Source organism: Plecotus auritus, assembly GCF_963455305.1.
Source record: "Plecotus auritus genome assembly, chromosome: 4".
Taxonomy (NCBI): domain Eukaryota; kingdom Metazoa; phylum Chordata; class Mammalia; order Chiroptera; family Vespertilionidae; genus Plecotus; species Plecotus auritus.
Window position 1 is genome coordinate 176,009,619 of NC_137775.1, and position 72,089 is coordinate 176,081,707.

Sequence of the window (72,089 nt, forward strand, 5' to 3'; positions counted from 1 at the left end):
TTCAGGTTTAAAAAATACACAAAACTTGTGAGTGAAGTTGATAAGTTATTTAACCTGTGTCTCAGTTTGCTTATCTTTTAAAAATGTTTTTAAATTGTGATTAAATGTACATCACATAAAATTTATCATTTTAAACATTTTCTGGTGTACATTTTAGTAATGTTAAAGTCCTTCACATTGTTGTGCAACCAATCTCCAAACTCTTCATCTTGTAAAACTAAAATTCTATTTTTAAAGTACATATAGCAGTCTTCTGTTGTTGTTTTTTAAAATTAATTTATTGATTGATTGATTGATTTGAGAGAGGGAGAGAGACAAAAAAGAAAGAGAGTGAGAGGGAGAGAGCCATTCCTTGTTCCGCTTATTTATGCATTCATTGGTTAATTCTTGTGTGTGTCCTGATTGGGGATCGAACCAGCAACCTTGGCTTATGGGATAATGCTCTATCCAACTGAGCTACCCCTCTATCCACTCCCCCCACTTCTGGTCTGATCTTTTCCAAGCTAACCATACAGCAATTTCATTATTCATACTGCTTTTGATGTAAACCAAAGTTTGATTTTTAAACTAAGAAAAGGATCACATTGCAAAGTATTTTGAATGCTTAGGAAAGGTTATCTTACACGAAATTTTAGGCTTTTTGCATTTTATGATTCAAGTACATTAGTGGTTACATGACCTGAAATAGACACATTTCAATGTAAAAGCAGCTTATATTGTAGTTGCTTTCTGGCAGATGGAGGAATTTAGTTCATATCTAAATATGAACTTTGTTTATTTTTATCAGATTACCAACTCTGCAAATTGGATTAATGTATAATTTTAAGCATGGCAGGCATAAAACTTCATAGAAGGGTTTTATATTTCTAGCATTTCCATCATATTGAGTTATTTTCATTTTTTACAACTGATGTTGGACAATGGCACGTTTTTACTTTCTTTCCAAAATTGATGTATAAAGTAATGTTATTTCTCTGATCGACTCCTTGAAAGAAATTATCTAGTGGTCACGTCTGCCTAGTGTTTTTCAGCTAACAGAAAAAAAGAGAGGCTCAGAGGGTGCTGCTGGGAGTTTGTGAAAAAACACGGCCTTGGGGAGCAGCTCTCTTGTTTTCCCATTCCCAAGCCCACATGATTTCAGATCTGTGTTCAAGGTCACTGTCAGACCTCTTCACTAAGCTCAGCTCTGGGCTCGAGGCCAGTGATTCCTGGGCCTCTGCCATCAGTGCCTTTTGAAATGGGGAGTAGAAATCTGAATTCAACATCTATGAAATCCCTTCCTCTAGCTTCATGTGTCCCTATATAACTTTTAAGTTTTTCTTGTCACTCAGATAGCAAAGTAATAGCTTTTGGCACGTGTAGGTAGAGAACCCTCAACTAGTGAAGTATAAAAACATAAGGACTGCCTTAGCTGGTCTGACTCAATGGATAGAGCATTGGCCTGTGAACTGAAGGATCCTGGGTTTGATTCCAGTCAAGGGTACATGCTTTGGTTCCAGACTTGATCCCTGGCCCTGGTCAGGCTCGTGTGGGAGGCAACCAATTGATGTGTCTCTCTCACATCCATGTTTTTCTTCCCTCTCCCTTCCACTCTCTCTAAAAAAACCCACTAACCGCCCCACTCCCCAAATAAACTACATAAGGACCATGACATACCTTTGCCTTTACTTTCCACTTCAGTTCACAGAAAAAAAAATTGTCTTTGCGGGGAGAGGCAGAGTATAGCATTAAAAAAAATGGTTGTAGTAGGGTTTGGCAAACACAACTAAATATGGTAAAAGTATCTTTCTATGAAGTAGACATCATAATTTTATTTTGGTTTCTAATTTGAAGAAAAACTAGCAACATAGCACAGGAATAACAATGAAAACATGACATATATTATGGAATGCACATATATTATTTCAATTCCAGGCTCTATCACATGTCTTTGGGATGTTATGTTAGAACACTACAGTGGGGACAAATTGTGGGAGGGATGGGAGAGTGGAGTGGGGAATTACCCCAGAAGTCAGCTGAAATAATTGGACTGGCTTCTAGAATGGGAAGCTATTCTGGATCTCTGGCTCTAGATTATTTCAGTTGTTTAACACATTAAGCACCCAGTCAGTCACCGGTGACTGACACTATACTTTCCATCCGGAAGACAAAACAGGCTGGGCGCTTAACGTGTTAATATTATTTTCATAATCTTGCACCAATTTCATGAACTTTTTTGAACAAATTTTTTAAAAAACGTGTGTAGTATTGCCATTTTGATACTCCTGTAGTCATTGGGCTTCCTTCTTGATACAATGCAGATCCTGTCTGATGTTGTCCATATAATTATAACATTAAATTGCCCCTAGAGCCTGTGATTGGCTCCGGAAGGCCTGTGCTGAGCAGGTTTGATAAGGCTCCCATGTAAAGGAATGGGTTACAGTTTGTCAGGCATAACCCACATCCAGGAGGAAATAACTGTACATCAGGTCTTGAAGTTAGTGAGGATCATACAAATGTGTGAAGTTTTGAGATTATCTAAGGACTGTGATTGTCTCAGAGAAGCTCTTCAGTTGCTTTGACTAAAGTAACCCTAATCAAATGCCTTCCTAGGATACATGGAGTTTGTGGTTGAAAGAAGGCAGGCAGGCTCTGAAAATTCAGCACCACCCCCCTCCCCGATGGTTGTAGCACCTGAGAGTGGTTAACAAAGCATTTTACAGATACAAGTGCAATTTTTTTTCGCTAGGATTATGATTATACCTAGAAAATAAATGTGATAATCATTTTTTGGCTTATTTTCATTCACATTTTTTTAAAAATATGTTTTTGATTTTTAGAGAGAGAGAGGGAGGAAAAGAGAGAAAGACAGAGAGAGACATCCATGATCAACAACCATCAAACAACTGCCATCTGCACACCAACCTACTGGGAAGTGAGCCCACAACCCAGGCATGTGTCCTGACCAGGAATCGAACCAGCGACCTCTTAGTGCATGGGACAATGCTCAACCAACTGAGCCACACCAACCAGGGCTTCATTCACATTTTTTAAAGCAAAACCTAATATTCTCTTTAAAATCATTGGAATATTAAAAGCCAGTAAATAGAAAGTAAATATACATGATCTGGAATATTTTTACATGTTTGGCCACTTCATTGAGTGTAATTCAATTTTGAATCTGTCAATAAAAAAAATCAATTTACATTTATATTTCTTATAGCAAATTTTAATAGGTATATGCAATAATACTTTATAATTTTGAAAACAATAAAGATTATGAAAATAATATTAAACAATTGAAATAATTTAGAGTCAGAGATCCTGACTAGTTTCCCATTCCAGAGTTAAGTATTCTTATTTTAGCTGACTTCTGGCCTCAATTCTGTGTGCTAATATCCAGTTATACAGCGTTTAGTTCAAGCTTTAAAGGAGATTAATAAAAAAAAAACAAGCACAAAACTAGCTACAGTGCCATACACAAGTATAATATTTTTTAATGAACTGCTATTTCATTTAGCAATATATTGTGGGCATTTTACCATCTTATTAAATATTTTACCTAAAAGTTTATTTTTACATTGTGACTATTTGCTTACTAAAATTTTCAAAAAGGTAAGTACTCAGTTAAAGAGTATGAATATTTGCACAGCTACTTGTCAATATATACTAATTATTTTCCAGGAGAATCTGTGAAGCAGTGAATTTTCTGACAGTTTTACAAGTACTGGGTATTACCAGTAAAAAATATTTTAAATTGACATTTCAAGTTAATAACAAAAATATTTGAAAATATAACCATGCAAATAGTCTATCATACACAAATTTCTTAGCTTTTTAGAGCACTTATAACTTAAATTATTAAGATATAAATTTGTAAGTTTTCATAAGAAAAATGGAAACTCCATTTTCTGTAATACTACCAATAATAAAAAAATGTATTAAAAAAGAGAAAAATGGAAACTCCAAATGTAAGATTTAAAGAAAACAAATAAGTTTAAAAATGTAATCTTGCAAAGAATAAGAATTAAAGCTAAGCATTTTTTTAAATTAAATAATGAGCTATAATGCTGAAATTCTCATCTTTTTTCTTTGAGTGGAAATAAATTACACTTATTATTACCAGACTTTAGTTGATCATTCCATAGTTCCTTAAGTAATTATAAAGAATGCAAACAGAATAGGTATATCCCCTAAATAATATTCAGTGCTGAGTAACTAGCTTTGCAAAACTGTCAGTATCCACCAAAATAAAGTGTTTATATTGACTGAACAACCTACTTGGGAAATCTATTTTATAAAATTAAAACACCAGGATGTAAGGATAAACATAAAAGGATATTTGTTACAGCATATTTTTGATACCAAGTATCCACAGGAAATGGACAAAATATGAATTTCTGTTATTGATTGATTCACTAATATATGTACTATGAAATATTTTATAGTCCAACCTGTACATAAAAATCTGCCTGTGAGCAGTATAGGTGTCTTCATGCCTGTATGTGCATAGAGAAGGGGTTGCAGGGTGTGTCTGAAAGTGTTAACCTCTGCTATTTGGGGGGCAGTGGGATGGGAGAGAGGGGAAGGGGTTGTGCACATTGCCTCTACACTCTGCGTTAGTGACTGACTTGCTAGATTTGCATGACTTTTGTAATTAGAAAAAAACTTTGGAAAAAATAAAGAGAAGGAAATAAAGGAGTTACTATAAACCACTTAATTTAGGGAAAAGTAAATGCCTCTAATCTGATAGTTGCTGTTAACTGTCCCAACAAGAATTAGACTTTTTATTTTTTTTTTTATTTTATTTTATTTTTTTTTAAATAAATCTTTATTCAGATTATTACAATTATTTCTCCTTTTTCCCCCCATAGCTCCCCTCCACCCCTTTCCCACCCCACCTTCTGCCCTTACCTCCCCCCCACTGTCCTCATCCATAGGTGTATGATTTTTGTCCATTCTCTTCATGAACCCCCCCATACCCCTTTCCCCCTGATAATTATCAGCCCACTCCCTTTCTATGCCCCTGATTCTATTATATTCACCAGATTATTCTGCTCCTCAGGTTTTTAATTCACTTGATTTTTAGGTTGGCTTGTTGATAGATATGTATTTGTTGTTCATAATTTTTTCTCTTTACTTTTTTCTTCTTCCTCTTCTTTAAGAATACCTTTCAGCATTTCATATAGTACTGGTTTGGTGGTGATGAACTCCTTCAGCTTTTTCTTATCTGTGAAGCTCTTTATCTGCCCTTCAATTCTGAATGATAGCTTTGCTGGGTAGAGTAATCTTGGTTGTAGGTTCTTGCTATTCATCACATTGAAAATTTCTTGCCACTCCCGTCTGGCCTGCATAGTTTCTGTTGAGAAGTCAGCTGACAGTCGTATGGGTGCTCCCTTGTAGGTAATTAACTGTTTTTCTCTTGCTGCTTTTAATATTCTCTCTTTGTCTTTTGCTCTTGGCATTTTAATTATGATGTGTCTTGGTGTGGTCCTCTTTGAATTCCTTTTGTTTGGGGTTCTGTGGGCTTCCTGGACTTGTAAGTCTATTTCTTTCACCAGGTGGGGGAAGTTTTCGGTCATTATTTCTTTAAATAGGTTTTCAGTATCTTGCTCTCTCTCTTCTTCTGGCACCCCCATAATTCTGATGTTGGTACGCTTGAAGTTGTCCCAGAGTCTTCTTACATTATCTTCAACTTTTTGGATTTTTTTTTTTGCTTTTTGCTTTTTCGGTTGAGTGTTTTTTGCTTCTTTGTATTTCAATTCTTTGACTTGATTCTTGTGTTCCTCTATTCTGTTTCTGGGTCTCTGTATAATATTTTTTATTTCAGTCAGTGTATGTTTAATTTCTAGTTGGTCCTTTTTCATATCTTCGAGGGTCTCGTTATATTTATCGGCCTTTTCTAGGATATTCTTAAAAAGTCTTATAACGGTGGTTTTGAATTCTATATCCAGTCGTTTGTTTTCCTCCATTTCTTTCGTTTGTGATCTGATTCTTTGACCCCGCATTTTCACTGGATCCCTGAGTTGGTAAGGTAGATATTTGTGCTAGGTTTCCAATATGGCCCAGTGGGTCTGCTTCCCCAGTTAACCTGAGGTGGACACTATTGGTGCACCCCTTTGTGGACTGTGTGTACAGCCTTGTTGTAATTAAGTCTTTATTGTTGTTGGTATCACTGGGAAGAATTGACCTCCGGGCCAGTTGGCTGTAAGGATCAGCTGTGTCTATGCTGGGAGAAGCCCGGTGCTGGAGACAGCCTTATAGGATTAGACTTGCCAAATTGCAATAGCCTCTGTGCTCAGCTTGGATGGGGTGGAGTCTCAGTCTTGGCTTCCTGTCAGCCCCGCCCCTGCGCGCATGTGTGCTTTCAGTCCTCCGCCTTCCCCAGCTCGAGTCTCCGCCTGAGAGTCCAGACTCCCCCCACAAGAGCGTGGGTCCCCAGGGGCTCGCCTGGAACTGGGGTTCACTGCAGTCAGAACTGGGGCTCGGTGCAGTCAGAATCCTCTGACTCCCCTCCACTAGGGAAAGCCTGTGGCAACCCCCGCAGCCTTTGTGTGCACCGGCGCGGCGCGTGTGCGCACTTTCAGTCCTCCGCCTTCCCCGGCTCCTGAGTCTCCGCCCGAGAGTCCAGACTCCCCCTACAAGAGCGTGGGTCCCCAGGGGCTCGCCTGGAACCGGGGTTCACTGCAGTCAGAACTGGGGCTCAGTCAGGATCCTCTGACTCCCTTTCACTAGGGAAAGCCTATGGCTACCTCCGCAGCCTTTGTGCGCACTGGCCCGTGTGCGCCTTCAGACTTCTGACTTTCCCAGCTCGCGGTCCGAGGCTTCCTTCCCCCTTCCGCCAGAGGAAGTCAGCCAAGCTCTCAGCCGCCCTTCCTCTCTGCGCGCACAAAGCCCCTTTGCCGTACCTCCAATTCTCTGTGAGCTTTTCTCCTTCCTTCTAGTTGTAGAATTTTCACTCAGCCTGCTTTCCTGTGGTTCTGGATGGTGTCCGTTCTGTCTTTTAGTTGTAGTTTTGAAATTGTTGTGCGAGGCAGCAGTTTAGGTGTTTACCTATGCCGCCATCTTGGTTTCTCTCAAGAATTAGACTTTTTAAATTGTTTATTTTGAGATAAATACAGACTCACATGAAGTTGTAAGAAATAATTCAGACATCCTGTGAATGCTTTACCCAGTTTTCTTGAATAATAACATTTTATAAAAACTGTAGTACAGTATCACACTAGGATGTTAAGATCACAGATCTTATTAAGATTTCCCCTTAGTTAGCTATGTATGTACTCACAGTGTGTGTATTTACCTTTATGTGATTTTATCACTTATCCACCACTGCAGTCAAAGGAAAGAACAGTTCCTACACCACAAGGATCTTTCTTATGGCTCTTTAACATCTCCATCTATCCTTCTCCTCTACCTTGTTCCTAATTCATGGCAATTAGTATTTGGTTCTTTATTTCTATAGTGTTGTCATTTCAGGAATGTTTTATATGTGGAATAATACATTATGCAACCTTCTGGACTGGGCTTTTTTCTCATAACTTTAAGTTACTGATGGTAGCAATAGCTCCTTTTTGTTGCTGAGTGGTGTCCTATGGTATGGATGGTATGGATGTACCAGTGTGTGTAACCACTGAAAGAGTTTTGGGTTGTTTCCAGGTTTTGCCTGTTAAGAGCAAAGCAGCTATCAATGTTACTGTATGAACAGGAGTTTTTATCTCTCTGTGATAAATGCTCAGGAGTGCAATTGCTGGATTATACATTAGTTGCATGTTTAATGTTTAGACATGCTAATGTGTTGCTTTTCAGGAGCAAAAGTAAATAATCAAAGTAGGGCTTAGGACGATGTTAGTTTAAGCATGAAGGATAAAGGTAGGAAATGTTTAAGGTTAGTCATGTTTGTAAGGGTGTCAGAAATTAAGATAAAGTTGCTGAAGTTCTGTTACCTATCAACATGAACACAAATAGTGTATTTGCCAGGAAAATCAGCATATGAACTTGATAAATTGTACATTCATGAAGTCTGAAATGATCAATAACTTCCAGGAAAGTCCTCATAATTAGTGAAATACCATTCCATAGGTGATGACTCTTAGTGATAACTGAGATGTGTTCCATGTCAAGGGAGAAGGAATCAAGGATTTTTACTGGTAGACCTAATATAATACATTTGACTTGTAGTATTTTCTATCATCATTTAGAACCCACATATGTATCCCTTTTCTCTGATCTTCGACAAGCAAGCTACTAAAAATGCCATCAGCATAGATGGGTGGAGTTCCTGCTTCTGCAAATTTACCAGAGAAAGGCCAATGTCATTAGCCCCTTGTGAGACACCAAGTCTTAGAGTGTCTCAGTCACAAGTGTGTATAAGAATCACCCCTGGAACTTGTGAAAATGGATAATACCAGTTGCCATTCTAAAATATCTGATTTAGTAGATTGAGGCTGCCCATGGAATTGGCCCCATTAACAGGCTTTACAAACGTTACTGATGAAAGCAATTCTTGGATTGCACTTAGAGGAACTGCCTTAAACCTACCTACCTAAACCAGAAGACACTGAGAAACTAAGATACCATTGACTGAAGGTTTAAACAAATTTCCCCCACTAAATTTTTATTAGGAATGAGTGGGAATATGCAGTGATAATCTTCCTGTAAATCTTAATATTTATTATGAGCTTCTATAATTTTATTCAGCATACCCTAATATAATGCAGTCTGCTAATCATGAAGGAGGAAATTCACATGGATTAGCCTTCAGAGCTCTCAGTTATTTGTGAAAAGTGCCAATGTTCAATACCCGTGGAATGCTGGCATTTAAAGAATGCTACCACCACCACACCATGAAAACAGTTGCCAGGAGTAAAGTAGCTCAATAAAAATACATGTTTTATCCTCAGAGAGTTTCCATCAGCTTCCCACTATTTTTAATTTCAGCAGTTTTTAAAATAACATATGACATTGCAAGTAAAATTAAATAAATTATAGGAGTCCTAAGACATAAGATAGAGCACTTTGAACTGAAAGATGAGGCCCAAATGTTTTGACTCTATGCTGGTGGCTTTAGAGCCAAGGGCGAGATTGTGTGGTGATAGTATCTCCTTTTCAAATATTCATTTTCTCCCATTCGGTTAAAAACCAGTGGTGTCCAAGTGGCCAATTTATCAATCTCACCAATGTCCTTTTCACTTCACTTTGGCTGCAGAGATGATTTTTGAAACTAAAATCTCTTACTGGTTTTTGATCAATTGCAAAAAAATGGGGTCCACAAATCTAGCTAAATACAATGAATTTACCAGAACCTACGGTGTAACTTGAAAGATCATTGTTATGGTAATGACAGTTATTATTTCCATATCTAGATATGTTCCCAACCAGACCACGGCACAGACTGTAAGCCATTTCTCCTTTTCTGATGATGGCAGAAGTTGCTTTCAAATGACCCTGTAGTGGTCTTGATGTCCAGGCCATAACAGGCTGTGGCCCATTCATGTAGGGCATGTGGGAGAAAACAAGGTGTTTGGAGAATTTTGTTTTTTCTTTTCTTTTCAAAGGTTCATGTATTCTAAACCCCTGAATTATGTGTGATAGAATTTATGGAAACCTTATAAGGGAGCACGAGATTTTTCTTAATATGTTTTAAGCACAGATTATAACTTCGTGGTAAAAACACTCAATGACAGGACATAGTGATTTGTATTTAGGTATCCACAGTGTTTAATAGCCATGTCATGAAATATCATGTTTTAATTCTCTGTCCACTGAAACAGTTTTCTGAGTTGGGTTTGAGTACCATCAGACTGTGTCATACTTTATGATAATGGACCTTACATTCTGCTTGCTGAACAAAGAACTTTTTTATTTATTTCATAATTATATTGATCGAGTTGCAAAGTGTTTCTCTGTTTCCATCATGTCCCTGTTAAAATAGGTCAATCCATTACATAAATGAAAAAATATGCTTAGATGATGTTTGCTCTTATTCTTTTCCTTGTCTCAGAAGCATGATTTCTCTCCTATTTTTCATAAGGCAACCATAAGTCCTGAAATGATTTTTATCTTTTCTTTGAGTTGTTGTGAATTTCACCCAAAATTGCACAAAATGATATAGGTGTTTGGAGAATTTTGGTTTTTATTTTCTTTTCAAAGGTTCATGTATTCTAAACCCCTGAATTATGTATGATAGAACTTATGGAAACCTTATAAGGGAGCAGTCTATCGGTTGATACAATACTATGTAAAAATGATAAGTTTTTGGTTTTCATAAATCTTGCTGATTGGCTTCTAGTAGGCCTTTTCTTCAGCAATAGTATTTTGTTAGCTTCCATAAAGAAGATACTAGGATGTCTTGTAGATCTTATTTCAAATAACAACCAGTATTTTATTTATTTATTTTAATATTTTTTTAAAATTTTATTGGGGTGACATTAATCAACATGAACATAAAGGTTTCGTGTGTGGATTACTAATTTACAAAATCTGTATATAGGACCATGTGCCCACCACCCAAAGTCAAATCTTCTCCTGTCACCTCATATTAGGACCCCTTTCTTCCCCCACCCCCTCCCTCTGGCAATCACCACACTGCTGTTTGTGTACATAAGTTTCAGTTTTATATTCCACATATAAGTGAAATCATAAAGTTCTTAGCTTTTTCTGTTTGATTTATTTCACTTCCCATAATGTTCTCAAGGTCCATCCATGTTGTTGTAAATGATGCTATTTCATCCTTTCTTATGGCTGTGCAGTACTCCATTGTGTATATATGCCACATCTTCTTTATCCAATCCTCTATCATAGGGCACTTTGGCTGTTTCCAACTCTTGGCCACCACAAATAATGCTGCAGTGAACATAGGGGTGCATATATCTTTGCATATAAATGATTTTGAGTTTTGGGGTATACACCCAGGAGTAGGGTTGTTGGGTCATATGGTAGCTCTATTTTTAATTTTTTGAGGAATCGCCAGAACTTTTCATAGTGGTTGTACCAATCTACATTCCCACTGGCAGTGAATGAGGGTTCCCACAACCTCTCCAACACTTGTTGCTTGTCTTATTGATAATGGCCACTCTAACTGGTGCAAGGTAGTATCTCATTGTAGTTTTACTAATAATTTACATTTCCCTGATTGCCAGTGAGGTTGAACATCTTTTCATATATCTATTGGCTATTTGTATATCTTCTTGGGAGAGGTGTATTTTCAGGTCCTCTGCCCACTTTTTGATTGGATTGTTTATTTGGTGTTGAGTTTTATGAGTTCTTTATATATTTTGGAAATTAAACCTTTGTCAGAGCTACTGTTTGCAAATATCATCTCCCATCTGGTTGGCTGCCTGTTTGTTTTGTTGCCCATTTCCTTTGCTGTGCAGAAGCTCTTCAGTTTAATATAGTCCCATTCATTTATTTTTGCCTTTACCTCCCTTGCCTTTGGGGTCAAGTCCATAAAATATTCTCTACCACCCAGGTCCATAAGTTTGGTACCTATATTTTTTTCTATGTGACTTATAGTTTTGGGTCTTATGTTTAAGTCTTTGATCCATTTTGAATTAATTTTTGTACATGGGGACAAACTGCAATCCACTTTCATTCATTTGCATGTGGCTTTCCAGTTTTTCCAGCATCATTTATTGAAGAAACTATCTTTGCTCCAATGTGCATTTCTGGTTCATTTGTTTAAAATTATCTGTCCATATACGTGTGGTTTTATAGCTGGGCTCTCTATTCTGTTCCATTGATCTGTGTATCTGTTTCTCTGCCAATAACATGCTGTTTTGATTATCATATATATCCTATCCCCTCATATATTTTATATATATATATATATATATATATATATATATATATATATATATATATATATAGTGTGTATGTGTGTGTGTGAGAGAGAGAGAAATAAGCCAGTCAGTGAAAGAAAAATACCACACGATCTCACTCATTTATGGATAATAAAGAACATTATAAACTGATGAACAAAAATAGATACAGAGGCAGAGAAGCATCGAACAGACTGTCAAACTACAGCAGGAAGGCTGGGGAGGGTTGGGGGGATATAAGAGATCAACCAAAGGACTTGTATGCATGCATATAAGCATAACCAATGGACGTAAGACACTGGGGTGGAGGGTGAGGGCATGTGCGGGGGGTAGGGGAAGCTGGGGGAAGGTCAATGGGGGAAAAAAGGAGACATATGTACTACCATTTGTAATACTTTAAACAACAAAATAAAATTAAAAAAAAAGTTATAAACCAAGCTAAAAAAAAATCTGTAGTATGTTTTAAAGTCAGGCAGCATGATACCTCCAGCATTGTTCTTTTTTTTTCTTTTTCTTTCAGGATTGCTTTGGCTATTCTTGGTCTTTTGTGGTTCCATTCAAATCTGATAATTTCTCATTCTATTTCTTTAAAAAATGACATTGGGATTTTGATGGGGATTGCATTAAATCTGTATATTGCTTTAGGTAAAATGGCCATTGTAACTATGTTGATTCTTTCAATTCATAAACGGGATATTTTTCCATTTCGTTGTGTCTTTTTTTAATCTCTTTTAATATTGTTTTGTCATTTTCAGTATATAGGTCTAGGTCTTTCACATTCTTTGTTAAATTTATTCCTAGGTATCTTATTCTTTTGATTGTGATTGCAAAAGCAATTGTTTTCTCCACTTCTTTTTCTGAAATTTTGTTGTTGGTATAAAGGAAGGCAATGGATTTTTGCACATTGATTTTTGTATCCTGCAATTTGACTGTATTTGTTTATTGTTTCCAGTCGTTTTTTGGTAGAGTCTTTAGGGTTTTCTATATACAGCATCATGTTGTCCACAAAAAGTGACAGTTTGACTTCTTCCTTCCCTATTTGGATGCCTTTTATTTCTTTCTCTTGCCTTATTGCTCTGGCTAGTACTTCCAGTACTATGTTGAATAAGAGTGGTGAGAGTGGACCTCCTTGCCTTATTCCTGATCTTGGGGGTAAAAGCTTTCAGTTTTCACCACTGAGTATGATATTGGTTGAGGGTTTATCATGTATGGCTTTTATTACATTAAAGTACTTTCCTTCTATTCCTATATTATTGAGCCTTTTAATCATAAATGGATGTTGTATCTTATCAAATGCTTTTTCTGCATCTATTGACAAGATCATGTAATTTTTATCCTTGCTTTTGTTAATGTGGTGTATTATGTTGATTGATTTGTGAGTGTTGAACCATTTTAGAATAAAACACTTCATAGCAATAGTTTGGGTTACTTATTTTAAATGCATTAATTCACATCAAAATACATTTGTCACTAACCTCTCTACTCACACAGGATCACCAGATTCTTTCTTTAGTTTATTCCTAATCCTCCTGCTGATCTGTTTTATTTCTTACTATATCTCTAAACTTGGAAATGTTACTATTTACTCTTGCTCTTTATCAGTATAATTATAAATATATATAAGTACTTTTAACTCCTCTTACCTCAGTTATATCCTTGATAAAAGAGTTGGGTGGACTAGTTAATGCCTAAGATCCCATTCAGTTCTAAAAATACATGGTTTTCTAAAAATTGAAATTGGCAGTTGTTTAAAAAATTATTTGTATGTATCTATCTAGAGAAATATCTATTCATTCTGATCTTTGATTTTTGCTTTTTAGAACAATTCTATAAATGTGACAAAGAAGTTTTTTGTGTATATTTTTTGATTGGCATTTTTTTCTAAGAATTTTCATAAGATCATTAATACTTTAAACAACAAAATAAAGTTTAAAAAAAGTTATAAACCAAGCTAAAAATTAATCCAGTATAATTTACACAGACCAGAATTATGTTGCTTTCATATTATAGAGTATATTTAACATGCTGGAGTTATAATTCATCACAGTAGATATTGTGTAAAGAGTGGAAAATGCTTTCTAACCTATAACACAGCTATATACTTTTCTTTAATGTTCAAAGATTACAGTTGTCATCCAAATGGGATTGTAATGTTACACTAAATCCACTTGTTGAATTTTTAAAAGTCAATGTCCATGGCCTTTCCTTTACTATTATTATCCTAGGATGTTGCCAGCATACAGTATGTACCCAGTGATTTGGTTGAATTAAATTACTTAGGCTGTTTTCTACTACTATTTTCTCTCATCCTATTCCTTTCTCTCTCTGTGGGTATAACATAGATACTTTAATATAGAAAGAAGAACAAAACCTTTGCATTAAGAATAAAAGTATTGAGTTGTGTCTTAGTAACTGTGCAATCTTGAACAAGTTATTTCTCTTGGGACTAGGTTTTTCATCTATCAAAACAATGGAATTAGACTAAACCTAAGGTTCCTTTCCTATCTACATTTATGTGGTTCTAAAGATCTGTTTGTTTGTTTAGTTCAACATTTCCAAAATTTATTTGACTATGAAACTTTTCTTTTTCTTGTAATTTCTGTTAACCTAGTATTAACCCTGAAAAACAAGTGAGTTTGAGAAACACACTCCGGGGAATGTTGTTCTAGTCAGTGGAATGACATTTTAGTATGTTAACGGGTACAAGTTTCATTACTGGTAGTTCTTTTGGTTCCAGAGCTTTTCCTCCATTTAGGATAGTTACTCATTGCCACAGGAGAGAGATGATAATGTCAAAAATTAAGACAATTCTTTTTTTTTTTTTCACTTTCAGAAGTAGCTTTTATGCTGGCAGCACCTAGTCCTCAAGCACCTGTGTGTTTAGTTTATACTATGAGTAGGAGCTGGAAAGGCTGGGAATTGTTTCTAAGAGTAAGTTTGTCCTCCTCTGAGGAGGTAAACATTCCTGATCTGGGAAGCAAGAGGATCTGATGCCCTGTATGTCTCTGAGTAGGGACCCCTCTCCCCTGATTGAGTGCCATCAGAAAGATAAGCTCCATAAGCATTTGGGGATTTGAAAGTAGGAGTAACTGCTAGGGAAGAACCAAGACCTGAAGTGAGCCCCACATCCATCCATCATGCTATTCCCTCCTGTTCTGTCCGAATTCTGCCCACTCCGGAAGGTGATCTCAGGGAGACCTTTCCTGAAACCCCCTGATCAGATGTGATGTTTTCCCCATTCCCGGCATTAGAGCATCTCATGTACTCAGTTTTCTGTGTGCACACACATGTTTTCTTCTTGCAATAGTATAAATTATTAAGAGGTAAGAACTGCCTTTCACACACAGTAGGTGCTTTCAGTAAGTCTTATTAAATTGAGGTGAATTCTAAACTGGCAGTGCATTGTTTTTTAAAAACCAAACAAATATAGCAATCGTATATTTCAAATGCAATATTACAAGAATGGCAATAAAAAGCAGAATTAATTTGCATCATAACTTAGAGATTAATGAAATGTAGACTGCATTAATTTTTTTTTTAATTTCATGGCTTTGTAGTTTTCTAAATTACTTTCCCCCATTACTCAAATTGTTCCTCTCTCATCCACGGGGTAGGAATGGCTAGAAAACCTTCCATTTATAGTATGTTGATTGGAAGCAATTTCCAAATGGTAATGGGCTCATTATATCTGATGGTAATTTTATTTATTTATTTATTTATTTATTTATTTATTTATTTATTTTTGTAAGACCCTTCAAATCCAATGAAAGAATTCCAAGCCTGTCCATCTATCCTAACGTAACTAAATAAGGCATCTATAAGGGTTTAATCAAACAAGGTTGTTTTGTACTTCCTGTTGGTTTTATTTCTGGATTCTCCAGTTTCCAGTTTTGGAGGTCAGACTTAAAACATCTACATGGATACAATTCCCACAGGGAGCCATGAGATATTGGTGTGAGAGGGATTGTAGCCTGGGTATCAAGGAATTGTGTTATGCCTTTCTTTTCTTTATTCTCCAGCTGCTGTTCCTTAAATAAAACTTAAAAATAACTTTTATAGGGTGGTTAATACATTCCTACCCTGTGGGGACAGCCTACATTCTCAGCTGCCCAAGATTTTAAGCAGGCTCTAGTAATTTGGGTAAAGAAACAGGCTCTTGTCTTGAGTCTTGAAGAATTGTCACAGGGTCAAGGCCAGAGCAAGGGAAGTGTGGGCACTGGTGAACTTGCACTCTGCACACACTTCCCTGGGGACTGTAGGGGAGGAGTGGGACAGGGTCATAGGGTAATCTGAATTTTCTGGGAGAAGAGAAAGGTCACATTTCTTAAATTTAGAAGACCCTATGTCTTTCTCAAGTAATTTCTTTTATCATTTTGACCCACTCTTTATTGAGTTACACTTGGATATTGACAACCTGTGGGAGTGCAGCAGGAGCCTATAACCTCAGTCTGACTGCCTATGAAATCCATGTGTATGTAAGGTTCCCAGTTTCCTTAGGGGAGCAAGCTGGGCAGAGATGTGTTAGAAGTTTTAAAATCCCAGTGGTCCTTTATGTGAGAATAACTATCATCGGAGCCCACAATTGGAGCAGCACCATGTGCCGTCACAACACGTGTCCAGCACACCCTGGGGTAGACGTTGTTGAATCTGTGAAGCTACTGGTTTGGCTGTTGGTGCTGTGTAATTCACTAGCCTGCCGTGTGGCAGAGATTTGGCTCTCATTTGAAAATCCAAACTGAAAGGTGAGAGAGATTCTCGGATACCCGCTTCCTACCTCTCCCCACCCCTGCATGTGTATACCTTGTGTATTTTGACAGATGGGGGGATAGGAAGGGTATAAAAAGAAAAGCGGGAAGATATTTTACATTTATAATGGCCATCTATGTGCCAGGTGCTAGTAGGTGTTTCATGTCATCTCACATCATTGAGTTTTATCTCACATAAGATCCATCAGGTAGGTATTATTATCTCCATTTATAGACTTAAAAAGTAATATCCAAAGGAAGGCAGGGTAACAGAGATTATGATGTGACCAATGTTTGAACTGTTACTATGCTAATGGCGGAGGGTGCACAGGATTGCATTGACATCTTTTATTTTAAGATGTTAATGCTATCAGCTTCTACAACACTTTGCAATTTAAAACATGCTTTTTCCTATGCTGTTTGATTTTCCTAATAATTATGTGAGGTGTGCAGGACAGACGTTATTCCCGTTTTGCTGATGTAGATACTAAAGTTCAAAGAATGAAGTGATGTTCAGGCTTATGTAGTGAAGGGGTCAACTGGCACCCAGGTGTTTCACGACTTGAGGCTGCCTGAGCAAAGCAGATACTGAGCACCTTAATGATGACCAAATTTCTGCATTTTGTGACTCTTTAACAGAGTTTTTATCTATTAAAACTAATATGTGAGCTTATGGAAAATTCCCAAAATTCCACTACTCTACATTATCATTGTGGTCTATTTCCTTTCAGATTTTTTCTAGGCAAATACAAATACATACATAACTGGGATTATATTCACTATGTAGATTTTTATCCTACCTTTTCACATATTATTGTGTTTTTCCTCATGGCCACATCCTATATAATAAAAGCTTAATATGCTAAGTGTCCAGTCGTCTGGTTGTCCGTTCAACCAATCAAAGCGTAATATGCTAATGATAGGCTAAGGCCACTCAACTGCTCGATATGATGTGCACTGACCACCAGGGGGCAGATGCTCCAACTGGTAGGTTAGCTTGCTGCTGGGGTCTGGCTGATTGGGACTGAGCGAGATGGGCCAGACATGCTCTAGAGCCCTCCTGAAGTCCCTCTCTGGCTGGTCAACCTCCCACATCCCTCCCCGGATCCAATCATGCACCAATGGGGTCCCTCAGCCTGGCCTACACCCTCTTGCAATCCGGGACTCCTCAGGGGATGCCAGAGAGCCGGCTTCAGCCTGATCCTGTAGACCAGGCCAAATTCATGCATCAGACCTCTAGTTTTATATAATACTTAAGGCCCAGCGCACAATTAAATCATGTGTAAGGTCCCCTAGGCCTAGCCTGCCATCAGGGCCATGTCTGCCACCCTGTGACGCCTTGCACACTCCACAGACACTGCTGTACCCCACCCCATGATGCCTCACATGCTACACAGATGCTGCTGGTGCCCCGCCCCGCCCACCGCGAGAGCCACTGCTCATTTGATCATGATGCCATAACGGCGTCATGACCACAGGCCTTTTATGATATAGACTAGCGGCCCGGTGCATGAAATTCATGCACGGAGGGGGGTCCCTCAGCCCAGCCTGCACCCTCTCCAATCGGACATCCCTCTCGCAATCTGGGACCACTAGCTCCTAACTGCTCACCTGCCTGCCTGCCTGATAACCCCTAACTGCCTCTGCCTGCCTGATTGCCCCTAACCCCTCTGCCTACCTGCCTGATCGCCCCTAACTGCCCTCTCCTGCTGGCCTGATCTCGCCCCCAACTGCCCTCCCCTGCCAGTCTGATCTCACCCCTAACTGCTCTCCCCTGCTGGCCTGATTGCCCCTAACTACCTCTGCCTGCTTGATCGCCCCCAACTGCCCTTCCTTGCAGGCCAGTTCTTGCCCCCAACTGCCCTACCCTGCTGGCCTGATCTCGCCCCCAACTGCCCTCCCCTGCTGGCCTGATTGCCCCTAACCCCTTGCCGGCCTGATCTAGCCCCCAGCTGCCCTCCCCTGCTGGCCTGATCACCCCTAACTGCCTCTGCCTCGGCCCCCACCACCATGGCTTTGTCTGGAAGGAAGTCAGACATCCAGAAGATGGCCAGTTGACCCAGTCTAATTAGCATATTACCCTTTTATTAGTATAGATAGATTATATAGGATAGGATTGCTTAAATGAGGGGGGGGTGCTTTTTCATCAGGAGGAGATGCTCTTGGCAGACAAAAATACATAATCCCTATATCTGAACTGATAGCTAGCCATATGCATTATACTGCCAAACTGGTCATTAAAAAATTGAACCACTTTCTTACAACTTATACCAAACAGTTGTTGCCCTTAAAACCTCTCCTCAGCCCCCACCTTAGGTTCTGTCTTCGCAGTTCACCCAGATTAGGTTCTGATTGGTCAGTTTCTATGCCAGTCAGCGTCAATAGCTCCGCCTCCTAGGCAGCCATTGGCTCCTTACAGTTCACCCAGATTTGGTTATGATTGGTCGGTTTCTATGCCAGTCAGCATCTCAGGGCTTATCTCTGGGATTGATCAGAGAGGCAGGGCTGATCAGCAGCCCCCGTGGCTGCTGGCGAGGCCTGGAGAGAAAGAGAGGCAAGGGCTGATCAATAGCTGCCATGGAGGCTGCGGATCAGACTCTGCTTCTCTCTCTGGGCCTCTCTCTGGGCCTTATCTGCAGCCCCCTTGGCAGTCAATGCTGGGTCGCAGCGCCTGCAGTGGCAGCAGTCAATGCTGGGTTGCCATGGTGACCCAGCACAGACTGCCGAGGGGGCTGCGGATCAGACCCTGCTTCTCTCTCTGGGCCTCTCTCTAGGCATGATCTGCAGCCCTCTTGGCAGTCAGTGTTGGGTCGCCGCACCTGCCACAGCAACCCAGCACTGACTGCAGGACTGACTTCCAGTGTTCGGTTGTTCGTTCAGTCATTTTGGGCGTTATGGACCCTGGCTCTTTATATATATGTAGATAATATAGTATATATCTAGTTTTATGATAATAAATTTATAATATAGTTTTATTTAGTCATTTTCTATTTTCTTTTCAATTTGTATTAAAAGGAATAGAGCTGTTATTTGAAAGTAGAAACCATAATTTTTCTTTCTAAAGGTTTTTTAAGGCAAGATTCCTAGAAGTTAAATTATTAAGTATGGTGGTGTAATGGACATCTTATTACCTTTATGTGCACAACATCCACTTCCCTCATCCTAGAAATAGCACAGGGATTTTCCTTTGTCGATGACCTCCCCTAATCTACACCCCACTGTGTTTCAATCCCTGATGCAGGCAGAATGAACCCTATACCCTGCTGGTATCGCAGGAGATACAATGCAGTGTAATCTTGAGATTTTGCAGAAAGTCATCGGTAGTTGAGGTTCTCTTTCTGCTGGTTTATTAAGCTGGTAGGACATAAATCTAAAGTGCAAGGCTGCTTTCTTTCACCTTGAGGGAGAACCTGCCTGAGACAAAAACAAAGCCATCCAAGTTGAAAGCAGACTGGACGTGCAGAGAGATTCATAATCACATGTTGAGCACAGGGGTCCCACATGAGCCCTGCTGGAATGTTCACCTGTGTGAGCCAATCCACCCCTTTTCCCATTGCAGCATTTTGAGTTGGGTTTCTGCGCTTGGAGGCAGAAATGTTGATTTAGTGCACTGGCTCAGTAGGGCATGAACACTTAGGAAGGTCTTTATATGTGCTGCAAAATTAATTTCCGACAGCACTAGCAGCTGTGTAGCACTCATTTCTGTGTGCCAATATTGACCCAAGTAATATGCATCTTAGATGTGAAGACATTTCATTTCTAGAATATTTGTCACATGATTAATGACCTTTTAGATTTCTTCTCTGGTTTGTCTGTTCTATGATTTGCCCGTATTTAATTTGGAGTGGTAGTATATTTCTCCATTTTAGAACTCTCTATTTGCAGTACAAATACATAGTAAATCTGTGTATATTTGTGCTCATATTTGTTGATGATATTTCTGTTTGTTGTTTGTTTGCACATTGAACTCATGCTACATATATATGAAATGCTAAGTAGTATGCAGATTTCTTTTTCTTTTGTCATAGAATTTTTACATTTAGAATTGTTCTATTCCTTCCAAAGATATTTTATGGCACTATGTGCCATTTTTAAATTCAGCATATACTTCTTTGGGAATTTATGTTGGTAGACAATGTAATGTTATTTAGGAATATTTCGGATGTAATCACAAGAGTTTCAGATGGCTTCTTATGAAGAATGGAGGGGTGGCCTAGGCTGGGTTGCTCAGTGGGTTGGAGCATCGTCCCGCTCACCTGGGGGATGCTGGTTTGATTCTCTATCAGGTCACATACCTAGTTGTGGGTACATCCCAGGTTGAGGTGCATAAGGGAGGCAACGAGCAGTTTTTCTCTCTCATGTTGATGTTTCTCTCTTTCTTCCTCTCTAAAAATCAATAAAAACATATCCTTGGGCGAGAATTTAAAACAATAATACAGGGACGTTTCACAGAACCCACGTTTAATGCAGTCACACTTCAGGGAGACCCAGGGACCCAGGGTGGCCACGCCTTTGGAATCCTGTGCCTGGTTCTCTCCTCTGGCCTGTGCTCTCAGCCCATTGCCTCATCCTTCTCATTTGTTTTGTCTACTTCCTTGTCCCAGTGCGAACCATCCAGCCATCCAGAGAAGGACTAAATCAGGCTTTTACTCTCAATCTGAATCCCCAGCAAAATGACCCTGTTTTTCTAATTTGGATATGGTGCTTACTGTTGACTGAAACAGGTCGTGTAGGATGAACTCTGGCTTCTAGCAGCCCATTCTCTGGATTGGATTGCATGGCAAAGAATCAGGAGAAGGGGAGTTACCAGGGAAGGGGAAATGTTTTGAGCTGGGAAGACGACCAGTAGGCAAGTGGTCATTACAGAGATGAAGACCTAACTTGATTATTTCCCAAACTAAAAGCCCGATGCACGAAGATTCATGCTAGAATGGGCTTTCCTTTCCCTGGCTGCCGGCACTGCCTTTCCACTCCAGCCCAGCCCCTTTCCGCTCAGCCCCCGGAGCCGCCTCTTTCCGCTCCAGGAGCCGCCTCGTTCTACTCTGGCCCCGCCTTCTCACATTGCCCAGAGGCCCTGAGAGACCGGGGGTGGGGCAGAACACCTGTGTTGTTGCCATGGCCCCCATCGTCGCCATGGCGATGACTCAAGCATCCCGACCCCATCACTCGGCGCCTGTGTATGCAAATTAACTTCCATCTTTGTTGGGTTAATTTGCATATTGCTCCTGATTGGCTGGTGGCATAGCAGAGGTATGGTCAATTTACATGTTTGTCTATTATTAGGTAAGATAGCTTTTAAACAAGTGTTGTTGTCCTAGCCCTTCATTATTGATTTATGTTTGGTTTGTCCTATATAAATGCATTAATCTAACATTTTATTGCTATATGAGTGCAGTTCTTTTAGTCACTAATAGAATATTTAAAGATCTATAAAACAAGCAAAATTGTATTTATTTTACATAATTAATAGCATCATTAACTTATCTCCCGGGTAAGATTGGTACACCTGCTGGAGCTTTCGTCAAAAGCATGTCAATGTGACTAAGGGTGTAGAATCTAGAGTTGGCTCTATGCGGAGAGGCTGGTGGCCTGAGTTCTGTCGTGAGCTCTCTGTCCTGAGAAAGATGTTGAAACTCTCTGGGCCATTTGCTTTGAACCTCACTAAAATGTATTTTTTGTCTTAAAATTTTATAGTTTTGTTATATGTAAGTATTACTTTTGATGCTGTATGTGAAGAGAAATTGAGTAAAAATATAGGGTAAATAATGAAATGTAGGTCTTATTATATTTTTCAAAGATATAAAAACATTTCCCATCCAATATTTTGGTTTTACATTGTGTTTTTGAAAGTGACTCTATATTCCTTCATCTTGAACCTAGGGGGGCTTCTGACTACACAGAAGTAACCACTCTGTGACTTCGGAGGCTAGTCATAAAAGGTGGTGCAGTACCTTGCTGCCTTGAGCATTCACAAAGAAACGCTGAGCTACTGTGTAAGCAGTTCAGATTCCCAGAGGCTGCCATGCTGTGAGGAAGTTCACACTATCCTCTGTGGAGAGACCATATGGAAAAATTCTGCGCCTACATAAAGTGAGAGAAATGGATGGCCAGTTCCCACCTGTTGCAACTCATTACTCTCGGATTGGAATCATAGTCCAAGTCAGCATCACTTAGCTAAACTCTTTCCAAATTGCCAAATTTCATGATTTCCCACGGTTGAGAAAGGACAAGAGCATGGCGTCTGAGAAATAGGCTGATGAAGCCTTTTAATATATACTTGTGTCTAATTTTCTCTTTGAAGTTATTTACATGATTGCAATATCAAACTTTCCCTCCCACACTGGTTGGTTTGGCTCAGTGGATGGAGTGTTGGCCTGCGGACTGAAGTGTCTCGGGTTCGATTCCAGTCAAGGGCGCAGGCCCGGGTTGTGGGCTCGATCCCCAGTGTGGGCCATGCAGGAAGCAGCCAATCGATGATTCTCTCTCATCATTGATGTTTCTATCTCTTCTCCCTTCCTCTCTGAAATCAATTAAAGAAATATTAAAGTTAAAAAGCAAAGCAAAACTTTCCCTCCCCTGGCAAACTGTTTCACTATCTTGAGGAAAATCTGCACCATATTCTGAATGAATGGTTTTACTTTGAACCACAATAAAATGCTAGACATTACAGAATGTTCTGAATTCCCCATCTGGGTTGATGCAGTGTAGATGAAGCCAGAGCTTTCAGAACGTTGAAATAACTCACAACTGAGTTCATTCAGTGCAAGCAGCTGCTCAGATAGACCAGAGGTTTGGGAAGGTATTACTTGTCTATAGGACATGGAATGAATGAGTGTTAAAGTAATCTAGTTGAGATCTTGAGACATAAGTGGATGCCAGTTGACATCTGGGCTACATGTGTTCTATACTGATGTTCATCAACAGCTATTACTTAACATTGCTCCAAATGGCTGCCTAGGTGTTAATGCAGCCTGGATATTAAGACAGAGGTAGCAGGTTTTTCTCCCAACTTTCTGTAAAACTGATCATATTTGTATGGAATTATCTTTATTTTGGTTGTTACTATATTTCTTAAAAACGGTTTATGAGTTTATAGAAAAGAAGTTTGAAATACATATTTTTCTTACATAATGTATATCATAGCTGCAAATTTTCAAATCTTATTAACCAGTTTTATTTTTAAATTATTTTTAAACTGTAAGAAAAGTTGCCAAAAAATATAGCTATTTCTGTGAAACTTATTCCACCATATTTAGTAAATAAAAATCTGAAAATATTACTCTTATAATTTCTTCCATAAAAGGCAGCAACATAGCCCTGGCGAGTGGGTCAGTCGGTTGAAGTATCACCCTGTGTACCAAAATGTAGCGGGTTTGAGTCCTGACCCAATTCCTGGTCAGGGAACATACTTAAAATGTAAGTTTGATCCCTGCAGGAGGCAACCAGTCAGTGTTTCTCACATCAGTGTCTCTTCCTCTGCTCTCCTCTCCCTAAAAATCAATGCAAACATATCCTCCAGTGGGGATTAAAAAAAAGGCAGCAACATAAACTGGAAAACATAAGGAACCTCCTTAGATACATAATGATTCTATAAATAAAGTACTTAACTCATTTATAAATGCTTTTGCAATATATGCCAATAAAACAACTCTACAGGACTATAGGACATTATTTCTGAGAAAACATTAACTGTGAATTTATCTAAATGTGCATAATTAAAAAAGGAACTTGGGATGATATTGATGTTTTATGAGTTAAGCATTGGGGGGATTCCTGTAAGAAAATACATTGAATTTCTCTATCAGCTACTTAAAAATATTTTTATTAAAGTAATATAACCAAATGGGTATAAAGTAACATTATTTTAGGATGAAAAGCAGGTTTTCCTCTTTTACTTCTTACCAGTAGTCCCAGTTATACTTCCTAAGTTTATCTTTTAACTCCTTGTATCTATTTAATTCTTATAACTTTAGAAGATATGCTTATATCTCTAATTCCTGATTTATCAACTTGATTTATTATATTTATCAATTTGGGTATTGATTCCTTTAGATGAAAAATTAAGACTTAACACACACTCTTCCCATCCCTATTTTGCTTTCCTCTTCATGTTTGATATTTATCCAAATTAAAGTTTTATATTGTTATATTAGTAATTTTAATATATTCAAACCTCTGTTAGTAACCCTCCCCTTTACATCACTCCCTTTTCCCCTACCTTGGCCAAAATCCTATTTTCTCTTAGCTATGCACTTATATTTTTAATGTTGGTAATAATTATATTAACGTCAGTTAATCTTGACTTTACAGAACAGTCTCCAATTCTTTACATCTCTGAAACACACAGGGGCCTGTGCCACCTGTTACTTTATAGGCTGCTTATATAGGCTTCTGGCTTTTTCCTCAATTACATTTCCATTTAGAATTATGTGTGGCCTATGTGTAACCTCATACCACAAGTCTTCTTTTAAAGATTTTATTTCGTTTAATGATCACTTGTTGTACGGGAAGAAGTAATTGCTAAGTTAGTTTCCTTAGTTGGATTTTCTTGTTTTTGTACACAATGTACATAATGCACGATGTACTCATTCATACAATCATCACATTTGATTCGTGTGCTCTAATTTATAACTTTCACTTTTTGGCTAAGGAACTGTTGTTGCTTTTTAGACAGCTCCATTTCTTTTCATTCCTATCAATAAGGCTGGATGTTGTCATTCTTTGGGATTTTCCACAGAGACAATGCTTTATTCACTTCACAAGACTTATTAAAAACATTGGAGAAAGAAGACAAACTAAACCTTCTAATCAGGACAGTGAAGTAAGGAGTGGATACTTTGGGTGGACAACAAGGCTCGCTAGTACACCAGCCTCTAAGTACACATGATTCAAATTTGTGACTCAGAAAATTATACTTAAGTTTCATGAACTTTTAGGAATTTTAAAGGTCTCTTACTAATAGTTTAAATTGGAAATGTCAGTTACTCAAATGCCTTGGGCAGACTATAATTTTAGTTAAAACTCATATCAAGGGATTTGATGATCAGTGGGAGTAATAAATAATAGTTTTGGAGCCATTGTCAATAGCCAATATCTAAGGTCGTTCTAATTGAGAAGTTGTTTCCTTTCATCTCATTTAAAAAAGAAGGAAAAAATGTGCCCTCTAATTTAATCCAAACCTTGGAAGAGACACTTGACCACTTTCAAAATCTGGTCTGGGAGTAAAAATGAAAGTATTTTAAATTTCACGCTACACTAATTATAGGTACAACTTTGACATTTCTCCTCTTAGATTTGACAAATGTTACCTAGTGTTTTCATAATGACATAACAGTTTTGTGTAGTACACAATCAAAATGTCATTATAGTATATTACCCAACCATTGGACACGCTGTTCTTTGCCAGAGAATCTTTTCTTAGTACATGTGTTTCAAAAGCACTTACTCTGTAAATGAAAGATTAAGGTTTAGCTGACCTAGATTGAGCTGTGTGGATTTAAAATCCAGGCAGGAATCAATCATCCTGGGTCTACCTCAGTTCAATTCTTTTTTCCCTCCCCCAATTTTTTGGATGACTCCGTGGATTCATTTCAGTTTTCTGGACAAAGAAAATCTTTCATGCTTGCTTAAAAAAAAAACCCTGAAAATGAAAACAAAGAAAACATGGTGAAATAAGCATGCATGATTAGATGATTCTCTTTTGGTATGATACCTCAAGTATTCTGTTGAGAGAAACTGGAAATTCTGTCGTTGTCTCTGTATTTTCATGGGAGATTGACAGAGAAGTCTCAAGCAGATGTATAGTCTTATTGGAAATAAACCTGTCTTCACAAACATATTTTAAGCTATGACTGTGTCTGATGGCATTAACTTCTCTTGTTCCTAAGCCCTGAAATGAGTGGGAAATTCTTTTAACCCTTATTTATGAAGAACCAACTGCAGAGACCCAACATAGGTAGAGCCATTGCACTTCGAAGTCTTATATAATTAACTAAATAAAGACATGAATCCTTTGAAAAATTCTCAGTTGATACAGAATCAGTAGATATGTAATTTAAAAAATGTAATCCTACATGGAGAACTTATTTTTTAAAAGTCTTCACAGTGTTCAATTCTGCTTAGTTTTTAGGAAAAAAAAATATGGAAAATATTTTCAAAATTTTAAAGACTCGATTTCCATTGAAAATGGAAAATACAATTGAATTAAAGAACACGACTCCAAAACAATCTGACTACATATTAAGATATATGATTAAGATATAAATGGCAACACACTTCAAAGTAAACGTATTTTTCTAGAAGATTTTACTTAGAATTTACTGTATATGGGTAAGAACTTAAGAAAGAAACAAAGTAATACAACTTAAGGTTATAATTTTTAAAAATCATTCAATAATTTTCATAGAAAAGAAACAGTTTAGACTTCCTTTTTTTTCACTATGAGGAGTAACAGAACCAGATTTGCTTTCTCACATTTAACAAACAGAAGATGAGACAAAATATATGAAACATCATTTTCCGAGCAGTGGCCAAAATGTAGCACAGAACATTCATCCTTGAGACAAGGGAAACCAAGTATGTGAGTCCTACAACTGTCCCAACTCAGGGCCTGGAGTTTCCAGGAGGCAATGTAGTTAAGAGAAACCTCAACAATGCTCAGAAGCCTTGTGAAGTTGGAAAGATAGAATTTAAGGACACCAAGTTACCTAGAATTTGCAGGGCAAAAGTCCAGAGATGATGGAGAAGCACAGACATACACCATCAAATATCTGCATAGGATGCCCTTGAGGTCCGAGGCACAAGTATGTGAGGAAAGTACAGGAAATGAAGTAATGGACCAACAGAAAGGAATAGACAAAGCAATCTCTGGAGCCCAAATGAGGCTGGGAATAGTCCATAGTGCCACCAGCCAAATATATGTCATAGGGTAGAATCCTCAGAAGAGGATTGTATTAGTAGGAGAACAAAATTATACTTAGAGGTTTTTCATAACTTGCTTTTAAAAATATTAAAAACAAACCTAAAATGGTAAAATGATTCAATTGAAGGTAGCTGCATTCCCAAATAAAGCCAAACAATATTTAAAGAAATACAATAAAGTCCCAACACATGAAATCCACAATGCCTGGAAACCTGATAAAAAAAAATTTTCTTAGGCATGCAAATAAGCTTAGAAATATGGCCCATAAAAACTAGAAGAGTAAATTGTAGAAATAGACCCAGAAGTGACCCGGACACCAGAGTTTGCAGGAAATGGTGTGAAAACAGGTATTATAAATATACTCCATATGCTCAAGAAGGTAAAGGAAAATGAATAATATGGAGAAACAGGGATATAAAAAGGACCCAAATCAATTTCTGAAAATGAAAATATGGTGAAAACGAAAAATGCACTCAAATGCCTTGATGAATAACAGTTCAACATGGCAGAAAAATTATTGCAAACGGAAGATGCAGCAATGGAAAATATGCAAAATGAATTACAAATAAAAAGAACCTCAGGTAATTCTCTATAAACAGTTGCCATTTTTTCTGGAAATGGAGGTTTTGACTAATATTAGATAGCAGAGATCCCAAGGTGGGTTTTTGTGTTTTTGTTTGTTTTTTAATGCCCATTATTTTATTTTCTGGATCATCAAATTTATTACAAAGTACTTTAGTAAGAACTCCCACAAAAGTGGGAGCAAGGAGAGCAGGGGAGGGAGAAGGACCCCCGGAAAAACAGGTCCGTCTCTAAGTTTCATTCAGGTGGGGGGATCCACAGTGAGAGCAGCCTCTCATCTTGACCTATAAGTCCTCATATACCTGTTCTCACAAATGAACGGTGAAATGTACTCTCCGAGATGATAAAATCAATGTACTTGTCTAGAGAGTCTATTAGAAATTAGTCAATTTTTGAAAGACATACACTGTGATGGTTAGGGTTCAAGTTTTAAAAAAGTTGATCTTAAGCTATATCTTGAAAATTAATTTTTTAAGTCACTCCATGTTCATGTTAATAAGTGCTTGTCATTGATATATATTAGGAAAATTGCCTCTTGGTTTCTACAATATAGGCAAGAAATAAAGGAGGAAAGCTTGCTTTCAGTTCACCAGCAAACTAGAGCAAGTCATTTCGTTAAAAAAGAATGGACCTGTTTTATTCCATTGAAAAATATTGCTTCGTTCATCAGAGGACTCTTCCAACCTGTGCTGGTGATCACTGCAGCTGCAGCGTCACTGTACTAAGCTATTTTAAGAATCACCAACCATTATTCCCTACAAGCTCAGTCATTCTCAAGGTGTCCTTGGTCGCCTGGCAACAGAATCACCTGGGGATCTTGTCAACAATGCTGATTGTTAGGTGTAACACCAGAGATGTTGATAAAAATCACTGACATTCTTTGGGGAATCTGCATTTTTAATATGCTTTTCAAATGAGTCTTATGAAAAGACCTTAAGAACAGAATTTAGGAACATCTGATTCTTAAATGCTTCCATATCTTGGGCATTGTAAATAGAGAAGCATAGAGCTTTTCAAATTAGCCTTATCATTTTCTTCAGATAGCTATCCAGAAGTGGAATTGCTGGGTCATAAGGAAGTTCCATTTTTAATTTTTTGAAGAACCAAAACCCCATAGTGGCTGCACCAATTTGCATTCCCATCGATAGTGCATGAGGTGCCCTTTTCTTGTTCTGGGTCATTTTGATAATCGTGTAGAAAAATTACAAATTAACTTGACTTCAGTGTTCTTTTTGATTCCCATAGACCTGTTCTTGTACCTTTTAATTTACCTCTGCATATTCCAGAGCCCTTGCTCTGGAAGTGGCATAGTATTTGTCCCTGTTATTTTCATTTGTTTGTAATTGCTGTAACAGGGTATGGTCATAGCTTCTGGGGTTTCTAGTGATTTTGTCATGTGTTTGTGAGTGCTGGGAATGTAGATGAGAAGCAAGCTCACCAGTAACTTCTGGTTCTGGTTCTACTTCAAGGCTACCATGGGAATTAAAAGCTGTTGATTCATATGCCTTCTGTGCCTAAAACCTGCTATTAAAATCATTCAAATTAGCCCTAACTGGTTTGGCTCAGTGGATAGAGCGTCGGCCTGCAGACTGAAGGGTCCCAGGTTCGATTCTGGTCAAGGGCATGTACCTTGGTTGCGGGCACATCCCCAGTAGGGGGCGTGCAAGAGGCAGCTGATCGATGTCTCTCTCTCATCGATGTTTCTAACTTTCTATCCCTCTCTCTTCCTCTCTGTAAAAAATCAATAAAATATATTTAAAAAAAATCATTCAAATTAGTTACTATCATTATTAATAATAATGTTTTATTGAATCGGTGAATACTTATTTATATTTACTAATATTTTATAATTTTTTGCATACCATCCCTTCCTTCTGGATTTAATTTAGTACTTACCTAATAGTTCTGTTGGGGAATATAATGATGAAGAGTGAAATTTTAAATAAAATATACACTTCAGTTAATGTTTAGTTAGAATTTCAGAAATTGGTAGATTTAACAATTTGAGGTAAAAGTGATTTGTACTAAAAAAAAAAAACAACTAAAAAATAACAAAAATAAAACAAAAATGAACTAATATAAATTCAGACAGTATACTTATACTCAAACCCTTCCTGGAATTTTGATTTCTCTGCTTTTTCTCTTACTTTACTTTAGTTTTGAGAATCCCTCTCTAGACCTGGGTCAATGATTGTATTCCCCTGTCAAGGAGAAAGTACATTTTCAGGCTCCATTAAAGGTGCCTTGCTTGCCATGTTTCTCATCTGCTGTTTCCACATAAGCAATAGGATTCCAGTCATCAGACCCTTGAACCTACAGATGGGTTGAATCTCCTATGAGCTCTTGCTTCCGCTTACCACTCTAAGTTTGATTTATCTTCATAATTCTGGGAATGAGGAGATTTCCCTTTCTTTTAAGGTCCACCATATGTTTGTTTTAATATGATTATATTTTATCCAAAATTCTTATGTATCATAGTACGAGAAAAGTTCATCTGTGTCAGTTCAGACTTTCACGTTGCCAGACAACTATGACTAGTTTCTTTATAAGTAAGATGAGTTTGATGGATGACTTCTCATTTTAAGGTTTTTTAAAGGTACTTTTGTTTTCCATGTGGTGACAAAAGCAATGTTTTCCTCTTGGGTCAAAACACTGAGCTTTCAAAAGTGCATAGTTTTAGTGATAATTCTCTCCCCCCCCCCCCCCTCCGCCCAGATAAGACTGATACATGCAACTTTCAAATGGCTTTAGAAAAACCTGTGAACTTGAATCTTTGGTTATCATAAAATTGGTATGTCTCAGCTATCAGAAAGGCAACCTTAGAGAAGAACCTCTCAACAAAAGATGCCATTTGTAAAAAATGACAGCTGGAATTTCTCAGCCTCCGGGGGCCAACTTCACTTAAGTCAACAACTGCGTCAGTAGTAGAATCCATGCTCTAAGTTTACCCACACAAATCACAGAGATGTTTTTTTAAAAGCAGTGATTCTCAAATTATTCTGCAGAAATATCTCTATCATGCTTTAAAATGTAGTGACTTCTGCTTTCTATTTCATAGCTCTGATGGTTTAAATTGTTTATTTATTTGGTTTTCTGTTCCTCTTAAATTTTTTATATCATCATACTTGTATATAAATGTGTTACCACTGTTTTGGTTTCATATATTCCATTGTCTTTCCTTGTAGATACATATGTTGTTTGAAAAAATACAAGTTAATTTAAGAATGCTTTATGATCGTCTCAGCAATGCAATATCAAGTAGGACAGAAGGTTTGAAGGTGATTGTCTTGTGTTTTTTGTGTGTGTGTGTGAATTTTTAGAAGTTTAGAAGAATGTTCACATTCTTAGAAGTTTAAGGACCCTCAAAATAATCAAATCTATTCAAGTGAACATCTGAGGGCAAGGAGAAACCTAGTCTAGAATGTTATAAAAGCACTTGTCTTAAAGTTCATAGAGCCAAAGAAACACCAATGGTATTTATTAAATGCTCTCTGTGCCAGGCATTGATTTACACCTTCTTGAATGAATTAACATACTTAATATTCAAAACAACGCTATTACAAGTTATGCCATGTAATAGATAAGCCACTGAGGCAGAGGGAGGATGAGTAAATTACCCAAGATCACATGGCCAGTAAGTGGCTGAGATAGGATATGAACATTGTCAGATCCTAGGCTTCACTGGGTGAGAATAAAACAAGAATAGGTAAACAGAGGTAAGGCTTCTATGATATCTCCTAACTCTTGATTTAATAGTCTTTACAGGGTATATTGTAGATACCAAACGTAAGTTATTGATGTCCATAAGTTTCATTTTGCTAAATTGAAAGGTAAAGTAATGTAAGCTCACAAGTTTGGAATTTGGAAGGCGCACTTAGCAACCTAACATTCAACACATTTAACAAAGTAGTTATAGTGATAATGATGAGAATTAAAGTGTAATTCATTTCTTAAACTCTTAAACTGTACATTAATTGCTGGGAAGGCAAAGAAACGGGTTAAGTGACTATATTTTTCAATTCTCATTGTATTTCTTTCTTTCTACATTTGGTATGACTGCTGAGTTGCGTAGATGAATTTGTTTTGTGGTGTCTCGTGGCTGTGTTTCATCACTTGTAATCATATACTAGTACTCTATCAAATTCTAAAAGCAGTGCTTTATACATTTCCAGTAGAAACTAATATAGAACCATTCAGTGATGAGTATGCCATAGCTGTTAGAAATTGACAGTTTTTGGCATTTCATTGAGTTGCAACATTGCATCTGAGTGTGTTGTGAGCTTTCCATTCTCAGAAACTACAATATTTTTTATTAGGTTCTGTGATCCATCAATACAATATTCCAATCAATTTAACATTTCACTCTTGGTAAGCCTGACTTATATCACTTCTTAATGTTCTTAAAGTATTTGGCACATTTAATGTAAGAATAGTTGAAATTCAGAGAGATTAAAGGGCATTGTCTAAGATAGTAAATTCACAGTAATCTGCTTCCACAATTGTAGGGTAATCACACACTGGCCTGCACACTAGTAAGAGATGTCTTAGGTAATTGGGATCCTTGTACAATTGGTCAGGCTTTGGATATTCCTTCCCTTGAATAAGAGGGCATTTTGCTTTATTTATGATCTTGAAAATGTACCTTTCGATTCTCAATTGTAAACTGGTTACCATAAATGCTATGTTCATAAGTTCCTAAGCCATTATGGTAACATGGATGTACCAAGATAATTCATCACTGCCAAAATGTACCACAGGTCTAGACTCTATTTAAATGAGAGTTCCAAACCATTTTATTTACTTTCAGAACAAAATAACTTAGAACTGAACGAATTGCTTTCTTACAAATGCATTTTGGTTCAATTTTGGCACGTAGGAAGTATTAAAATTCCATCAATTTAACTATTAATTGTGTAAGAAATTGTGATAAGGATTCAAAACATGGATTAAGATTTAATATTGCCTAAAGTATATATTATTCTGGTGGCTGACATAATGTTAGCATAGATGTGGCTAGATAATGACTATTTTGGATTTTTTGGACTAAGATTTTTTTTGGATTAAGACATTTAAAATTTAATTTTGATTTACTTCCACATAAACAGCACCTTTATTTTAGAACTGGAACATCTTCCAGCCTATCTTATTTTTAAAACTGCAAAACATTTTGTAGAGGAGCTGACTTAAAGACTAATGGGTAGCAGACTCCAGATTTGAGAGTACATTTAATTTCTTCTGTATTTCTCAATCCACCAATGACATTTTTACCATATTTGATAATTATTTTAGATAGGATGACATATCAGGTTGGCAGAATAAGCTGGTAACCTTTTTATTTCTGTAGTTTATAAGCAAATGATAAAATGGAATGAATTTGCACTATAGTCATTGATATAAGATCTGGTAAAGTACTCTAAGAAAGTTATTGTCATCTAAGCCTTAGTTACAATGGACAGTTTATTTTGCTCTCTATTCCATCATTATTTATTTTATGAAAATTGTTTTCCAGTTATGGTTTACATCCAACACTATTCTGTATTAGTTTCAGATATACAGCAAAGTAGCCAGAAAATCATATCCGCCTGATTAAGCTGAATAATCTTAAGATATTATAGATGCTATAAGTTCCCCAAAGAAAAAGTTTCACATCTCTTATCTCTATAAAATCTATCAGTGTGGGAGTCTATTATTAACAAGCAAGCACAAAAGTGAAAATCTGTATGACCTGTTCTTAGATTGACCATACAATTTATCATAAACCCAGATACCTTTGAGAGTGAAATGGGGCATTATTAGTAATTATACCGGGACAATAAGCATAAAGAAAGAATGCCTTGGGTATATAGATAATTCATCTGTAAGTTTCAGTGAATCAAAGCTCTTCGCCATGCTATACACTCTGTTCCATATTTTGAACAAAATATTTACTTAAGGCAAATGCAAAATTCCAAGTCAAAGTTAATGTTATTCTTTTGGCTAAAAGAGAACAAAGTTATGATTGAACAGACCCCTTAGGGTTGAACCTAAAGCACTGTTCCTAAGGGTGTAAGATACAGGCCTTACCAGAGTTCTTTTTTAACTTGCTCAGAAAGGATGGGGAATGCTTTTAAGGTGGAGTATGTGAATCACCTAAGGATTTTGTTAAAATGCACATTCTGATATAGCAAGGCTGGAGGGGAGTCTGAGATTTTACGTTTCTGATTTTACATTTCATCACTCAAACTAACAGTATATGTCACTAGTTTCACCAATTAAAAACCCATTTTAGATATCCAGTAACCTAATTAGCAAAATATTAGCTATTGATCACAGACATATATTTTAGCAGGCCATGTAGCCACCTCTCAAGTTTGGCCTATTTTGATACTTTGCTGCATTTGTGCCAAGTTAAGACTGGGTATTCTTTTTTTATTTTTATTGATTTCAGAGAGGAAGGGATAGGGAGAGAGAGATAGAAACATCAATGATGAGAGAGAATCATTGATCGGCTGCCTCCTGCATGCCCCCTACTGGGGATCAAGCCCGCAACTTGGGCATATGCCCTTGACCGGAATCGAACCCGGGACCCTTCAGTCCACAGGCCAACGCTCTGTCCAGTGAGCCAAACCAGCCAGGACAAAACTGGGTATTTTTGATTAGCATGACAGTTGACCACTTCACAAGTATGCTTTCTTGGTGGGCACTTGGGTATTGGCTTACCTTAAGTAAAAACAACACATTATATCACATTGCTCATGCTGAGGTGCTTCAAAGTATATGTCAGGCATCATGACTCTTGATCCCTTCTGCCTTTCTTCTTCCCATGGTCAATATATCCCATCTGTGTAATTTTCATAGGTGTGTGATCATCTGATGCTAGCTTAATATCTTACAAATATTAAGAGTTGACATGAATGTTACATGATGCTGATTCACAGGACGAAGGTAGAAGTGACCTCCCAGACAATTCTCCTAAATTAGTAGCGAGAGTTTCAGTGATCATCTGACCTCCCAGACAATTCTCCTAAATTAGTAGTGAGAGTTTCAGTGATCATCTGTATTCTCCCTGATGGGAAGGTAGGCGCTTTTGTGCCTTTTCAAAGTGCAGTCACTCTTTGAAGGCAAGTAGGGTTGCTCAAAGCCTGGCTTCCTATGACCATAGACTTTTGGGTCTAACAACCCCAAATGCTTGTTAAGATTATATGTAACCACATCTTCTAGAAAAAGATTTTGAATGAGTCAAAAGACTTCATGTAAGAGGCTCTGTCTCTGACACATTTGAATTCTTAGGTTAGTCATTTAATGTTTTTGTCATAATTTTATTTGTAATATAGAAAAGCACATTATCTCATTGCCAAGATGATCAAATGAGTTGATGTGCATAATATGCTTTGAAAAAGTAAGATGCAAAGCAATGCATAAAATTATGAATTCACATTTAAATGAATTTATTAAATTAATAGTTATTAAGTTTAACTCCTAAATTTAAATTATTAAAATTAATAATATTTAACTCTATAAATCATCACAGGTTACTTTACTTTTCATGACCATCAACCCATCAAGATACTGAAGGAAAACAAAACTATCTTCTATTACCTCCCAATGATTTAGGAATGAGTTCTACATTGTGGTTGGGAATGGAAACAAATGTATATGTAAATCATAAGGATGTGTACAAATTAGGCTTGCTCAGTTCTCAAAAACTGTGAATGCAGAGAATTCAGAATAACGAAGCTCAGATATTCCCATTTATAACATTAGAAAATGTAACCACAAAATCTATTTTTCTTTGTGTTCTAAAGAAAGAATTGTTATCTTCTTTTTTTCCTAAGGTTTGACCCTCCTGCATGGACAAAGGGTACTTATGCCATATAAATGACCATTTGTTTTAGATTTAAGTGGATGGATATTTTCTTTTCTTTTCTCTTTATAACTAGGATCACAGACATTATGGAAAGTCTCTTTGAAGTTTTATGCTAAGTACTTTCTGCTAAAGCTCTCATTTTCCTCTCTTTGCTCACTGCCTTTCCATTATGATAAATCACTGAAATCTCATAGGCTTATTTTACAACAAAACTATCATTTCTTTCTCTCCTCTTTTTGTTTTTCTTTTCCTTCTCTGAAGTTTTGATGACTTCATGTACACATGCCACTTCTAAGAGTAATGTTTTAATAGCATATAAGGTAGTTTTTCACCTTTTGTACATGGATTTCCCCTTAATATCACCTCGCTACTTTGTCACTGTATGCTTCAATTACAGTGTTGAGCTGAATCTTGAAATCATTTATACTATTCACTATACTAGATACAACTTATAAGCTTTCCCACATACATATTACCCAGTGGTAATATTGTTCGGTATAAAATCTATAATCAGTTTTATTTATACTTTTTTACATTCTGGTCTTCAAACATACATGCATTTTATTCCACTGTTGTTATTTGAATAAAATTTTGCATTACTTTTTGTTTCATATGTATGCTATCTTCAATAAACAATTAAAGGATATGTAGAGGGCATGTATCAAAAAGGCCCATAAATCTTTACTATAAAATTCTACAAACAAATAAGTAGTCAAAAGATATAATTTTTAAAAAATTGATTAAGTAAAAAATTATTTCTTGGTTGTATACATTATTTATGTAGACTAAAAAATATCTTTATTTTAGAGTACAAATATGTTAGTGACTACATGCTGCTAAAATTCATTCCAATAAATCATTCTCATAAGCACAAAACACTAGTGTGTTTTCTAAGTCATGAAATACTTCTCTGGAAGAAAATTCTAATTTCACAGAACTATTTTTAAGAGGCGTCAACCCCCTTTCTTTCTTTGGTGAGCTAAATCTGATGTGAAGAAAGTCCTACGGTGATGTGAAACCTATAAAGACAGCGGAAGGAGGAACATAGAGACACTTAGTCGGAAGAGACAAACATCTGAAACCCAAATTAGTATGGTCAACGTGTCTTGGCTTTGGATAGAGGACAAAGAGCAATGCAGGCGGAGAAGCCCTGAGCCGACCCTCCTGTCTGACATTATCCAGGTGTAGAGAAATCTCATGCATTTGGAGATGCAGTGTCTTAAAATGATGACCACATATCAAGATGTTTTTCCTCAGAGAAGATTAAATAGGTAACTTTATATATTTTTTAAATTCAGAAATCCATGCACAGGTAAAACACAACAGCAGCGATACTGTTTTCAGTGTGATTGAAGAGAGTCTTCAAGAGAATCCTCAGAACAATCTTTGCTGTCAGGATTCGCCTGTAAACCTCATTACTTAAAGTCACAGCTGGGAGACTGGAACAGGGTCAAGGGTACATACCGCTTCTCACTGGATCTCCCAGTCATTGTACCTCGAAATGATGCCGAGTCCTTGGTCCTAGAAGACCAAACTGAGACTTGTGTAACATTTAAAAACAAACTCATATTTCCTGGCCTAAACAGAAATCTCAAAAACGTAGACAATGTCCATTCTGGACCCACTGCACCTGCTTTTCAAAGCTGCCAAATGTTTACTCTCTTCTCATTTTGTCCTGTGTTGTGTTTTCACTCTAACACATATTTTGGACCAAACATAATTTAGTGGCTTAGTGGGAATAGAGTCATAAATGAGGAGAAAATGGAGAAACTGCTGGCTGGTGGAGCAGCCCACGATTAATAAATTGTGCACCATGTGACTTGGCAGCCCTTTGATTCACCAGCAGAGTCTCCTCCCTTGTAAATTCGCGTTGGCTTTCCCATACATTATTATGTGGATTCCTTATAACCACTTCCCTTTCTGATTTTCCAGAGACAGGGTATAAAGTTTCCCTAAACGCCAATAAAATGTGAAATCCTATCCCCCTCTTTAGGCTGGCTTTGTGTAGTCATCTTCTAAAATAAGAACAGCCAACGTCTTAAACGTTGCTATTTTTTAGTTTTATGTTCATTCAATAGTTAGAATCCTTCCTAATATCAGTGTTTTCATTTCAACAACAGTTTGTTAAAATTTTTGGCACGAATATTAAAAATAAATAGTATGTATTTTCTCCTTTACAAATAAAATTAATTTTGCATACCACTGCGAAGAGAAATCCACTTCCTCAAATTACTACCGAGTATACACCAATATCTCCACTTGATCAAAATCTATAGATGGATGGATTTGAATAAACTACATTAACTTCAAATCCTTCAACACATAATTTTGGTTTGCTGGCGTATTCCTGAAACAACATAAAAACACTGGGGTTTAAATGTTGATTTTGTTTACATAATCAGAGAATATTTGCTTTCTATGGAGGCAATAAATTCAAGCATTGTTATTAACTGTGACACATTAAGAACAAAGATACTTTACTCTGCCATAATGAAGCATTTGTTGACAAGCTTTTAAGAGGAGGTTTTCACTTTGAGCAATGGAGGAGTAGAGGGTTATAAATAGCTTTCATCGTGTGCAGTGTCTTCTGAGAATAATTTCTTTTTCTTTCTTTCTTCTTTTTTTTTTAATGGAACTTTGGCAAGGAAAAGCCTAAAACATATATACGGCATTACATCATTTGTATTAAATCATTTTGTGTTTTGAGGGCCTTCTAGATTCAGAGAGTAGAAATTGGTTAGAGTGAAAAGATAAATTGTTCAATATGTCTACAAGCCTCGGAATCCATGTTCCCCGGTATCAGAAAAAGTTCATGGCATATTTATATCAGACCTGCAATGTGTAAGCCTCGAATGTTTAAAAGTTGCCTAGGGATGAAGCTGCAGAAACTGATTTGCAAAAGGAGTTTAGTAAGTTTGGGGTGAAAGGAATGTAGCTTCACTTAATTTTGGTTTCTCTACTTCCCCAAACTTAGGGAACACAGGTGAAATTCTGAAGTTTCTATATGCTTTTCCCTTTTGCATTTCTAAATACATGACTTTTAAGCTTATTACACTTGGGCATTTCCCTGTCTCTGGAGATTGGGCTTAGAGTGGAGGGTGGTGTGTAGATCTGCACGTCTCTGAAGAGAGAGAGAGACTTAGACAATAGCTGTGACTTTGCAAGAAGATAAAAGGCTTCAAAGTCAGGTTTGGGGGCAAGAGAAAAGATTGTCCACGATTCTTATTTCTTTCTTTCTTTTATTTGTTTTTTTTTGTTTGTTTGGTTTTTGTTTTGTTTTTGCTTTTTTTTGTGTTTTTTTTTGTTTGTTTGTTTTTGTTTTTGTTGTTGTTTTTTAGAGGGAGAGAGAGAACCAGACACTTTTACGGGAGAAAACAGATACGATCTTTTTCTGGCCTCTGGAAATGTGGGAAGGATAGGAGTTAGAGGGAGATGAAAAGAGAAAAGCCGTCAGGTATGTGTCCTTAATTCATCTTTTCTGCCCACAGAAGAGGGGATGTGACATATAATTGGGTGGGACACGCAGAACAGAGGCCATTGCCCAATTCCTCATTAGAAGAGGCCACATGGTAAGAGACACACCACCGTGGGCCAGCTGTGTCCTAAGAGGGCAGTGCAACATAGTTCCCTGAGCCTCCCTCAGCTACTCATGGGTGAGACTCAGTGAGCCGGCGGGGTGGGATAAGGTGAGTCATGCCAGGGACCAGCTGGAGACCTGCAGTGATCTCAGTGTGAAACCTGTTGTAACTGAGGGGAAAGAAAGCCAGCACAAGTCAGGGGCCCATGTTCCTGAGGGAATGCCTTTGTCCCAGTGAAGGGACAATGAGTTCGTCACCTGTGGAGCTGAAAAAGAGAAGCCAGCCGAGTTCCCAGGAACCAGGTAGATTGGGAGCTTAGGCTAAACAAGTGGATGTACCCTGTGCACCTAAGGAAGTCAAATTACAGAGCGGGTTGGAGTAGGGGTTGGGAGGGGCAGAGCCCCAGAGTCATGTAAGATAGTAATTACTATCTAAAGGGACTATTTGTATATGTGCATCAGATTGAGTTTTAAACAAGATAAAGCCGGGGTTTAATTCTTGCCTCCCTACACTATCCCTCCCCAGTAACTGGTAGATGGAAGCTTAAGAAGAGAATCAGCTGAATTATAGGCTGAATAAATGTGCTAATTTTTGAAGTATATTCGAGGACTCCTGACTTACCTCTCCTCTGAGCAATGATCTGGAAAAATCGCTAAAATTACTAGCTGTCTATTGAGAGCATCACTACACCTGAGTTCCCAAGTATGTCATGTATTTTACTGTATCGGAAAGTGGCAGTAAAAACTTCACTCCTTATGCTTAAAAAAATAATCTGTAACTCCTCTTTGCAAATACTAGAAGTCACAAACTGATTCTGTGGGTCATGCCAAGCGTGTAGATATGTTTTATTTGACCAATAGTGTTTTTAAAGAAAGATCATATTTGAAAATTAGGACCAATTTAGTATATAAAAAGGATTTAATATTAAGATTTAAAAATTAGGATTAAAAAGGGATATTTCACAAAATGAGATTTTTGGCTACTATTTAAAAGATTTGGATGTCTGGCAGCATGATGCCTGGATTCCTAAAGTCACTAATTGCTAGGGCTGAGTATTGGGTGCCCATTACAAGTGGATGATTTGCTTGTCATTTGCCACTGTTCCTACTACTGTCACCACCAGACAGGCTTTGCTCATGACCCTTAGCTCCCTGGCACTCTTTAGCACTGGATTTGTGGCTACTGCATCCAAGGATAAATCCATGCTTTAATCCTATATCCAAGCCCCCCAGAATGCCCACTGCACCTATATTTTCTGCCTCATCTTTCATTATCTATTTATGTTTCTTCCTCTTTAAACATAGCCATAAAATCTTCACTGGTGTTTGCCTGAACCCATTCCTTTCCTTCTGATATTTGAGGTTCTGCAACCCATGCTCCTAACCTCTTTTAGCCTAACCAGAAAAAAAAAGAGTCAATCAAACCGAGATCACGGACATTTCCTTAAGATACCATTATACAAGAGGCATTGTGTTGGATGCTTCTGAGATCCATTACCATAAGGAGATTCCAATCTTTGGGAGAATAACGTGTAAACACATAAAAATTAAATTGAGCAGATGCTGCTTTAAATATCAGATCACTAAAATGATAGAAAAAATATGAAAAAGTGGTCTAACCAGTGGGGCCATAGAAATCTGTATGAGTTCCCCACATTATCGGCACCTCCTTAGGACAGAGAATCAGAATCCTGGTTTGGTGTTATCTGAAGAGTAGCTCCATTTATTTCAAGGGTATCATTAAAATCTCAATTAAAAAACTAAATTGAAAACTAAGAACTAAAGTAATTTACATCAATTAACACATCAAGTTCAGCATGTATACATACATAAATAGTAGATAAAGGACATTTAGTAAAAGTTAATAAGGATTAAAAGCATGTGTGTGCCCTAACCAGTTTGGCTCAGTGAATAGAGCATCAGCCTGTGGACTGAAAGGTCCCAGGTTCAATTCCAATCAAGGGCATGAACCTTGGTTGCGGGCACATCCCCAGTAGAAGGTGTGCAGGAGGCAGCTGATCAATGTTTCTCTCTCATTGATGTTTCTAACTCTCTATCCCTCTCCCTTCCTCTCTGTAAAAAATCAATAAAATATATTTAAAAAAAGCATGTGTGTAAATTTCATGGTTCTTTGAATTTCTAGGTCAGTGGTCCTTCATAAAAGTTACAGCTTAAAACTGGATAATGTGAAAGAATCACAGTTGTTTTCTTATCATTTAATATAAGTTAACATGATATTTTCTCTTAATGTATCAGAATTTTCCTAGAAAACCTTATTGCCATGAGAAATATGTTCTAGGAAACATGAGAAATTGTTTTTTCTCTTTCCTGTCATATTTTCAGGACTTATTTATCTAGTTAGACCTAGTTAAGAAATCAAAGAGATAGCCTACTGGTAAGCAAGTTAACTGCTAACTAAGGCTCCGGGGTGAAAGTTTATAACAGGCACGACTTCAATAACAACTTTTTATAATAGACATGCATCACACCTATTAACCTAAACACCCTAATATATTGATCTTATTTGGTTGTATTATATTTTTGTTTCCATCATTTTCATTTAATAAAATTTTTGTTGGCTTCATATGCTTGGGACTAACTCACTATTGCCATCTTGAAATGAGTTCCCACTACTGGTCATAGTCACATCAAACATTCAAATTATTATTTAATTAAAACCTACATGAAATAAGGTCTAAAGAAAATTTTGCTTAAATAAGCTGAATTAATTCTGCTGTCTCTTTATTGTTGGTTTTCATGAATTACTTTAATTGCTGAAAATGAAATAGCATATACCAAAAGATTATGGTACTTACTATAGTATACATGGTAATCTATTTATTTCAACCAACCTAGTGATTAATTAATCTAGGTCAATTAATTAGCCTTGCTAGGTGGTATCCTGAGGAGGTTAATGATGACCATCCATCTATACTTCTGCCATTAATGAGGCCAAGTAGTAATGGCATCACCAGGAACCGGAAGGTTTAGAGTCTTCCAAAGTCATATTTACATACTGCAAAGCAAAAACTATTCATGTTTCTATTGGAACAGACCACTACCCTCAGTTTCAAAGAAGTGGGAAAGAGGCACAGGGAATTAGAGAATTCTCCTTCTCTATCACTTTCCCAGAATTCTACTGAAAGCTTATCAGGTTGTAGTAGAAAATCTCTGGTCCTTGCCAACTTGTTGCTGAGCAACTAAATCATTTTCTCCTTCCTCATTAGGTCTACTCACCTTGCAACCCAAAAGACCAAGAAATTTATCCCATATGTGCAAAATAAGCATAGGGCCATCCAAATTCAGAAGATTTTCATAGGTTTAGGACATGTCAGGAAAGGAGCTACATGTTAATGTTATCCAGAGTATCTTTGATGAAGCGGGCTTTCAGTGGGTTTGAGTAGAAAAATTTTATCAACTGCAATGGTTATTTGTACCAAAATTATATATTTAATGGTCCTTGATTTCCAAATTCATTATTAAGTATTTTTCCCTGGAAAAGAAAGAAACAGGGTCTTATGATTCTTTTTTAGTGAACAACTAAAAGTTGGTGCCTAGAATAGAGACATAGTGGGGTTGTCTTTACAATAGCTAGACTTTCTCACACTAGAGAAATTGTGTGATTTCCATTTTATTTTTTATTTTTTTTTTTGATTTCCATTTTATTTATAAAAACTTTTAGTGTTTAAAAAAACACAAAGAAATGAAGATTTAAGGAAAACATTTTACATTCATGTGTATACTGATTACAATTTTCATCTTAATTCTTTCTAAACTTCCAAATTTCTCTAAACATTTACTTGGGAATAGGAGAATCTCTGCTTGAGATATAATTATAAAAAATGCACAATTAAAAAACACACACTCATATGCACAAACACATTAGTATATAGTAAAATATGTACTGCTGATAAAATGTTCTTATCCAAATATTTGTAAACTAGTTTGCCAGAATAACAACCACTACCACAACAAAAACCATTGGAATAAGCTTTAATTTGGGGCCACAAGACTGTGTAAAGCAGGATCACTGATAATTACAATTAGGCAAAATTGTGGTTTAGCTTAATGAAAAGGCTCTAAAGTGTGTCAGGCCAATAGCAGAGGACCTAAATCTAAAGACAGACAAGCTTTTCTTGATTACAGTGATTACATCATGGTCATTAGAATTTAAAGTCACTAACCCAAACACAGACATCATATCTTCATTTGATAGCTGTAGTCTAGTAAATAGTGGGAAAGGATGTTATGTATGGATTAAGCTTGATGAAACAAAAACAGACATTCTTTTGGAACCTGTCTGGCAAAGAAAATGAAAAGTTCAGGATCAGGCAGTAAACTTAACTTTTAAAGCTCAGGCTCTTTGATTGGAAGTGGTCTGTGCAGTGTTTGGGGCTAGTCTCCGTTTTATAGGGAAGCCACCGCTACAACTAGCTGTGCAGGACTCATTCCTGCATGCAATCTGTAGTCAAGTAAGACATTTGAGATGTACTTTTTTGGAACTTAAGACAATTAGTATTTTCAAAGTATATGGAGGTGCTAGCAGTGGTTCAACAGTTGTCTCATCAACTGTAACACAATTAAACCTCAAGCGTGAGTTTGAACTCTCCAAATATTGCATCTCAAGCAGTCTGCAGGGTCCTACTCTGCTCTGCATGTAGACAGTTCATGCTGAGAAGACAAATGCTTTGCTCAGGGAAAAGGATGCATTGGGTTACAGTTAGAGCTCTTACATGAAAGCAAGCCCATGGACCTCTGACCTGAAACCTCAACTTCACAGCACTACCTGTGGGAATACTGCCTCTAACCAGAAGAACAGCTATTTAGGAAGATCAGGGGAGTGAGGCAAAGAAAAAACAAGGCATAGAGCATAGGAGGGCCTGGTGAAGTGCCACTGTATTACCTGTTTTACTGATAGAGGATCCCAGCTTGGTTTAAGAAAATGCAGTCTTAAATTATATTTTGCATTAAGAAAAGGAAGACAAAGAAGAAATCGACTTAAATAACAACCATATTATGTAAATTTAAGAGGAAAAAAAAACTGATAGACATCCTGTGGTCTCAACTTCAGTGGGACATTCAGTGTAAGATAAAAAGAAAGAACACCCATGTTAAAATCAACTTCTCCATTATCATTATCAAAAAGCATTTATTGAGTGTCTGAATGCACTGAGCGTCGTTGAACCTACTATGTTTAAAATACGTAAGAAAGGAAACTTAGTCTTAATGTAAACACAGCTCAAGTAACATGAATTGATATCACTTCCTTAAATTGCACCTTAAAGAAACCATTAGGTTGTTTAAAGAAAAACTATCTAGAAACTCCAGGAGAAGATTGCTTGTTTTATCACTCTGGTAAACAAGTGGTTTCGTTCCTACTTTTACTGAAGTTTCAAAATGGTCAGAGGGACGCACAAAAGTTTCACAGCAATTCTCAGACAAGGTTTTTATTATCGCAAAGAACAAACCGTGGGCTAAATTAATCTTCCAAAATACATTTTCTTGAGTCACTTTGTTTTGAAATAAAAGTCAATCAAACTTGCAAAGTTTTATGTTACCTGTTGTCCACAGCCATTGGCAAGGAGTTTTCCTCATAGCCCAGAAAACATACATATATAATGGTATTGCCCAGAAACTTTTAAATCTGTTATGATACCAAGGACCCGAAATCCTAGCCTGCTCGGATGGAAGCCAGGCAGGTGGCCGTGTCAGTGAGAATGAAGGAGAGCCCCAGTGAGCAAATGCATGTGTACACCCCACCTTCTTTTAGGGCACTGGTTCCCAACAGATCCCCTTTCAGTTATTTTGGGCTAGGAGCAAGCAGAAGCATTTTATAAACTCTCCCTAGGTGAATCTACCATTCACTGTGATATGGTTTAGGTTATTTTATCTATTTCTATTCATTAAAGAGAGAGATTTCTTATCTGATTATACATAATTTCGAATAAAACAGAGACAAGAATGATTCTACCCCTAAGAGATGAGTAACAAGTAGGTGTCTTCCTGGATACCGACAGAATCTGGTCACTCTCATTTTACCTTTCATCCCTGCAGCCATTCCATGAGAGATAAGAGAGGAAAGGAGCTCTAAATTATATTGAGCTGGTCACTTAAGTAGTAAACTGCAGTGCAGATCATAAAACTTGGTAGCATTGGTGGCTAAATGTCAAGTTGGGTTTCACTTCTAAGGAACCCAAGTGGGGCTAGAGGGAGATGCATTATCACATTGGAGAGAAACAAACAAATAGAAATAAACCAACAGAGTTTGAGGAAATAATAGAGTTAAGCACTGAGGACTGAGGAGCCCAGAAGCTGGTAGGGAAGAAGTGAGAAAGCCATACCAACAAACAAGGAGGTGAGTTAGCCATACCGACCAGCAAGAAGGATAATCTGGACACAAAGGCCATCTTTTTACCATTTAGAAATAACACTCACACTTTTTGTAGGGCCTAGTATAAGCATCCAGAGTCTAACAAGGTCAGAAAAGTGTATAAAAATATCTGAAAGGGAAGATTGAGACAGTAAAAGCCAACCCCAATTCTGGGTCATTGGTTATTTCAGAATCTCCTTGATCCAGTACATACAATAAAAATATCAATGACTCATATGCATCAATATACTATTCTACAGACTTCACATATACTGTCACATTTAATTCTCATCAGATTTACAGAGATTATTTCTTTTTTCAAAGAGACTAGAAATTTAGTGATGTTAATTAACTTGTCCAAGGCACATACTTATTAACAATAGAATCAGGTATAAACTATCTGCTTGTGTAAATGTTAGGCATTTTACAGCCTTTATTTCATTGCTTCATGTATCATTTTATTAAAATTTGTATAATCCACTATATAGAATCAGGTAATAAGGAATAAAGTTTTGAATGCTTCTTGTAACATTTGTGAAACATTTGAGCTGTTTTGCTTATTTTTCATATTTTTGTATTTTCATATGCTCATTTCCTTTTCTTATAATTTTGCAAACCTTGCAAGATATGTAGGTAGTGCTAATATTTGGCAATAAATTTTGAAAATTTGTTACATCAGTAGTTTGAAATAACCAGTAGAACTAAATACATAAGAGTAGTACTTTCCTTTATTATGCAGAGAATATTTTTAACAATTACTTTAAATGGTAAAATAAGATTTCTAAGAGTTCATAATTCTGGTAAAATTTAATAATAGGATTTCAGGTTTAGTTTAAACAACACCCAAACACCAGCTAATTACTGAGGTTTTGTTTTAATAAGACTACCAATTTAAAATATAAATATACTAATTTATTTAACAATAGAAATTGCCTGGATAGGAAATTACTGTAATGTTTATGAATTCAAAACCTAACCTATCAAGATTATCCTGGGCATCTTAAATTTTCTAATATGCTAATATTTGAACTGAGGGGAGATTCATGAAATTTTTGAAAAATCACCTCTTCATGTCTTAAAATAAATGTCTGCTGTAGACGGCAGCATAAGTCCAGTCAATATATTAATCAGTTTGTTAATCCTGAAAGGGTGATAAGACCCACTTGTTGATCTCAAGAAAACACACACACACACACACACACACACACGAACTAATATAAGACAGCATTAAGTAAACAAGTTTGTAAAGATATGGTAGCTACTTTATTCCCAAGACATGAGGGAAGCAGAAAGGAAAGCTTAGGAAAGGGCTTATGAAGGAACTGGCACATTACCTAAATGCCCAGCAAAAGGTATTATTTAAAGAGAGGTGGTGGCTGCTTTTCAGATGTAAACAAAGGATGGAAGAATGTGACAGTGGGGTGGCGAGGGCCTGGGGTGGGGTGGGAACCAGGTGGAGGGGAGCTATGGGGGGAAAGAAGAGGGACATCTATAATAATTTGAACAATAAAGATTTAAAAAAAAGAATGTGATAGTTAGCAGGAGTGAAGCAATCATTTTAGAGAGGTGATACTGGAAACAGAGTCTTTGTTTCCTAGTAGTGTTTTAGACTTGGAACAACTTGCTGAAGTTTTTTTAGATAGGAGCTATTCTTTTTTAGAATTAATTATTTAAATTGAATTGAGTTTATTAGGATGACATCCTATCCAATAAAAGAGTAATATGCAAATTGACCATACCTCCACTACACCCACAAGCCACACCCACCAGCCAATCAGGAGCCAGTATGCAAATTAACCCAACCAAGATGGCTACAGCCACGGAGCTGCAAAAAGCAGGAGGCTTGGGTTTCCCCAGCAATGGAGAAAGCCAAGCTTCCCTGCCGCCATGGCCAGCCCAGGCCTATACTCAAGGCTACAAAGTTTCAATTATAGAAGATAAATAAATCCCAACAAAAATGGCTGCGGCCACGGAGTGAGCAGGAGGCTTGGCTCCACTCAAGGCTACAAAGTTTCAATTATAGAAGATAAATAAACCCCAGATACCAGGGCCTCCGCTTGGGTCGCCAGGGGGCATGGCCGGCCTGCAAACCACCACAGGCCCCTCGCCCAGGTGGCCCCCCACCCCAAGGGGACCCCCACCCTGATCTGGGACACCCTTCAGGGCAAACCAGATGGCCCCCATCCGTGCACCAGGCCTCTATCCTATCTAATAAAAGAGTAATATGCAAATTGACCATCACTCCAACACACAAGATGGCTGCCCCCATGTGGACACAAGATGGCTGCCACAAGATGGCCAGCAGGGGAGGGCAGTTGGGAGGGACCAGGCCTGCAAGGGAGGGCAGTTGGGGGTGATCAAGCGTGCAGGGGAGGGCAGTTAGGGGTGACCAGGCCTGCAGGGGAGGGAAGTTAGGGGCGACCAGGCCTGCAGGGGAGGGCAGTTAGGGGTGACCAGGACTGCAGGGGAGGGCAGTTATGGGAAATCAGGCTGGCAGGGAGCAGTTAGGCATCAATCAGGCTGTCAGGGGAGTGGTTAGTGGGCAAACTATGGCCCGCAGGCTGGATCCCCAGCTGTTCTATCTGGTTCTCTTGCTCTCCCCTCCGCTCCTTTACTTTGAATTTATATTAGTTCACACAAACACTCCATCCATGCTTTTGTTCCAGCCCTCCGGTCCAGTTTAAGAACCCATTGTGGCCCTCGAGTCAAAAAGTTTGCCCACCCCTGGGTTAGGGGCAATCAGGAAGGCAAGCAGGCAAGCAGTTGGGAGCCAGCAGTCCTGGATTGTGAGAGGGATGTCTGACTGCCCGTTTAGGCCCGATCCTACCTGGATCCAAAATGGGCAGTCGGACATCCCTTGAGGGGTTTCTGATTGGAGAGGGTGCAGGCTGGGCTGAGGAACACCCCCCCCCCCCCCCTTGCACGAATATCATGCACTGGGCCTCTAGTTGGTTAATAAAAGTATACAGGTTTCAGATATACAATTCTACAACACATCATCTGTACACTGTATTGTGTGTTTACCATCCCAAGTCAAGTCTCCTTTCATCACCATTTATCCCTCCTTTATTCTCTCCTATTTTCCCCACCCCCTTTCCCTCTGGCAATCACTATACCATTATCTGTGTCCCCTAATCTTTCTTTTTCTTTCCTTTGTTATTAAGAATAGGAGCTATTATTAAAAAGTTTTGTTTAAAGATTAACTGCCTAAAGTTTTGCAAAATGGCCCGGAGAGGGAACACAGGGATGAACTTGAAGGACGAGGGCCTAAGGAGGTAGTGGCAATAGGAGACAAGTGCTGACATTCTGTGACACCATTCGGCATTTTCCATAGTTTTACAGTGATATAGTATTAGAGACTTTTTTGGGGGGAAAGGAGAAATAGCACTTATAATTGTTCTACTCAAATACAATAATTTTCATTTTAGAGTATGCCCTCCCAGTCTTGATTGCCATATATTTTGACATTAGGGTATCCAAAGAGGTATGTAATTTAAAATTTTTCTTGTATGTTTTAAAAAAATGCCATTATTGCTAAAAACTAAAAGGAATATGAAAGAAAAAATATAAAACAGAATACCTGAATACTGGGGAAGTAAATGATAGAAAAATTAAATGTGACTCCAAAAAGAATTTTTAGCAGTGATACAAATAACAAAATGGGAGCTGGGTTAGTGTGTGAATACTAAAATTCCATTTTATTAAAAAAATAAATATTTTTATTGATTTCAGAGAGGAAGGGAGAAGGGAGAGAGAGATAGAAACATCAATGATGAGAGAGAATCATTGATTGGCTGCCTTCTGCATGCCCGCCCACCCACACTGGGGATCAAGACCGCAACCAGGGCATGTGCCCTTGACTGGAATAGAACCCGGGACTCTTCAGTCCGGAGGCCGATGCTCTATCCACTGAGCCAAAGCAGCTAGGCCCTAAAATTCAATTTTGGACATACTGGCAATAAGTTGAAAATATCTCAGAGTCAGTTAGACACATGAGACTAGAGGTCTCATCTGGAGACATAGATTTGATAGTAGAGAAATAGTATGACTTTATGTTCACATAAACTCAGGGTTTCTGATGATTCTTTCTGTTTATTATCTGGGTGGCCTCAGACAAGTTATCTAAATCCTTTTGAAAATAAAAACCTGTTTTAATTCCTTTTGAAAATAAAAACCTGTCTTTTATAATTTTGAGGGTAGCACTTTATAGAAACAATTAAAATGTTAATTATTCTGAGGAAATAATAACTATTAAAAATTAATTGTGGTGTCTTCATTGTAATTTCACTCCAGTTGAACATTTCTTTTGGCATCATCATGAGCCAATACATATTTTTAAACCAGGAATTGCCCTAAGGTGGGCAGTTTGGCTCAATACAAACGAAAGCATCTACTGGTTTAGCACAAAATTATTCTAAATTAGATGACTGAGAGAACCAAAAAGATCATCATACATATTATTTTGTTTTCCCAAAGTTATTTTTTTTCAACATTGTATAACCTTCCTGCTAAAAGACATTGTTGGTGTGAAACCCCTGTTTTTGCAAAGCTGTCTGAGAATTGAGTAATGAAAAATGGTGATTTCTGTGTAGCTGGAATATGCCTATCAGAAATGATACTTGATGAAATGTGAAAATGCTGATGAATGAAGAAGAGATTGTACAGGTCTGGGAATGCAAGATAACTTTGGAGTCCAGGTTGCATCTGAAAGCAGAGTACAGGGGAAAATGTTCTGCCTTCGCCTGTGAATAAAAGAGCTTCAGTCTCTGTGACTGCCCATCTGGCATTTTTCACCAGCACCAAATTCATTAGCAATGATTAGTCCTTTTCTCCAAAGCCCTCACTCAAAATAAGTAAATAAAAGGAGATTTCGGCAGTAAAAGATCAAGGAACAGTATCTTTATTTTGAGATGTCCTTAAGTTATCCTGATTGGTCAAAACCTAAACAAGCATTAAAAAAAGGAGCTGTATGATGAAAAGAGGAATTCTCAGTAAACATCTCCAATGCTATGTTCTACTTAAGGTAGCATAGAGAATTCAGTTGAAGCCACTCATATATAGTGACTTATGTGAATTTAAATTTAAAATGACATGGGAAAATAATTTTACCTCATTATTTCTCTACTTCCTAAATAGAGAAAAATATTTTCAGTTACATATATATATGTATATATATATATATATATATATATATATATATATATATATGTATATATATATATATGAAACCCTCAGAATATACATAGTTTGCTCGTTTAAGCTCAGTTCTTTTTATGCACATTATTAAAAGATTTGTTTAATGCTAAGTCATGATGTTATTATAATGTAGTGATAATATAATAATTATAATATAATGATTATATTGTTTGATATTGTAAAGCCAATAGGATTCCTAAAGGCTGTAGTAATCATCTTCAGCATTTATACATCAGCAGATTGAAATCTAGATTTTAGGCCGCACTTTTAACTTGAAACTGGAGATAGAGAGGAGAGATTGGAAATTTAAGAACAGTAGCATGGAACAGACTGAGGAATCTCAGAGGGAAGGCGGGGTGGGTGGGTGAGGAGAGATTAACCAGAGAATTTATATGCATATATGCATAACCCATGGACACAGACAACAGTGTGGTGAAGGCATGGGTGGAGACATTGGGGGGAAAATGGGACATCTGCAATATTTTAAACAATAGAGATCAATTTTTTAAAAAAGAACAGTTTTCTCCCAAGGAAATCTCTAAATCATTCACTATTCAGAAGTTGCTATTGTAGTAGTGCTTTCTGAAGAACATGACACAATGTGGTATCCCTAGAGAAAAATGTTAGAAATCTTTAATTTTTTAATTAAATGAATATAACATGAGTTAAGTATTAGACATCAATAATAAGAAATGACAATACACATCATCAAAGTACTTCAGTGCTGTACAATCATTTTAATGTTAAATATATATTAGTTAACAGTGCTGAGAAATAAGTTGCTTTATCAAATTCCATAGTAGAGTGTCTCATCTTTTCTGAGACACTGTCTCATTCATCCCTGGGTAAATTCCTGTTATATTATTTAGATAGTTTTACAGTTTATCATCAGAATTCAATGTAATAGTAGATTTATAGTAATCACTAGTGTTTGTTTGAAAAAATATCACCTTTCCTATCCTCAGCATCTAGTGTGTTTCTATAATGTAAATACTGTGGTTTATGTAATAATATTAGCTTCTTTGTATTGGCTAATAGAAAACTCAGAGCCAAATCCATGGCCACTTCTAAAAAGGTTAGAGGACTTTAGGCATTTTTTTCATACATTAATGTTTTCTTCCCTATACCTTTATTTTCCTAATTCTCTTACTTTAGTTTTATATTCCATTTGGATACCCACTCTGTAACAGGATTTGTATATGTAACTGCATATTTAACATCATAAATATATACTTCAAACTGCTTATGACTTCTGTCACATAAATAGCATGCATTCTAAGAAGCATGATGCAGGGAGCTGTAAAGCTTGTCTTTGTTTAGGTATCACGCTGCCTGGTATCAAACTTTACTATAAGGCTATAGTAATCAAAACAGCATGGTATTGGCATAAAAACAGGCATATAGATCAACGGAAGAGAATAGAGAGCACAGAAATAAACACATTACTATGTGGTCAATTATCATATAACAAATATATTTTTCTGACATATCTCCTTGGAAAGGGAAAACAAAAGAAAAATACACAAATGGGATTACATCAAACTAAAAAGTTTTTGCACAGCAAAGGAAACCATCAATAAAACAAAAAAATCAACCTACTGAATGGAAGAAGATATTTGCCAATGATACATCCAATTAGGGGTTAATATCCAAAATTTATAAAGAGCTCACACAAGTCAACACCAAAAAAAATCCCTATCCAATTAAAAATGGGCAGAGGACCTGAATATTCATTTCTTCAAAAAAGGACATACAGATGGCCAAGAGACACGTGAAAAGACTAGAGGCCCAGTGCACGAAATTCGTGCATGGGAGAGGGGGGTCTGTCTCTCAGCCCAGCCTGCACCTTCTCCAATCTGGAACCCCTCAAGGGATGTCCGACTGCCTGTTTAGGCCCGATCCCACCAGTGGGATTGGGCCTAAATGGGCAGTTGGACATCCCACTCACAATCCAGGACTGCTGGCTGCCAACCGCTCACCTGCCTGCCTGCCTGACTGCCCCTAATTGCTTCTGCCTGCCAGCCTGATCACCCCCTAACCACTCCCCTGCCAGCCTGATTGGTGCCTAACTGCTCCCCTGCCAGCCTGGTCACCCTAACTGCCCTCCCCTGCTGGCCTGGTCACCCTAACTGCCCTCTTCTGCTGGCCCGATTGCCCCTAACTGCCCTCCCCTGCCAGCCTGGTCACCTCCAACTGCCCTCTCTTGCAGGCCTGGTCCCTCCCAACTGCCTTCCCCTGCTGGCCTGATCGCCCACAACTGCCCTCCCCTGCCAGCCATCTTGTGGTGGCCATCTTGTGTCCACGTGGGAGCAGCCATCTTTGACCACATGGGGGAAGCCATCTTGTATGTTGGAGTGATGGTCAATTTGCATATTACCTCTTTATTAGATAGGATGATTGACATCACTAATCATCAGAGAAATGCAAATCAAAACCACAATGAGATATTACTTCACACCTGTCAGAATGGCTATCAGCACTATAGCCACAAACAAAAAATGTTGCTGAGAATATGGAGAAAAGGGAACCCTCATGCACCTTTGTGGGATTGCAAATTGGTACAGCCACTATGTAAAACAGTATGGAGGTTCCTCGAAAAATTTAAAGTAGATCTACTTTATGACCGAGCAATTCCACTTCTGGTTTTATATCTGAAACACTAATTTGAAAAGACATATGCACCTCTATGTTCATTGCAGCACTGTTTACAATAGCCAAGATATGGAAGCAATCTCAGTGTCCATCAACTGATATTTGGATAAAAAGCTGTGGTACATATATATATATTGAAATATTACTTGGGCCATTAAAAAGAATGAAATATTACCATTTGTGACAACATGGAGCTAGAGCTAGAGGGTATTATGCCAACTAAGTCAGACAAAGACAAAAACCATATGATTCTACTTATAAGTAAAGTCTAAAGAACAAAATAAATGAAAAAACAAGACAGAAATAGATTCATAGATACAGAAAATAAATTGAGGGTTGCCAGGTGGGAGGAGTATGGGGTGGCATGTAAAAGCTGAAAAGATTAAGAGCTACAAATTGGTAGTTACAAAATAGACACAGAGATGTAAAATACAGCATAGAGAATGGAGTCAGTAAATTGTAATAACTATGTATAGTGCCAGTGGGTACTAGAATTATCGAGGGGATCACTTTGTAAAGTATATAGTTGACCACTATGCTATACACCTGAAACTAATATAAAAATAATATTGAATGTCAAGTTGAATTGAAAAAAAATTTAAAAACCTTATCCAGCCCGGCCAGCATGCCTCAGTGGTTGAGCGTAGACCCATAAACCAGGAGGTCACTGTTGGGTTCCCAGTCAGGGCACATGGCTGGGTTACAAGATCAATCCCCAGTGTGGGGTGTGCAGGATGCAGCTGATCAATGATTCTCTCTCATCATTGATGTTTTTATCTCTCTCTTCCTCTCCATTTCTCTTGGAAATCAATAAAAATATATTTAAAAAAAAATATATATATATATATATATAAATTTAAAAAGCTTCTCCATTGTTGGGTCTGATTTGTAAATATGTTCCTAAATACTATATTTTTTAATATTGTTTGAAATTGCTTTTAAAAAATAGAAAGGGGTCCAATAAGAAAATTAATATTTATTGAGCACTATGCTAAGTAGTAAATATGCAATTTAATTTTGCTCGTATAATAACCTTGGAAAGGTAGGAACTATTTTTATCCCCATTTTACTGATGAGAAAAATGAGGGTCAAAACCTTAAGCAATGAGCCTGAAGTTACATTGTAAGTGGTATAACTATAATTAAAAAAACCTGAGCTCCACATTCTTGTAAAACAAAACTCAGGAAACAAATACTTTTCATGGATCTAGCATGAAGCTGTACTAGTACTCTTGATTGCCAACAACTGTACTGGTTCATTCTGCCATTCAGAGATTAGTTTTCTGCCATTGGAATTCAATGAATATCAGTCGTCCCACTTTTTTTTTTTCCAATTTGTTAAAGGCTAACAACCAAGGAGAGAGAGAGAGAGAGAGAGAGAGAGAGAGAGAGGATGATGGGGGTGGGAAGGGGAAGGGAGAAAGAATTTTAGAAAAAGTGAGTTCTGTACAGTACTGAGGGATGTTGATATCCTTGCTCTTGGAATTATTCTTTGAAAGCTCTAGGGAAGAAGTACATAGTACCAGAAATGAGTCTTTGGGCTTAGATCATAATTCAGTTTGATAATTTAGGAGTTGATATTTTTGATTGGAATGAACTGGTTGGGGGCACATTGAACTCTTTCTTTAGGATGACTCAGCAGATGACTCTGATGGCCTTAGCAGATTGGGAATTTAAGTTGTTGCTTTCAGAAGAGAATCATTAAATGCCCAGAATAAGAGCTAGGAGAGTAAAATATTAGTGGTGAATACATGTAAATATTTTCTTGATAAATCAATTATTAACTATGGTGGCAAAATTTGTTGCATGTTTGTGGCAAAGGCTGTGCCTATTTTTGTTTTACTTTTATCTTTACCAGGACCCCCCTTTGATATTAATTTTCTGCCTTCATTGAAGGAAACATCTGTAGCCTAAAGTACTAATAACCCAAACAGGTCCATTTGAAGTCTATTGAGCCTCTGAATCTCTTTCAAGGTTATTTTTGTTTGTTTAAGGATTACAAATAGGCAATTCATCTTTGAAATGGGAGCAAGTTTTATAACTTTATCTATTAATGAAAACCAGAAGTCTCTGAATTATCTGACCACTTGGCCATTTAAGTGGCTTGTGATAAACTATAAATCCTTCTTTCATCAAATGTTTAGAGATGCATTTTCCTGACGTACACAGTGAGTTGATAGCTTATCACTGCAGGGGCCATGATTTAGTTTTACAGATGTAGTAGAAGAAAGACTTGCCAATACTGAGAAAAGAAACAAGACCATTTTATTTCCATCTGGGCAATAGGGATTCTCCATTGACATAGCTGTAAAACATATAGTAATAAAGAATGTTCCAAAATGAGATCTCTATTGAGGAACAGTAAGGGATAAAGACTATTAGCTTAGAGTCAACAACCTTCATTAAATTGTTGCTAGTGTCATAACAAGCTATTCTAATATCTTGATTACTATTACCTTGTTTGAGACTCTCTTTTTCATGTGTTAAAGAAAAGCCCATCTGCCCCAATGCAATGACCCCCCCAGCTTTGTTTGAGTCCGGAAATGTGTTCATTGCCATCCCTGTTGGTGTGAGGGCTTGCCAGTTGATATATCCTGAGAAATGAGTATTTGGCTTGGTTAGCAATCCTTGATGAAGACTAAAGTTTATGAAACTGCTATGGCTTTAGTTATTTTGGCAGCACTTTTTATTATCACATCTATATTCCCTAAGTATTGGTTTGTGCAGAGGGGACAACAGATTTTCTATATAAATGTTTTACACCCTATAATCCTGCTTTTTAGTGCAGTCAGTTATTTGGCTGGAATTGAAGAAAAGTGGTTTCGTTTGAGCGGCTCCTTTAAAATAATAAAAAATACTAAAAAGCTCAAAATAGGTGTATGGGAATAACAAACAAGAATTTTTAAAACTGACTTTTATCTGTCAAACTTAGTCTTATTTATGGGGGGATTTTATATCATACATAGTTGGTACAGGGGTAATTATCTGGAAAAGCTGAAATTTTATTTTCACAAATACATTAATTATTTTAAATTTAAGCTAAGATGGGCTATTCCTGTTTAAGTAAATTAGTAAAAAATGGAGAAGTTGAGTTCAATGAGATTATTTTCAGAGTTTATTTCTATTATATTTAAAATGCCATTTGTGACAACATGGATGGATCTTGAGAATATCATGCTGAGTGAAATAAGTCAGATGGAAAAGTCAAGAACCACGTAATTTTACTTATATGTGGGATATAGATCTGAAAGTAACAAATAAATAAGAAAAACAAATAAAACTCATAAATACAGGTAAATGTAGGGTGGTTACCAGAGAGAAAGGGGGTGGTTGGAAGGTAGTAAAGGGTAAAGGGTGTCAATATATGGCGACAGAAGATTTGATATTGGGTGGTAAGCACACAATGCAGTATATTGATAATGTATTATAAAATTGTACATTTGAAACCTATATAATTTTATTAATCAATGCCACCCAAATACATTTAATTTTTAAAAAGTTAAATTTATAACCTAATTTAAAAGGCAAAAGCACATACAAACTCCATTTTATGTACCCCCCCACCAACCATGACCCCACCCACCTCTGAAAAGTGAGCAGTTTCTAGACTGTAACATTTGTTGAGACTTTAGTTTCTAAATCCAGTTATTATACTAGGTGTGCTAGTGTTCTTCATTCTATTGACATTCTAAATTGTTTTTCAAGAACAATTCACCCAAACTTAAAAAAAGAAGTATCTTTTCCAGTTTTCTTAAATCTTACAACTATTTTGAGTGCAGTCCAGGAAGGAAAACAGATTACAACTTTTCATAACATAGGAAGAAAATGTTATTTTCACAGTTTGAAATCTGTTAACAGAGACTTTCTTTAGGGAACAGTTATTAAAGTACAACAGAAATTTAATTACAAGAAGGTTTTCCACTTGTCAGAAATATTTGTATTAATGTCAGTAATAACGACAATAAAGATACCATTGTCCTGCAAAAAGGAGAAAAGCTGAAAAAGGTTCCTGTAATTCCTGCTACAGATACATGAAAGGGTCACTGATAATTTAAATTTTCTTTTGGATAATCTTAAACAAAATATTAAGTTAAAAAGAAACAATGCTCATTCGTTTGTATTATATTAATTATCACTGTTTCACTAGGGAAGTGTCAGGGAAGCTCTTTGTCCTTCTGGTTTGATATAGGTCACTAAGTGGTATAATATTTGTGGAGAAATGTGACAACTATAGAAAATCATCAGCATCTTTTAGTGATTCTTCCTTTGCTTTCCACCCCCTAAGTTCAGGGCGTTCCTTGTAGGGTGAGCTTTATAAGCATCATATGAAAAATCCAGGTATTAAATTTATTTAGAACCTGAGTCTTAATGATGCTATAAGACATAGGATCGACAGAAAATCCTCTGGCAGATAAGAAAATGATTCCAAATGTTCCAGCTATAAGTTATCTTGTTATAGGAAATAGAAAAATATATTAATGCAGTGGATTTCTTATAAAGAACCAAGAGTGGTCTCAAGAATTAAGTTATTCATCCAGCATCTCTTGGAAAGAAGGGAGAACTTTACAGAGTTCCTACTATGTGTGAAACTGTTTACATATATTGTTTTATTTGTCCTCACAACACATAGATGATGCAGATATACACTGAGTGGCCAGATTATTATGATATCTGAACGCATAATAATCTGGCCACTCAGTGTATATCCTGTATAATAAAAGGCTAATATGCAAATTGTCCCCTTGACCAGGAGTTCGATTAGCAGGCAGCCCGGCCATATCCCCTTCCCCTGGCCAGGCTGGCCGGACCCCACCCATGCATGAATTCATGCACCAGGCCTCTAATATATATATATATTATACACACACACACACACACATATATATATATATATATATATATTTGTGTATATATATATATATATATATATATATATATATATATATGTATATGTATACACACACACACACACACACACACACTCTGAGTGGCCAGATTATTATATGTTCAGAGATCATAATAATCTGGCCACTCAGTGTAATTATGCTCTTTCCAGAGACTTAGTGAAACAACGTACAGCTCCTAAGTTAGAACATGGTGGAGCCTTGAGGGAAATGTAGCTCTGCAGATTTCATATCCCATGCATATAACTACACCTTTTTTTACAACTCTGGTGGGCAATTTGAAATATCTTCTGAGACAAATTTCAAGCTCAAACTTATATTTTTTAATATAAAAAATTCTGTTATCAAGTGCTTCCTAACCTATGGATCATGGGTTCCTGGGTGATATCCAATTTAACATAAGGCAACCTAGAGTCCAAATATTCATAAAGCATTATCTGTAGACAATGCAGATGTTTCATATACTATTTATTAAATGGAAACATATGCTTTGTGACTAATAAAACATCAGTTATTAATCACAATTGACTCTTAGAAGTATTATGTGTTATCGTTTTACTAGCCAATTAAATTATTACCCCCCCAAAAAAAAGATCTTGCCGACTGTCTGCTATATGCCAGACATTGTTTCTAGTCGCTGAGGAGACAGCAGTACAGAACATGGATAAAGACCTTGCTTTTGAGGAGCTTAAATTCTAATGTCATGTGTACTGTATTATCATTGTTTTCTAAAATAGTCTTGGCCCCACCTGAAGATATTGCCTTTGTCACTTTCCAGTGGAGTTGGAGTGGGAAATGATTCAGACCAGTATCTTGTAGGTTTCCAACCGAATTGTCAATCAGGATTAGCTATATGAGCTCCCTACACTCCAGGGGATTGGCAGAGTATAACCTTGGCGACCCAACTCTTAACCAAAACTTGTTTTTTGAGAAGTAATATGAAAAAAGATTGCCTGGAGCAGTCCACCCAGTCAGCTAAGTAGCATAAAAAATGTATCCCTGGATAAAGTCGGGCAAACACAAAACTGTGTGCATGGAGTGTATGGTTTGGCAATCCTTTTGAACTGCATTTATTAAATTGTGTTTTGGCATAAATCCCCAGTTGAGCATGGTGGGACAGCCACAACGTGGAGATTTCGACTAGTATATGCTGTAGAGGTGATGTCCCCAAAGTTGCTCAGTGTCCCCTCTATGAGTAACTGAGGGAGAATTTTGTGCAGGTTTTAAATTAGGAAAATGTGTGTTTCTCTGGAACAGCTGGTAGGTTTTTATCTTACGCATGATGATAATTTTATAACTGATCATATTTCTCACTTCAGTTTGTCTGAGAGAGGATTCAGAACTGAATTTATGGCCCACCTTTAATTCTTTTGCAGAAATGTACACATTTATTTCTGAGTTTTTACTCTCTGGCCTCTTCATAATATATGAGCCTCATTTTCTCTATTCCCTGATTTCCCTAATTTAAAAAGTTTTATTTTACCATATGGATTCTTATAAGCAACCGCAAATGCTTTGGGGAACAAGGCATGCTATATACCATTATTCATTAATGAAATAAATATAATGCTAAGAGCTGGAAGAGATTTAATAAAGTAAAATACTCTAAGCCCCTTGTCTAACAGTCACACCAAATATAAACTAACCATGTAAGGTGACTGCTTACCATTTTCTTTAAAACTCTTCAAAGCAGACTCTAGAAAAATACCTTTAGAAACATCTTCGGATTCCTGTGCCCTGCCCCTTGTGTCTATAAAGTGGTTCAGTCAACACAGTTTGCCTGAAACAAGAAGTAAGCAACTAAAGATAGAGTTGCATCATATATTTGTGATATCTTATTTGAATTTCACCGTATGCATCTTTAGGAACCTCCTATTTTTGCAGCTCAGTCTCAGAATCTTTATCTCAAGGAACAGATTAGATAGATTATTTTGACATCTATACTTCTTTTTGCATTACACATAACATTTTCCATTAGGTTACTTTGAAAGGTCATTTAATGTCAGTCTCCTATTGAATAGAATCCATATGAATAGGCATGTTTGTTACATAACAAAACAGGTATTTTAAAAAAACAACACTCAACATCTAAGTTTCAAAGGCCCAGATTCATTAAGAATATACCAGTAGAGCTACCTTCATGTAGTCATGCTAGTCCATCTTCATTTTAAAATAACAATGTCAGTCATACCCCAACTCTCAGCTTCATTGCTTTTATTAACTGGAGAACTTTTTAAAGTAACTGATGCTCACAGGAGGTTCCTATTTGACTTCCTTGGATTGAGGATGGTAGATCTCTTAAGAGGAATTTGGATTAGGAGATGTACAGCCCTCCCAGGTCATATTAAGCTTACTTTCTCTACATATGACTGTAGTTCTTTTAATAGATCACAATTCATACTTCTCTACCATCCCAGGGAGGTTGTATGTGTAAACAGGGATTTTCTCTTGTGGGGTGAGGAAAGAGTGAGCAGGATGTGAACCGGGCTAATAAAATGTGAATTTATAGGTGTTCTGCTTCTGAGCCCACTCTTTGTATCTGTTAGGGCCAGCACTTCCTGAACCTTTCCCACTGTAGAGATGTGCTGTTCTTTGTTGTAGTTAATGAAAATGACAGGTTGTTGTGAGATAGCACAAGGATGGCAGAGATCACAGCAAAATGGTGCAGTGACAGCAGTGCTCAGGTAAGTTAGGAAGCACCAAAGGCCAAACTGAACAACATCTTAGAGTTTAAAAACAGACATTTAATTTGTCCATTGACTTGAAAATGGGACACATTATTTCCTTACATTTCCCCCCTCAGAATGTTTTAATTAATTCTGAACCAAACCTTTGTCTTGATAATTGTCTGTATTTTTTAAAAACACTAATATGATCTAAAAGCTTCAGTCCTATGTGGTAAATCTTCTCAGAAAACTTATCCAGCACTTCAACCAACCAAACAACCCAACTAACTAACCAACAAACATTCCTTGTGAAAAAAGAAAGTACTGAACTTAGCATTTCTATTACAGTCACAAGTAATAAGCCGTGTAGATTTCTAAGACAGCTCACACTTCCCTTAAAGTGGAAAGGCTTTCAAAGTTGATGTCAGATATTCCCATTGAGTGATTCTTAAAATGCATAAGAATGAAAATGGCCAAAAATTGAAGTTAACTTCTTTTGACAATTCTATAATATCAACCATTACAGATTCAAAATAGGGCAATAATTCCTTATGAAAACTTGGCCAGTTTGGTCTTAAAAACTTTAGGATGAAAAGCTATGCAGGATGCTCCCACATAGTATTTCATAAAAATATCATTTGATCTGATCTTCATAGTCTGGAACATATTTTTTTGGTATTTGGCTTTTTCCCTCTCATGCCTGAAATAAATTTTCTGGAGTCTGTGTCTTTGCTAGACTATGTATTCAGAACAAAAATATCTTTCTTCTCCAGGGAGCGGCTGAGGCAAACGGCTTCTTTACATGGGGTATTTCTCTGCCTGCACTTTTTCAGGTGCTTTGGCTTAGAAATGTCAGTCATTACATTTTTACTCCTTACTATTTTTTTTAAGTGCAGTGAAATCCTCCTTCTTATCTTGTCTATTATTAACTCTCTTAAGTTCAACCTGCCACTTACACAAGTTTTAAATATATCTAGAATACTGCCATGTAATCCCTTTTGTTGTTGTTTTTTATTTCCTTTCATTCTCTGTTGCCTTTCTTAGTGAGGGCTCTTTGGAGATGCTCAACAAATATTCATTGAATGAATGAACAAGTAAATAAATATATCTGTTGCTTTTACCATATACTGCTTTGTATTGTACTTAAATTTTGTACATGTAAACTGTAAGTTTTTTAAGGTCTGTAATGTTGGAATACACCTTCCCTCCCAACTTCATGCATATGCACATGTGTGCATGTGAGACGTACCAAACACACACACACACACACACACACACACACACACACACACACATTACCTTGCTCAGGAAATTGCCACAGTAGGTGGTAGACATCAAAATATTTATATTGAATATATAAATCAAGGTAGAGTAGTGGCAAACCAAAACATGGAATACATTAATATTAAATCTTAAATGTGGTGTTACTCTTCTCCATTCATTCATTCATTCATTCATTCATTCATTCAATAAATATGTATTGAGCACTATAATATGCTACACACTGTTCTAGGCACCAATACAATGGTGGTGAACAAAAGGGTAGAGTTCCTAACGTCATAGATCTGACATTATAGTCAGGGAGAGAGATAATAAACAAATGGATGAATAAATATATGACATGTCATTATCAATAAACTAGAGGCCCAATGCATGAAATTCATGCAAGAGTAGGCCTTCCTTCCCCTGGCTGTTGGCACCAGCTTCCCTCTGGCACCCAGGACCCGGGCTTCCCTCACAGCCCCGGCTTCGTCCGGTCTAATTAGCATATTACCCTTTTATTATTATAGATGTTCTGAAGAAAAAGAATCAGATTTAGGCCCTACCATCAACCATGAAGAAAAGGGCTATATCAAAAAAGGTCAGAACAGATCTTTCCACCGTAGTGATATTTAAGTAGACATGCACATGAAGTGAAGGGCTCTCGCCATGGGGCCTTTCTAAGACCAGTGTTCTAGGCAGAGAGGATGGCAAATACAAATGTTCTGAGGCCAGAACAAACTTGTCCAGTTCAAGGTTAAGCAAAAGGGTCCAGATGGTGATTGTGTGTGAATGAGATGGAGAGAACTTGTTTGTTCAACTGGGCATTACCACTTAATGTCAGACAGGTGTCTCCAATGAGGAGGAGCCAGCAAATGAGACTGTGAAGGAGTAGCCAGTGAGGTAGGAGGAGAACCAGGGGGACTATGAGCCCTTGGAAAAAAAAGTGTTTCAAAATGTGGGGTCAATGCTGCTAAGAGATCAGGTAAAATGAACATTGAAATTTGATCAGCTGCTTTCACAAGAAGAACATCAATGAATATCTTTAAAAGAATGGTTTCTATGGAGGTGTGGGCAAGAACATCTGACGAGGTGGTTAAGGTTCAGAGGTGAGAAACTGGAGAGTGAATATAGACAGGTATTTGAGGAGCTAGGCTAGAAAGGAAAACAGACTAATGGAGAAGTTCCTAGAGCAAGCATGTCAAACTCAGAGGCTAACACGGGCCAAATAAATGAGGCATGTGGCTTGCGGGCTGAGAGTTTGACATGCTTGCTCTGTATTTAGGACTAGAGAATTTTTTTGGTATTTTTTAATTAAAAATTTTTAATGTTGACATTACTGCCCAACTCCACCAGTCCCTGCCTCTCCCTCCCTTGGCCTTCACTTATTTTATAAATTAGTTGATATCACAACCAGTGTGTGTGTGTGTGTGCATGTGTGTGTGGTGAGGAGAACAACATAATCCAAAATGAATTAACATCTTCTCTGCCCATGAGATAAGGATGAGAAATTGTGACTGGTTACAGTCAACTTGACTGACATCACACACACACACACACACACACACACACACACACATGCACACACACACACACAAATGCAGATTAGTTCTGGATTCCAGGTATTGGCTTTAGTAATTGGTAGAATAATTCAATATTGAGAGAAGGTCTTAACCAATTTTTAGCTTCCTTCATCTTGCTCCTTCTTCCAAGTGAAAAGCCTATTAATTTGTTTGTAGAGTATTCTTTTGTTTGATAAATGCTTTATGGAGAGCTAATCTGTAACTAGACATTGTTCTGTTTAGAATGAAGAGACGAACCCAACAGACATGTCATCTGTCTTCTTGGTAGCTGCATTCTCCACTTTATTAATTCATTCTCATTTCATATTGCATATCTGTGGCATACTGATCTAAGCACAAGTTGAAATATTACATTTAAAATGTGTTCATATTTCTATGGGATGAATTAAATTTCTGTTTTTATGAACACATTAAAATGAACAAATTTTCTTTGTTATATTTGAGGGGTGGCCAAGAGATTTTGGAGCACAGTTTAATTTTATTGAGAAAAATATTTTTAATTTCATACAACTTCTATGATTATTAACTCCACTAATAATAAGTAAAACCTTGAAGATTTTCTTTTTAATTTGACATGGGATTGTAAAATGTTCTTTCCACCATTTTACAAAGGGTCAGGAAAAGAAAAACATTTTCACTTTGGTGAACATCCAAATCTAAGGACACAACACTCTTATCTCTTACTAGAGGCCCAGTGCACAAATTTGTGCACAGGTGGGGGGTCCCTCAGCCTGGCTGGCCATTGGGGCTGATGGGGGCCGGCTGGGCGGAGGGACTACAGGAGGTTGGCTGGCCGCGGGAAGTTGGCTGTGGGAGTGCACTGACCACCAGGGGGTAGCTCTTGCATTGAGCATCTGCAACCTGATGGTCAGTGCGCATCATAGCTACTGGCTGGTCGTCTGGTTGTCCGGTTGTCTGGTTGTAATGGTCACTTGGGCTTTTATATATATAGATTATCTGGAATAAATATCTACATTCCAATCACAACTGACCACTTATATTCACTATGTGACTCCTCAAGCAAAAATTATTGACTATATATTATGTGTTTGAGTGTGGCATATTGATTGTAAGTTCCAACTTAGCTTCTAACAAAAGTTTTTTAAAACTTGAAAATTGAACCACTTGCAATCCTTTGGTGAAAAGCAAAAGAGGGAAATTTTGTGTGAATCTGCTCCACAATGACACACTCCCAGCATAGGGTACAATGTGAAGGGGAAAAGTGGAAGAAACCAAATGACTTTATTGAGCCTCCTGTGTGGTGTCCTTATCATAGGATGTTATTATTTCCTCTGGAGTGGATCCCCAGAGGAGCAGATTCCATGTTAGTCAAACGTCAGTATAAAAACACAATCACTTGATTCAAAGCTTCCCTCCAAGATTCCCTAAGAGGATCTGTGAGCTTGGATTGCTCACCTGACTGCTTTCTTCCATTGAGGCCAATGACCAACAGTTATTTATAGTGGGGTGAGGAAACCATTACAATTTTTCTTCTTGGTTATGTGGTTTTATTTGCTTGATTATTGCATACCAAATTGATGAAAAAAATCACAGCCTAGTATTTCCCATGTAAATATAAGTTTGTATTTTCCGATCCGTGAGTGTTATGTAGTTTATTAAAATTGCAGTTAAGGTCTAAGTGATAAGCAATTTCAGGAAAGGAAGGCATCTTCCTGGATTTGGGGATCAGTAACATTTGCTGAGGACCTACTATGAGTAGGCTATCATTGCAGGTGTCACAGGGGAAACAATGACTCTTCACACATCAACTTTGGGATCATGAAATAATTGAAAGAATGCAAGGAAGACTGCTTCTCTGCAGGAAAGTTCTTAGGTTGTTTATGAGTTACTTCCTTCAGTCCATATTTTCTTTTAAAATAATTAAATACCTTTTTTAAGTTAAAATAGTCTAATAACAATAAAACTTTACAGTAACTTTTTAAGAGAACTTAACCTAAGAAGGGGAAATCTTTTAAACTGGAATTGTGAGACACTTTGGTGATATAGAGTTCAACTTGAAAGTAAAAAATACACTCTTCTAATTATTTTGTAATTTTTTTTCATACATTTTCAGTTCCAAAGGAGTTGACCCACTATTTACCCTAGGCTTTTTAAAGAAATATGTAATGCCAGAGAAGAAAATTTCAGACAAACCAGAGCCTTTCTTTCCCCACAAAGTTATATAGCTATAAAAGAAAATTATGATAAAAAACATTTTGTGACTTTAATTATAGCATTTTTCTGCCATACACGACTTGCATAATTATAGCCGGGGGGACAGCTCGGCCCCAGGTCTTTAGTACCTAGACTCCACGGAACCAGAGTCCTGGATCCTGGCAGCCTGAACTCTGCTCTTAATCCCTCCGAGGCAGATAAATTGAGTTCCACCCCATTTAGTTTTTGAGATCCCGTTGGTGCTACAGTACATTAACGATTTCATGGATGTTGTAAAGGCAACAGATCCACCCTGATGTCCTTGGCCTGAACTTCTGTGAGGGAAGTTAAAGACAAGGGGATCCTAAGACCTCCAGTTAGGTACAGGATGATGGAAGCAGAAGCTCTCTCCACCTTGTCTCACTTGTTTTGAAGATATGTTAAAATTCAACAAAAAGGTGAAACTGTAATGACATTGATATTAATCACATTTCCTCATTTGATCATGTGAGAAATATTGGTCAGTTTAGTTAAAGTAGACTGAAGGGGCAAGGGAGGATCTGAGAGTTTTACTGTTAGTAGCTTTAAGTCCTTTTCTGACAATTTCTTGGAAGTTATATGTACTTCTCTTTCCAGAAGAAAAGGAGGGAGAGGAAACATAAGTTAGCAGCTATTTAATTTTCTCTGCACAGTTTTGTTCCTCTAGAAAGTCCTCTTTCCACCTGTCAGTGAACTTCCGGACATACCTGTTGAGCAAAGTTCACGTCAACCCCTTTCCCAGTTCCGAAGCAGGTCTTGCAAGTACCATTCTCTGATGGGTGATATTATATTACTCCTTTTTTTTTAGAAAATGGTCAAATAAGGTTGGAAAACAGTTCAGGAACCCATCTCTCTTTCTGTTTCCAGAGGCATAAAATAGGTAAAGGTTAACTTTATGCAAGGTCCTACCTAATCATAGGATTGGTTCCTTTATTCTAATGGTATCTCCCAGCCTGCAGTAGTATCTCATTTAAAATAATCCTTTGAAGTATTATGAAAGAAGGCACATAATCACTACTTATCCTTAGAGAATTGGCTTTAAACTGTAGCCATATATTAAAGTTATACTTAATCCTTCCCTTATTGTGACCTACGTCCTATTTAGTGCTCTGCAAAAATTCCCATACTAACTTCAGCACCCTTTATATTTTCTTCTCCTGGGTGGGAATGAACCAAGCATGCTTTCCAATTTTCTCTTTGATTCCAAAACCCAACGTTAACAAAGGACCAATCATTTTAAAACAAGATGATAGTATAAGTCATCACGTGCCACTTCCTCATTTTTAATTGGTTGCATTGTATACATTACACTCTAATGTACAGTGACTTTCTGAACTCCTTAGGACTACTCCATCTTACAGTACATCCACCAAAATTAATGTTAGCCTCTCCCTGCCAATTCATCGCCTACGTCCTAGCCAAGCATATTTATAACTAGAAAACAATTACTTCACACTCAGGTTTCATTCAACTTCTCTTTATTGGTGAGTTGACCTAGTTTTCACCTTAATGACTACTCTGTCTGGCTTCTTTCCTTCTACCCATGGGGTGTACCTTCAACCCTCTTGGACTTTTTCTGCACATTCCACTCCACGGAACTCCTCCACCATCAACAGTCCCTTTTATATTCAATCCATAACAAATTCAGTTCATAGCACACATTAACAGTTTACCACTATGAGCCATATCACAGTGTTTCTTAATGAATATGTTGTATATGTTCCTAATTATGTTATAAATTATTTTATCCGGTGATCTACATCTTAGACTTGATCTGTTGCCTCCAACTGGGGACCGAACCCACAAGCTGGGTATGTGCCCTGATGGAATTGAACGGGTGACCGTTTAGTGCATGGGGCTATGCTCAACCAACTGAGCTAGGGCTAGATTTCTTTTTCTGTGAGATTAGATTCATACTGACTAAGGAATCCACTGTAAATTGAGGGTAACAGAGTATAAAAATGTTCACCCTTTGGACAAATTTACTATTTCATCTATCCTTTTCACCACATACACTATTTCCAACAAAAACGATGAGCATTCTGGCTCCTTCTCAGTGAGACATTCCGGCTGAGTTTAACAGAGTAGGAAGAACACATTTTGTTTCCTGCAAAAAGACAAGTTGACATACTTATTTCAGTTGTTTTTTTTTTTTTTTGTAATTAATTGCTCTACTATCTGGAGCAAACATTATCTATGTCAGATATTTGAATATGTAGATTACATTCATAGTGTCTGTGAAAGGGACATTTAATGGTTTTAATATACCAAAATCTGTTCTTTAAACAGAGCTTCCTGTCCTATTACTCTGAATGAATTACCTGAGAAATTTATTTAAGAACAACTCTATCTGCTTTTAGTGTTCATTACCAGGCAGCAGTTCAGTGAGACATCATTCAAGATGATAATGGCTTGAATTATTTTGAGCCCCCAAATATTAAGGAATCTCCTGCAAGTGACCAGAATTTATAGCTGTGGCTTGCATAGTAGCTTAGCAGTTCACATATGGCTTATGTCAACGGCAGAAACAACGTTGTTTTCTAAATCACATTGATTTGTTATGTGGTATTGAAAGATCTTAAACAGAATCAAGGTCCATAAATTGCAGAATGTAGTCCTCCAAACTTCTTATCTGTGTTTCAGTTCTGTCAAAATGAGCCCAAGAGCCAAGCATTCTGTGTACACAATGCTACTAGTCAAAGAATAAGAACTGAGACCATTCAATTTCCTCTTTTCTTGGCAACAAGCCAGACTGACATTTTCTTTTCTGTTAGTTTTGGCAAGGAAGAAAGAGAGAGGAAACTTTACTGCTCAGTTACTGATGGTTTTTCTATTTTGTTTTTATTAAAAATGTTGAAACATGGGCCCTTTGTCAAAATTATTTTATTATTGAAGGGTGGGTGGGGTGAATGAACTGGCAACTGTTCAGAAAACCATTAACAGCACTGATAATGGGCAATCTTATTTTGGTTCCCCAACACAGAAGTGCTTAATTGCAATAAATTATACTGCAGTTTGTGACTGATGTGCATGTTTAATGAATTGGTACAGACTTGGAGGTTAATCTGCTGGGAGGTAACAAACTTAGCCCATCTGATATTGCAATAAAAAGTATGCTCTTTTTAAGTTACGTGCTGATATATTTTGGGCACGAAACTAAAAGAATGAGTTTTCATTGGCTGCGGATTTGTTAGGTCTCCAAGACTAAAACATTGAAAAACCAACATCCGTAATGGTGACATGTGAATTAAAACAAAACTTAAGTACATCAGCAGTGGAATGCAACCCACCCAGATTGAGAGATTGGTGGCCATCAAAGAACGTATGGAAGATGCAGTGTGCTCTCAGAAAACAATTGCTCTTGAACCAAGCTATCTTTACCTATGCAATGGATTATATTTTTTAGTTCTCAAGTTATTTCTATAACTAGAAAACAAATACTTTTCCTGCACAGTTCTGTGATAAATATCCTTGGAGTTGGTAGAGAAATAATACTTTCCTTAGGAAGTAGAGAGAGAAAATTATTTTACAAACCTAAATGCAAGACTGAGTATCAATGAGAAAGACACTAATAGTAGATCTGCTGATGGTCATGAGATCACTGCCAAAGTGAATGGAGAAAAATAAATTCAGTAAAACTAAGCAGCAGAATACTTTACTATATGAAAAGATTTGCAGACGAGGAAGCAGGGGAAACAATTCTCTATTTTTTAACCAAACAGTATCAATTCATAATGTGGATATTTAGATCAGAAAGTGAGACATATAGGCAGAGAGTGAGATAGTTTCATGGAAAACATTTCTGCATATTAATGTGTTGTGTTTGTTTTTTCTCCTCATGGAGTAAGTATCCTGACATTGAGGATATCAGACTATAAAATATTTGGAAGCCACATCCCCTAGCTATGCTGCCATTGAAAGAAAAAGTAAATGACTAATTAAAATGCTTAGTCTGCCTAGAATTCCTATCTGTAGGTTTTTTATGGTGTCCTTTGCAGATGATTTAGTGAAAAATTGCTGACAATTAGGGTCCTTGAGAAAAGTTAAAATATGAAGTACCATGTTTCCAAAAGAAGATAAGAACCACTCTTCCAGATAAATCAATCAAAAGGTCTGTTTTGATAATAATTATCTAAGTGACTGTATAATAGATTGTAAAGAATAGAATTATAATGAGAGAATTTGCCTAATTGGAGACATTGTGCAGGGTCTTCTAAGATAGATGTCTTCATTTCTTTTGCTAACGTTTTCATGTTTACTGAACATACCTGTGGATTCTTTCATATGCATCTTTCACAGAGTGTTAGTAATGAAAACCTACAACAAAATGAAAGAAACTCTAATGCTGCAGTACTTCTTAAAGTCCAGAGTTACTAATTTCTAAGCTACAGACATTTGTGGGTGTTTTTTTTCTGAACTTTCATATTGAAGACATTGCAATCATTTTCATATTATACAGGATCAAAAAAACATTTATATGTTTTAGGCCCGTGGTCGGCAAACTGCAGCTCGCGAGCCACATGCGGCTCTTTGGCCCCTTGAGTGTGGCTCTTTCACGAAATACCACGGCCTGGGCGAGTCTATTTTGAAGAAGTGGTGTTAGAAGAAGTTTAAGTTTAAAAAATTTGGCTCTCAAAAGAAATTTCAATTGTTGTACTGTTGATATTTGGCTTTGTTGACTAATGAGTTTGCCAACCACTGTTTTAGGCAATTTCAGTGATATGCTTAGCTCTCTCTTTTTAAATAAGACACTATATTAGAGGCCATTTGTTCAGATCTTATTCATGCAACCATGACTTGGTCAAATATATCTTTATTATAAATATACAAATGCTCTTTTTTAATCATGCCACAGAATAATATAATATAAAAATTTGTCAATTTGCTTCCCATGACTCCTTTCTATCTTACTTTATATATAATGAATTATCTAACTCATCTACTTGTATGCATTGGCTAAAATCAAGGAGGAGTTGGTTATAGGCAGCCCAGAAAAAGGATTTGATACAGTAGTTGAAGCCAGAGGTCCAATATTTCCTTCTCTGAAGAAAGACAATTTCTACCAACCTCATTTTTTGCATGTATGGGAGAGAAGATTGCAAATAAGAATAAGGATGGCAGGACCCCTTTTATGCAGTGGTGTGGGGCCCAAATAAATGTTACTACAATAGCTCTTTCCACAAATTAGTAACCTTTTTTCTGGTTAGGAGGAATCCACAGTGTCTTCTCAATTTGCACTCTGTCCACTCACAACATTTTAAATTTGCCCTCAAAATGTAATTTTGAATTTGTATAAATGCCCAACATAAAATTAGCTAAAATGTTAGATTTGATGACAAATTATTTAAAACAGTTTTAAGGGAATGGGTATTTTTAAAAGGGCTTTTCTTTTATTTTTTTAATATCAAATGAAGATGGTTCACTTCAGTAACATGTAATATTGTTTTAAACGTTGAAAAAGGATTCTATTCATTAAAAAATATAGACTGAAAAAAAGCCATAGAACATATGGAGAAAACTTGGAAGTAGTCAAGAGACACATTCAATAGATTGAATAGCATTTTGTATTTGCAAATCCTACAGATTGTATCCAAATTATATCTTCATCCTATCCATCATGGTATTTTGGCTAGCTCTCTGAGGGGAGGGCATTGCTGATCTAAGGACTGGACTGGATAATCCTGGTATAGTTTAATGTTTCTTCACTGATTAGAGAATATCATGTTCACTGAGAACAGAAGATGAATGGCACACTGTATAGAATCATATCCTGAAAGAGGCTGAAACCAAAGTTCCCACA